This window comes from Stenella coeruleoalba (genome assembly GCF_951394435.1).
Source record: "Stenella coeruleoalba genome assembly, chromosome: 1".
Classification (NCBI taxonomy): domain Eukaryota; kingdom Metazoa; phylum Chordata; class Mammalia; order Artiodactyla; family Delphinidae; genus Stenella; species Stenella coeruleoalba.
The window spans coordinates 32,003,494-32,075,582 of NC_137169.1; the positions used below are offsets into that span (position 1 = coordinate 32,003,494).

At 43.4% G+C, this 72,089-nt stretch overlaps 2 protein-coding genes across 3 annotated transcripts; both read right to left on the reverse strand.

Moving 5' to 3' along the window:
• Window positions 1–8,328: 8,328 nt before the first annotated feature.
• TRIT1 (tRNA isopentenyltransferase 1) lies at window positions 8,329–52,163 on the reverse strand. Of its 2 annotated transcripts, XM_079941737.1 has the most exons (11): window positions 51,759–52,163; window positions 25,941–26,083; window positions 21,563–21,659; window positions 20,709–20,854; window positions 17,861–18,003; window positions 15,729–15,840; window positions 15,258–15,370; window positions 14,927–15,004; window positions 12,230–12,339; window positions 11,797–11,914; window positions 8,329–9,168 (listed from the first exon to the last, which is right to left on the reverse strand). In XM_079941737.1, exons 1-11 carry the CDS (start codon window positions 51,930–51,932, stop codon window positions 8,999–9,001), a joined length of 1,404 nt encoding a protein of 467 aa, XP_079797863.1. In that variant the 5' UTR covers window positions 51,933–52,163; the 3' UTR covers window positions 8,329–8,998. The 2 variants fall into 2 exon arrangements, with proteins under 2 accessions (XP_079797863.1, XP_079797864.1); XM_079941738.1 differs by lacking the exons at window positions 20,709–20,854; window positions 21,563–21,659 and having other exon boundaries at window positions 25,848–26,083.
• Window positions 52,164–62,407: 10,244 nt separating this feature from the next.
• On the reverse strand, window positions 62,408–69,013 carry MYCL (MYCL proto-oncogene, bHLH transcription factor). Its single transcript, XM_079930452.1, has 3 exons — window positions 68,815–69,013; window positions 67,952–68,456; window positions 62,408–64,987 (listed from the first exon to the last, which is right to left on the reverse strand). The coding sequence occupies exons 1-3, from the start codon at window positions 68,893–68,895 to the stop codon at window positions 64,389–64,391; spliced, it is 1,185 nt and encodes a 394-aa protein (XP_079786578.1). The 5' UTR covers window positions 68,896–69,013; the 3' UTR covers window positions 62,408–64,388.
• Between the last annotated feature and the right edge of the window lie 3,076 nt (window positions 69,014–72,089).

Here is a 72,089-nt window from a genome sequence, read left to right on the forward strand (position 1 = left end):
CCTTCAGGAGGGGCTTGGTTGTTCAACTCGTCCATAGGTTCCATGAGCCAACAAATCCTTCTTTATACCTAAATTAGTTCAAATTGGATTTTAGTCCCTTAACAACTGATACCAACCCTACATTAAGTCACTTAAATAGTATCAGTCTGTTTCTTCATTTGTAGAAACTACTTCAAAGATTTTTGGCAAAGACTAATGAGATATGTAACTCTGTTAAAACCATACTGAGCTATAACTATGTAAGGAGTGACTACGACTGATGTCTAATGCTGAAGATAAATGCAAGTGCTAGCCCAGTGGTTTGGACGTAGCATAAGACCACCCCTGCTGCTACAAGAGCAAGTGTCTTGGGCTTCCCTGGTGGCGCAGTGGTTGAGAGTCCGCCTGTCGATGCTGGGGACACGGGTTCGTGCCCCGGTCCGGGAAGATCCCACATGCCGTGGAGCGGCTGGGCCCGTGAGCCATGGCCGCTGGGCCTGCGCGTCCGGAGCCTGTGCTCCGCAATAGGAGAGGCCACAGCGGTGAGAGGCCCGCGTAATGCAAAAAAAAAAAACAAAAAAACAAGTGTCTTGCTGACCAGAAGGCAGTTACTCCACAGTGGATACCCACTGCTTGTCTGTCCAGTTACCCTCCCTCCCAGCAACCCACACACCCTACCTCTGGAAATTCCTCCACTTCCATTCCATCCACTTGGTTTCCATGGGACCTGCCCTATCCTTTCAAGACTCCATCCTAGTCTGGTTGATGGGCCTCAGGGTAAGCGCCAGACCCAAGCTAAGCTAATGAATCCCTTTCCTGGGACTCTTTTTTTTTTTTTTTTTAATTGTGGTAAAATACATGTAACATAAAATATACGATCTTAACCATTTTTAAGTGAACAGTTCAGTAGTGTTAAGCACTTCATATTGTTGTGCAACCAATCTCTAGAGCTTTTCCATCTTGCAAAACTGAAACTCTATACCCATTAAACAACTCCCCATTTCCTTGCTCCAGGCCTGGCAACCTCCATTCCACATTCTGTCTCTATGAATTTGACTACTTTAGATACTTCATATAAGTGGAAACATACAGTATTTGTTGTTGTTGTTGTTGTTTTTATTTTTTAAAACATTTATTTTTGGCTGCACTGGGTCTTTGTTGCTGCGCGCGGGCTTTCTCTAGTTGCGGGGGCAACTCTTCGTTGCGGTGTGCGGGCTTCTCATCGCGGTGGCTTCTCTTGTTGTGGCTCACGGGCTCTAGAATGCAGGTTCAGTAGTTGTGGCGCACGGGCTTAGTTACTCCGCGGCATGTGGGATCTTCCCGGACCAGGGCTCAAACCCGTGTCCCCTGCATTGGCAGGCGGATTCTTAACCACTGCGCCACCAGGGAAGCCCCAGTATTTGCTCTTTTTTTGAATGGTTTATTTCATCTAACATAGTATCCTCAAGGTCTATCCATGTTGCAGCATGTGTCACAATTTCCTTCTTAAGGCTGAATAATGTTCCACTGTATGTATCTACCACATTTTGTTTATCCATTCACCTGTCGATGGACACTTGGAGGTTATTTCAACCTTCTGGACTACTGTGAATAATGCTATGAAAGTGGGTGTACAAAAATCTCTTCAAGACCCTGCTTTCAGTTCTTTTGGGTATATATCCAGAAATGGAATTACTGGATCCTATGGCAATTCTATTTTTCAGTTTTTAAGGAACCACCAGACTGTTATCCATAGCAGCTGTACCATTTTACATTCCCACCAACACAAGGGTCCAATCTCTCCATATCCTCATCAACACTTGGGTTTTTTTGTTTTTAAATAGAATCCGTCCTAATGGGTGTGAGATATTCCGGCACTTTTGAACTTAGAACCAGAGAAAGCATCAGCACAATCTCTCTCAGATGTAAAAGCTGGAAGAGGTAAAGCTTAGGTGCTGTGGGCAGTCCTGTCTCCCACCAAAGAGAAAGCCTGTTTGCAGTGACAGAAACAAGAGAGGGAGACTCCACAGCACCAGGGTAGGTGGTACTGGTTGTACCTGGGGCCTTGATCCTTTCCTGTGCTTGAATCTGATGAGGCACCTCAATAACCCTATCATAAGATCACCTTTTTGCTTAAGGTCATTTGAACCTGGCTTGTTTCATTTGTAACCGTAAGTCTTACCTAACAGAAACATCTTAGTAGAAGGGTTACTTCTTCAGGAATCTTTTTTTTTGCTTTTTCTTGTCTTGATTCCTTCTTATACATAGATGGGATATAAATAATTTGTACATCTGAAAACCCCTAAAGGAATGCCTTTAGAGAAGTACAGCTTAATGGTTACAGCACAGGTTTTAAGGCAGCCCAAACTGGCTTCATATCCCCCCTCAAGGAATGTTTAGGGACTTCCCTGGTGGTCCAGTGGGTAAGACTCTGTGCTCCCAATGCAGGGGGCCCGGGTTCGATCCCTGGTCAGGGAACTAGATCCTGCATGCATGCCCCAACTAAGATCCCGTGTGCCGCAACTGAGACCCAGTGTAGCCTAAACAGATAAACACATAAATAAATAAATATTGGAAAAAAAAAAAAAGAAAGAAATGTTTACCGAGTGCCTTTCAAGCAGCAGGCCCCTTGTAGGTGCCAGGGATAAAGCAGTTAACAGTGGACAAAAATTCCTGTCCTCACAGGACTTTCTCTCTAGTCCTCAGCAAATATTTGCATGTCTACTCTGTGCCAACCATCATTAAGCTCTCTGTATATATATGCCTGTTTATAAAATGGGAATAATAAATTTCCTTGTCCGTTTAAAGAAATCATTATAAGGTATGCATGTACTTAACACAAAATGCCTGACACACAGCAAAACACCCAATGAAGAGTAGCCATGTTTACATTTAGACATGGAGTCATGTCCTGTCTAAACCAGCCTTAGCATCTATTGGGTACCCACTGTGTGCCTCACATTTGCCTTAAGATAGGACTCACGTCATGGCAGGACTTACTCTCCAACGAGAGCATGAGATAGTTACAGGTGATATGTGCTGTAGCAGAGTAATGAGGAGGGAAAAGAATATGGTGGCTAAGAACACAGACTTTGGAGCCACCCACCTGGTTTCAAACCTCAGCTTGCCCTCCAGAAAATCACTTAACTCTTCTACTCGGTTTCTTCAACCGAAAAACAGAGCTAATAACAACAATGATGATGTAAGGACTAAATGAATTATATGTAAACTACTTAGAACATGCCTGGCACGTAGTACCATATGCTACTATTATGTAGTAAACTGCTATGGGAACACGTAGGAAGGAAAAACTAAACCTCCCTAAGGAGCCAAGAAAGCTTTGTCTAAGGAGAGGACATCAGATCTGGGCCTTGAAGGATATGCAGGAGTTCACTAAGTGAAGAGTAGGGGAAAGGGCATTTCAGGTGAATGAGACTGTTTGAGCAAATGAGCTAACTCATGAAGAAATCATATGCATTAAAAAACAACAGGGCTTCCCTGGTGGCGCAGTGGTTGAGAGTCCGCCTGCCGATGCAGGGGACACGGGTTCGTGCCCCGGTCTGGGAAGATCCCACATGCCGCGGAGCGGCTGCGCCCGTGAGCCATGGCCGCTGAGCCTGCGCGTCCGGAGCCTGTGCTCCGCAACGGGAGAGGCCACAACAGTGAGAGGCCCGCGTACCACCAAAAAAACAAAAAACAAAAAAAAACCAACAGTAACGACTAACAGCTGAAGCCTGGTTGGATGACAGATAAAGCCTGAGGCCCAATTTTTAGCCAGTAGCCCCATTTTTAGCCAGTAGCCCTGTGGACCACCAAACCAGTCAGTTTTGAGTCAGAGCTTGCCCCGATAACTTCTGGGAACTGACACCACACTATAAACCAACACTTTAGTAACATTAATAATTTTTTCCCCAATGAAGCAAATAAATCCAATTTATACCTACCACTTACTAGCCACTGCAGTGCCAAACACTATGCTGCTTTCAGAAGGACGTCATTTAATCCTTACAATGTCCCCTGGAATGGAGGTAATAACTCCATTTTATATACGAGGAAATTCAGGCTGCTTGAACAACCTTCCCAGGGCCGCACAGACAGCATATTAGACAGGAAAGCCTTCAGCTGCAGGTACCAATAGCAGTTTCTTTTTTTTCCCCCCACATCAAAAGAAGTCTGGAGGTAGATGGTTACAGCCCTTAGTTCAGGTATTCTGCAATACCACCAAAATACCTTCCATCTTTCCTTTCCACCATCTTTAGAGCATTAGCCATTGGCCCCAAGGCTCACTCAGTCTCATGTTCACTGTAACGATTTTTAATTCTCATCTTAAAATCTCAGCAGCCAAGATTTTGTCAAGCTTTACTTTTTGAAATATTTCAGGTCAGCTCATACAACTCACTAATTTCACAGATGGGGAAATAGAGAGATTTGCCCCTAGCGAGCTAGCAGAGCTAATTAGTTAAACCAGTGTTCTTTCCATGAGACTAATTTAGTGGAGACTCCAAGTTGCCCACCAAAATCTGTTCTCCCATTCTTTCTTGGCTTGACTACATTTCTCAGCGGCCTTTGCAGGTTAGGTGTGGCCACGTAACTAAGTTCTTGCCAAAATTAAGTGAGCAAAAGTATGTGTGCCACTGCAGGGTCCAGGCCTTAAGGCATCTGGCGTGCCTGCTCCACGCTTTGCCGCCTTCCCACTGGCTGGAACCAGAGATGAGCCAACTTTAACCAGGCAGGTGTTGACAATGCCCCCCAGAGGGTGGAGAGGCAACATGATACAGGGAATCTGTGTCCCTGAATGACCGCTTAGAGTGGAGCTGCCCCACTGACCTGGACCGCTCACTTCGGAAATGTTAACTCCCCTCAGAGTTGTTATGTGAGGAGGAAACAAACTTCTTTGTTCTTTAAGCCACTGTATTGTTGAGTCTCTTTGTTACAGCAGCTTAGCCTTTTACCCTAACTAATACAACCAGGCAGCGTCCTTTGTACGTATTCAAAATAGCTTTACCAATGACCCGTTAGCCATCTTTTCAGAAAACAGCCCTAACCACCCAAGTAGGTGATAATCAAATAATGAAATTCCTTCCTGTGGCTACTATCCCAAGATTTCTTCATCTTAGTTAAAGGCTACTTAACAATTAAAGCAGATTATTTATGCAGAAATCCACTTAACTGTGAGGCTTTCACGCAACTAATTCAACAAATATTTGCCTTTCTAGATGCTGGGGATACAGAGACAGGTTACTGCATTCATAAAAGCTTACTTTCTAGTGTTTTTTTTTCTGTGTGTTTTTATTGTTGTTGTTTTAATGTTGTGCTGAGTGTTTTAAGCAGAAAAATCTTCTTTGTAGAATGTGGGATTGAGGCTAAGAACATAAATAATTGCTGAGAATTACAAAGGCTCAAACCATGTACCTTGACTATAGATGAAATGTTCTTTTGCTGAGCCCTAAAAAACAAGCAAAGTATTTTAAAGACTAAGAATCCACCTCTCTTTCTGGAGTCAAAGTATTTCCTACCTACTTAAAACAGCATTGTCTGAACTACAAGAAGTGTCTAAAGTCTAGTCAAGATTTCTGCTTTATCTGTCAATTATCTCTCAATAAAACTGAGGGGAAAAGGTTTTTACGGACAGAGGTAGATGGACCTAATAGCTTGCTGAGTGCTGGAATTAACCGCCAAAGCCATTTAGATAGCACCGCCATGGACTGGAGACTGGGTACCTGCGCCGAAAGGCTCTGCTGGTCTAGGGATTATCTGAGGCAAGATGGTACAAAACGGCATTCCTTATCCTCACTCCAGGCTGAACAAAATCCCAAAGCTGGCCCCTTCCTGCTCTCAAATGAGATTTGGTATGAGATTGGGCAGCTGAGTGAGAGAGGAGACTTCAGGCTTGTTCTGGCTTTGTCACAACTTGCTCTGCGGCTGTGGAACATCCATGTTTTGGGCCTCAGTTTCCCCATCCATACAAGAAGGTGCTAAGGAGCCTTTCATCTCTACATACAGGAAAATCATTAGACAGAGCTACTCCCTTCCCTACGTACAACAGCAAAGTCATTCAGAGGGCAGCAGGCAGACAGGGGACATCTACCTCAAGGCAGTGCCTCAGGCCAGGGCACCAAGGAGAGTCCTAGTGAGGGTCCTGCCTTCCTCAGGCCCTCTGCTGCTGGTAAAGGAATTCCATCCTGCTGAGTCTAAGAACAGGGGTAGCAGGCACAACCACAGTGCCTTAAACGTAGTTAAATATTGGGCACTTTGATTCTTCTTTTTCAAGAAATCCCTGATTTCCAACTGCCAGAGAGATAGCAGTAAGTCAGTTCAACGAGAAGTTACTGCTCCAGGTATTTCAGATGGACGGATTAAAGGTTTTTAAGGAAGGATTATTAAAACTAGTTTTTCCTGCTTCTCCACTGAAACTTTTTTTTAAGCTTTAAAACATAGTTAGCAACTTGTGTGAAGAGCATTTCAGAGACTAATGTTCCTCCTTAAAACCAGCCGCCTTAACACAGGGCTCAACAGCTTGAACTCTTAATTCTGTGGCCTCGCCTCAATTCCGGCTTTGCCACTTACTAGCTGGGTGCCTCTGCTGAGCCCGTTTCCCCATTGGTAAACATGTATAGAAACAGCGTCTCTTTCCCAGGGCTGTATGAGAAGCTAATGTACATAAACTGCTTGGTCCCCCTTGGCTCACAATAAGTGTTCACCTCCACTTCCAGTGGGAAGATGCCGCTTCCCACCCCATTAGCTCCTGAAGTGGTTAATAAACTGATTGGGAAAATTACACATTTAATCTAAAGAATAAGATGACGTGGATTCGATGACAATTTCTTCTCTGACCAAAGAATACATTTATTCTTGAGATTCAAATCCGTTAACGTGGGTAAGTCTCAATAAAACTCAAGGGGGCCAGGATATCCCACAGACTGGGGGAGGAGAAGCCACTGAAGTCAAGTTGAGAAGCCCAGCTTTCCAGATCACGGGGTACCACGCGCAGTCTTGGCTTCAGACTCCTGCCCAGCATCCTGCTGTGTCACACCATGCACCTCGACACACACCTCCCCACCCCCCCACACACTCCCACACACCAAGCAGGGGCAGGACTGTGGCTTACCTGCACTCACCGCGAGTGTCCTTTCTTTATAGCCCTTACTACAGCTGTAATTATTTGATCAATGTGGACTTTTTTGATCATTGAATTCCCAGAGTCCAGCACAGCACCTGGCACATAGTAAGTTCTAAAATATCTGCTGGCTGAATGAAAGGGCTGGCCATAGCTTAAGATTTCCTCAGAGGCTGGTTTTGGCCTAACCCTGGCATCTGAATGAAGTTCAGTATGCTTATGGCCTGTGCTCAACTGGGGGACCCTCGGGAGGGTGGTAAAGAACAGAAACAGGAGACCTACCAGAGGAGGCAGGGGAAACCCATGCACACCCAGGTACTGTCAACAGGTAAGGTAACGGATAAAGACAGTATGTGCTCTTTGTTATCTTTGGGGTAAGGGGAAGAAATAAGAATATATATTTGTATTTGTTCATATTTATTCATACTTAAAAAAACCCTTGAGAGGTATGTAAAAAAACTAATAAGTGGTTATCTATGGGAGGAGAAAGGGATGGAGGTAGGAGCGAGATTTCTCAATGAATGTCTTTGTCTTTTTATATTATTTTGATTTTTGAAAATTGAACTATGTAAAAAAATCTAGTGAAAAAATAAAACTTTTGCATAGCTAGCTCACATACATTCACAAAGAACTGCTTTTTCAGGTCCCGCAGAAATGCGCCTTCTTCCGTGATCCCTCCCCTCTTCCCTCCAAAGTGAAATTCTATACAGCTCTTACGGTCTTTGATAGTCTCTTACCTAAATTTGTTGTCTGTGTATATATAAGATATTTACAAGCTCCCTGAAAGCAAGAACCACATTTCATTGTATCTCTGTATCCCTCTAGCCTACTCTAGGGCCTCTCATATAGTAGATTCAGAACAAATAAAATACTGCTTGAGTGAGGAGTTACTGCTTAATGGGTGCAGAGTTTCTGTTTGGGGTGATGAAAAAGTTTTGGTTGCACAACATAAACACTGCTGAACTGCGAACTTAAAAATGTTTAATCTTACGTTATATTCATATATATGTATACTCACGTTGTTGGTAGCTCAGGTCACTCCAATAAGAGAGCTTCAACTGGAGATAACAAATCTCCAATAAAAAAAAAGATCCTCTCCAGATGTTTTCCAGGAATATAGTAAGTGCTCAATAACCATGTGCTAAATAAACAAATAGATAGCATATTAAGAACATTGACTTTGAGAAAAAGCTCTCATGTTGAAAACAAAGCATACTGTATGTAAGTTAGACATGAACATAAACATCTTTTTAAGGACGAGAGAGGTTCTTGCAAACTTTTTCTTTATTTAACTTTCAATAAAAATATAGCCTCCTAACTCAATAGAAAGATAGCAGTGATTATCACACAGGAGGAGCTCAACAAATGTGTCTTCAGTTTTCAAGTTCCATGCCACAAGCACTTCAGTCTGATTCTCTCCGTCTCGATGGAATTCCAAAAACGGTTTGGTTCACTTAATTATCTCCCTGGGGCTGATCCTTTACTGCCATTCACCCAAATCCAGAACTCTTGAGTTGTGGCTCACAATAACTCAATCATCTATACAAGTGTCCGGAAATTAGATATTTCCAGCCAGAGTCAAGGACATAAAACTTTTTTTTAAGGGATACAGTAAATCCCAGTATTCATCACCAAAAAGATCAAATGTAAAAAAGTGCAATCTGTGCCTCTTTCAAAAATAGAAACTTTAAGGTTAAAAGAAAAAAAAAAGCCCTTCCCAAACTCATTACCAGACCAGACATATCAGCCACACAGGAGCTAACAAGGCCTGCTGTTTCCATGACAGAGAACATGAGAGGTTAAAACCACACCACTAAAAAAAAAAAAAAAGAAAAGAAATAAAAAAATAAATAAATAAAACCACACCACTGAATGAAAGAACTGGACCCCTGCCACCTTTGCAAAGGCCACTGGACAAGTCCCTTAAACGCTGGATTTCAGCTCTTCATCATTCTGCCCTAGGGATCCCTTTTCTTTAAGCTCTTTATCATGGTCTGGGGAAATACTCTGACTTTCTATGGTAGTGATGGCATCTGAGTCCAACCTTCTTCTTTTCTTCAGTTGGTGCAAGTGGGACTTGGATTTCATGTGTGCTAAGGTAAAACAAACAAAAAAAATTAGGATTTTCTACAACTAATCCTGGAAGCATACAAAATTAACTATACAATCCTTTTCTTTAACAATAACGGGATCAACACATGTACTGGTACAGCTGCTTCGCATTTTTAAGAGAAGAATAAGTCATATGGCCAGCTAGCTAGCAAACTATACCTGCACATATCACGTATATGTATACGTATATGTATATGTATATCACATATCACGTATATGTATATACCTATACATATCACGTATACCTGCTGGGGGCTTTACATCACTAAATCCACACAACAATCTTGCGGGACAGTATTATTCAGCTCATTTTATACAGGAGGAGACGGATTTCAGAGGTCTTACATTGTGTCCAAGGTCACACAGCAGGTAAGCTCCTCGGATTACCTGTAGCTCAAAACGCGAGTCAATTTTCCAGAATAGGGCTCCAGACTCAATTTTCCCATATAGGGCTGCCTGTTACAGATACATTTCAACTCACACATCTCAAAAGTTACAAATCCAGGGCTTCCCTGGTGGCCCAGTGGTTAAGAATCCGCCTGCCAGTGCAGGGGACATGGGTTCGAGCCCTGGTCCGGGAAGATCCCACAGGCCGCGGAGCAACTAAGCCCATGCGCCACAACTGCTGAGCCTGCATGCCACAACTACTGAAGCCCGTGCGCCTAGAGCCCGTACTCCACAACAAAAGAAGCAATGAGAAGCCTGCACACCGCAACGAAGAGGAGCCCCCGCTCGCCGCCACTAGAGAAAACCCTGCACGCAGCAACGAAGACCCAATGCAGCCATAAATACATAAATAAATAAATAAGTTACAAATCCAAATTCTAATCTGTATTGCAGGACAGATGGCTCAGGCCTACGGTACCCAGAGCCGCCCTACCCTCTTCTTAACCAGCTCGCTCAGGTTGCCCCTCCTGATGTGACATCCCTATGCCTGGGTCAGATAAGCCATCTGAATGACTAACCCAGATACTCGCATTCTCCAGCACACAATGCACCAGAGAGATCACAGCAAGTATTCTTTTCTGATGATCCCTTTCACGGATCCACAGAAGCAGTAAAGCTGAAAAGCTACTATTGGCTGATATCAATTTCTGACCTCTCACCCTAAAGACAGTTCTCAGCTTCTGACTAACTCACACAAGCTCCTTTTTACCATCCTGTTCTTTTTCAAGGAAATCTTATCTGGAAACACCTATAAAGATAGACAACGAGATTAAGTTCTTTTATACTTACTTAAAACATCATTTTTAGGGATTTGGAAGCAAAAGTAGGTAAGGAAGAGGTTAGAAGTCAAGGAAAAGTTTACTTGAGGGAAAAAGTCAGTTTTGTCTCCAGCTAGAGCCTACGGCAAAAAGTGGCCTTCTGGACTGACTCTCCATGGCAGCAGGAGATGGGAGAGCAAGGACTTGACAGATGGCACTATAGAAGGGCTTACACAAGCTATGCTCACAAAGGCTCACAAATGTTGCTTCTCTGTGGCAATCCCTGAAGGACATTCGACAAATCAAACCACTAAGTTTCCTTTAGAAAAAACAATCAGACACTCTCTTTCTCTTCCCCTTTCATCATTATGAACCAACGATAATTGAGGCTTCTTCTGCTGCTTGGGCAATCACAGCCATCCCCAGTCTCTGACAATGCAGTTCATTTTGCCAGCGTTAACAGTTAATAGAACTAATCGTTCTATTGGTTGGTATGGGGGGAAAAATCCACTTCTATGAGAATGCCATGCAAAGCAGTACTCTGAACGGGATTCCAGCCGCTGGGTAAAATACAAGCCCTGCTTGTGCCTAAAAGGAGTGAGCCTTCAACAAGTTTCTAAATACAATGTAAATTCAACGCTTAGAGGCTAAGGCCCTTTTGAGCTTTGCTGGATTACTGCAGAAATCCGACAGGGGAGTGCAATGTGACTCTATGGCAAAGACAGATCCAGGCTCTGAAACGGGGAACTAGAACCTCGGTGCGGGGCTGTTCCTGGGTTGGTCAGGAGCGCCTTATGAAGAAGACAGTACCCTCTGACCACCGTCTTTCGGCGTGTCTAACCGTCTTGCTTTCACACAGTTTCCCTTAACACTTTTCATCACAGTTTTTGCAACCAACACCATTTCAACGTATTACCTTAAAAGTTACTGGAGAGACACCACTTTTGAAGAATGTACTCAGGAGGAGTAACTGCACTTCCTGTTCCCTCCCAGCTGTTTCTGCTCCTTTGGCCTCTTGGGTGAGTTGCCTGGCTTCCCTTACAATCCTACCTCACCCCCACTGAGGTCTAAACATGAGACCAAGAAACTACTCAGGCAGGATCATGAAAGTCAAAGGAGCTCTGGCAAGTTAACTGCAGACCTCTCAGTAAAATATCTACTCTAGCTGAAGCTAGAGGGCATATGATCTTCCTTTGAAATTGAGAATACAGAGATAACTCTCCCGTTTGAGAAGGCCTCTCCATGAAATTTGAACAAAGGCTGTTAGAGGAATCTGGTCATTTTTTTTTTTTTTTTTTTTTTTTACAAACAAGCAGACTCCAGCATTCAACCTACCAAAGACCTTAAATTTTTCATGAAGTCAGTGTGACCCACCCTTACAGATTTCTCTATCCTAGACTCTACCTGCCCATTCACGGTCCCCAATGATGATTCGATCACAGAGGTCACACATGTGATAACTTCTCTTGTTCTCAGTTTCACTGCTTGGCATCTTTACTGGAGTAGCTGCAGGCTTGTGGCCCTGAAAAAAAAAAGGCAGGGATGGGGGAGAAGCATTTGATTCAAAGAGATTTGGATATTATACTCTGATATTAAGAGGAGTGAGATTTTCCCAAGATTCCTTTTTCTCATCCCAGAGAGCAGGTGGGCTGTGAAGAGATTTTAACAACAACCTTTCTGAAAGTGAAAGTAGAAATGCAGCCTCCGGGGATTTAAAAGCAGCCTTCTGCTCTATCCAAGGAAAAGAATGCTTGGTTCCCAGAATAGCAACAAAGGTGTCAGCAAAGGAAAGCTTTGTGAAAACCAGACAATAGACAGTACCATGATTAATAGTCACCTGGATGAAACTTCGCACAATTTCAAGAGCAGGTTCAAGAACAGACTCTTCCCACTTCGAGACGTCAGACACTTCTAGGCCATATACTGGGGGAACACTGGGACCAGGTCCTAATGACGACAAAGAAAAGCTGTGAGAGGTCAGCCTCCAAGACCCAATCTATTCTGCTCCTAGGACTCCAAAATCCTCAAGGGAAACATATGGGGTCAAAGAAATAAACATTCTGACCATGCCATTCAATCTAACCAGAAACATGAACCAAACAGCTACACACAATCCAAGAAAGACCCAGAAGGTTGACTGGTCTGCAGCCAGTAAGTCTAGCTGTATAATCCAGAGTCTCAGGTGTAGGATCTTCCAGATCAGTCAGGAAAACAATATAGAGTAACAGCTCTAGTGACCACTGTATGGGCTACAATATAAAGGTAGCACGTGACAGGAGGCAATTAGCAGCTTGAAGTGAGTGCCTGTTCTAAGGTCCATATCATCTTACAGTGATGTCATTCTGTGGCAAAAGAGTTCACAGCTTTCTTTAGTCTCAGGTTTGTATACATCCCTTCAGCAGTCTAGCATTCACGAAACTCATTAATACCATACTGATAATCATGGGCTGGTAACAGCAGAGTATCAACCAGTGAGCTGCTGAATCTGAAAATTAGAAAAAAGCCTTGGAATTGAACTAGTTGAGCCCTGTCTTTAAGAAACAGATCTAGAGGAGTATTCAAGAAATACCCTTTGGTGAATACTTCTGAAGGGAGATAAGACTGGAGGTAGCCGCAAGTATAGCTATAAGCATTTCATCCATCTGAGCCAACTACGTTTAGTCTCTGCTGGTAGCTTCCCCAGTATGTGGATACACTAAATTGCCTTCCACATCCAGGTTAAGTCAGTTGCCTAAAGGCAAAGAGCATTGCCCCATGGACAAAAACATCAAAGTCCTCAGAATGCCAACGGCTGGCAGGTGCTGGCCTTTTGATAGTGCCAACCACAAATAAGATTCTTCATAAACTGGACTGGGCTGCACCTGCCACCACACGGAAAGGTGAGACTGGGAGGGTGCAGGCAGCACCCACAGCACACCTGGCCTTGGCTAAGCTCTGCACCTGTTTCCAGGCCACTCTATATTTTCCTTTCCCCTCTAAGTCCTTTGTTGGGCTTCTGTGCCCTGTCTAAGTACCTTTCAACAAGTTCTCGGCTCCCAGCTGCTATTTCTGGCGTGGGTCCAAGGCCAAGCTGGGGTGGGGAAGTCCCTCTGGCTTCTTGCCAGAACCTTACCCCAGCAGACCAGCCCTTGGCCAATCACACATGGCTCCTGATTTACAGGGCAGCTGTGCCTTTCACCCTAGCACCAGGACTGCGCCGGCATACACATGAATGAGGAACGGGCATACGATGCCATCGAGCCCTCATGACTCAGAGATGGGGGAGTTATTGTGGCTTTACCACAGGAAGAAGTTCCAAATCATTATCCCAAAAACCCATCTTTTGTTACAGACTAATTGTTAGCCCTGCGGAGAAGAGAAGCTGCATTAGAAATTTGTAGTAGGGAACTTTGTTTCAGCCGACACAAAGACTTCTATCTAAAAGGACATGCAGAGAAAGCAAGGTAAGTAGAAGAAAGTGTAAAAAGCCCCTTGGTGTGAGAACTACACTGGAGAGCTCTAGCAGAGGGTGAGAACTGAGAGAGAGATCCAAGGGTCAACAACATGGCCCAAGGTGTTTCTGTTCAGAGGCACTGAGAGGAGGGTGAGACCTCAGCTGTGCGTATCTGTAACTGAAAGCAGAAATCCAATGGCAAAAGGTAAACAGGGATGATTCAAAAGCATATTAAAAAAGGGCCCAAAAGATAAAACTAGGGTTTCACTTATGCTTAATCTCCTTTAAATAATCTCCTTTTAGCTCATAACCACACAATTTCTTACCCGAGGCCCAATACTAATGCTGTCCAGCTAAAGTTATAACTAAAGGAAATAAGAAGCATGGTGTAAAGCTGAGCGTGGACTTCAGGGTCTGGCCCACATTCAGTACTCTACTGCTTATTAGCTAGGGAAATTTTGGCAAGTTATTTAACTTCTCTAAGCCTCTATTTACTTATCTGCAAAAAGAAAAGAATACCACCCACCTTGAAGGCTCAGTAACATGTATGACACCAAATTTAGTGCTAAGGATTCAGTACAGGGTCCAATGAATGAGAATTTCGTTCCCTTTTCCTTAAAAGTGCTGTTCAACTGAAGTTAGAGTTGCAGCTGCCTGAAGCACTATGTATCTGAACACAGAAGCGATGCTGGGAGAATTGGTGAAAGTTTTGTCTTTTTATACTACTTATCTGGCCCCCAAACCATTTTAATTAGGAAAGCCTCCCTACGGAAATCTGACTATTCTTCAGGTACAAAATCTGAAGCTAAAAACAACCCTGAGCACCAACTCCGCTAAGAAGGTATTGCTATTTTGTTCTTCCCTGTCTGCAGCCAGCACTCATGTGTTCAAGGCTTAAGGCAGATTCTTCCTGGGGAAGAACTGTTTTCTGAGGCATCACAGGAAAACACCCCTGGACAATCACTTATGCAAAACCCCCCAGGTCAGGTCCCAAATCTTAGAACAGATCCAGAAACTAAAGTTCACTTTCTGGGTGAGCTGAGAACATCTATGTTCCACCGAAAGCAGACCCAAGGCATCAGGAAAAACAAGGACACTTACTGCTCAAAAAACGGTTTTTAATCCATCGGTTTTGCTTCCGGGCATATCTCTTAGTCACTTGTTTCAGAGCCTCAATACCTGAAAGACAAGGTAGATATAAGAACCTCTATCTAACCACTTCTCACTCTGCTGAAAGGAAGGCCCATCCAGCCCAGCGTTAGAGAAAACTAGCCACGTCAGCACACTGGTGGATACTTGGTAGGTGAAAATCTCAATTCTGAGCTGAAGGCCGTTTGGGTCTCTTTTAGCCTCAGCTCCTTCTCAGGCCATAGCAGCAGGACACTCTGTCACCCAAGGATGTCCAAGGCTAGGTTAGATGGAGAATTCACACCTTTCTTTAGGAGCTGGTTTCTAGTCTCTGGTGTGCACTTTCCCTCAGTGATCAGGTACTCGTGAAATTCCTTGAAGCCAATTGATTGGAAGATACCATGTTGATAGTCCTGGCTGGGAACAGGAGAGCATCAGCAGATGAGCCATTGAATCTGAAAGCTAGCAGGGCACTGGAGATGATCTAGCTGAGCCATTTCATCTCATAGATGAGGAAACTGAGATCCTTAGCAGTTACTACCCTCTGAAATCCTTCCTCCACCTTCCCCCACCAGCTCCCAGGTTACTTCCCTTGAAAATTAACTTCTGGGAATGTCTGAGATTAGAAAATTGCAACTGTAACAAGTACACCAAACCTCCTCCCAATGATGAAGGGTAGCAAACAAGTAGATCCAAAGCCAGTATTATATGTTTACGGTCTTTTGACCGTAAGCAAGGGGTGGAGAGTAGGTGAAAGTAATAGCCAAATTCTCACCTGTTTTCCACAATTTTCTTCTCATTATAGCGTCTGTGAAAATCTCTTAGTTCATCCAAGAGCCCAGCGGCGAGCATGTTATCCACCCTCTTATCCAAGCGCTCATCTAGAACTTGAATCAAATTAACCCATCAACCAGCAAGCCTGCCGAAGATGTGTACTATACATGATGAATGCATAGGCTGCCATAAAGAAGAGAATTTGTTCAAATGGAAGAAAAGGTTCAGAGTCCAAAGATTATACAATAATTCATAATTATATTTAGTCACACTTAAAACTCGGCAATTCCAATAAAAACAGCCAGAATGAGGCATGTCTTCTTATGTAAAGAGCACACAATTACAGCTACTAGGAACAACAAATATTTTATTCTTGTATGGAATGTATATCCATTGTTTATTTTAGAGGCAGCTGAGAGCCCCGTTTTACTCTTACTTTTTTCCATTATATTTGTTACTCTAACTTTATGCTATTTCATATTTAAGAACTCTCAGATGACACCTTAAATAGGAATGAAAAACTTTAAACCAAAGCCATCCTAAGTATATCTTGAACTACTGAGCCAAACAAAGGAGCAGAGTGAGAGATGATAATCATTCCAATGTGGTCAAACACAGCTTTATTATGAATCAGATACCACTGTTGGATGCTGCACTGTAACACATGTTTTTATTTACAAAATGTTCATTATTAAAACATTACCTTTTTCTATAACCTTATAATTTAAGTTTGAGATAATATAATCTGAGATTAATTTAACAAATTTCCACCATTTCAATTATGCTCTTCTACATCTCTGCCATTGCTATTTCTTGGCTTACAATGATAATAACCTTTTTTTCTACCTTCCTAGAAAGTTTGCATTTATTGAGGACTCACCACGTGCCAGGCACATTCTGAGCACTTCGCATGTATTATTAATTCATCTAATCCTCAACGAAGCTATGAGATATGTATTATTATTATCATCCCCATTTTATAGAAGAGAAAAGTGGGACACAGAAAGGTAAACCAACTTGCCTTAAAACTCACATAGCCAGAGACGATGGAGCAGGAATTTGAATCCAGACAGTCTGGCTCAGAGACATGTTCTTAATCACTAAACTATACCGCCTGTTCCCCTAACGATCTCATTTTTCTAGACCTAGCTCATAAGTTACCTTTACAAATTGGTACCCAGAAAATGCTCATCATCCCTTCTCTGTGGCCCCACAGCACCTTCTAGCCCAGCGTTTATCACAACAGAGTATCTACCTCGTTATTTGTTGCCCAACTAGACCGGAAGCTCCTTAAGGGCAGCTACTGTCTACATTCATCTCTGAAATCCAAGTACTATGTAGAACACTTGGCAGTTCATTGAATGCTTGCTGTTATATTTGTTGCATAAAGAAGTTACTATTATCACAGGGCATTAGCAAAAAACCAAAAAGAAATACTATCAGTTAGCTAGCTAACCATCATTCCCACTTCTCAGGCCTACTGATTCCAAAATAATCAGTGATCCAGGCTTTAGCCAGAGAGTCAGATCTCCTTCCACAGGAGACTTCCTTCTCTTTCTCCTTTGGATTTTCTCTGGATGGCAGTCTCTTTCCCATCCCATCTTATCTCATCCTCATCTTATACTAATCTTTTTTTTTTTTTTTTTCGGTACGCGGGCCTCTCACTGTTGTGGCCTCTCCCGTTGTGGAGCACAGGCTCCGGACGCACAGGCTCAGCAGCCATGGCTCACGGGCCCAGCCGCTCCGCGGCACGTGGGATCTTCCCGGACCGGGGCACGAACCCGTGTCCCCTGCACCAGCAGGCAGACTCTCAACCACTGCGCCACCAGGGAAGCCCTATACTAATCTTATACTCAACTCATGTTATACTAATGCCAGGGCTACCTTTACCTGCTTTCCAGAAAGATAATGGCACTGTGTCTTACTAAGTCAGTGAATAATGATCATGATAATAAAATGAATAGCTAACACTTGTTTAGTGCTTATTATGAGCCACTCAGAGTTCTAAAGCATTTTTTTTCAAAACAACTTTTTATTGAAGTATAGTTGATTTACTCTGAAGATTTTATATACAGTAATGTATTACTATAAGCTCTGTCTCAGGTTAACTCTAGGACACCAAAGGACTTTTACCTGTCTGTTCAGCATGAAGCCAGAGGATGCACGGGTTAGGGAACTTCAGAGGGCCTCCAAGGGGACCACCACCTTCCTCGGAATGTTGACGATGAAGAAATTCACTATGAGAGATTCCTGTTTCTTCAAACACTTGCAAGCTCCTAAGTCATTTGAAAGGGGAGGGTGGGCACACCCATAACAACCATTAGGAAATATTAATTCTCAAGTGAAACAGGGGAGAGGCTATTTATTATAGAATACCTCACTGTCATTTTCACTGCATAAGCCCCTGAACACACGAAGGTCTGGGGTTACTGCAAACCTATAGCTACTCAGAAAAGCGTTCTAAAGAAAACTTTAGGTAAAGAAAGAAATAAAACTATTCTAAACATATATAAAATTTTCTGAAATCAGTTAAACAGGTTCAGAAACAACAGGTTTCTACTACACAAAGAGAACAGGACATATTCACTTTCGGGTAAGCAGTAAAAGCTTGTCTGGGACACTTTGCTATAAGCCAACAAGTCTAGTCTCGCTGGAATGCCTTTCCCACAGTACAAAAGTATGCTGTATATCCAGCTCATCAACTTTCTTTTTAAGTATGTCTAAAATTAATGAAAAATGCTTCTGACTAATTCAGTACTCTACTAGCACGAAGATCACTGGAGAAAGAACTACACACTTATTCTTAAGCCACTATCCGCCCTGTCAGCATCTATTACGTTATGCAGCACTAGGTAATTTAACTCTCAAATCTATACTCTACCACTCTGGGTGATTGCAACTTATCAGCTTGAAAGTGATCTTTCCCTTCCTGATCCAATTCTACTTCCTGAAACCCTAACACAAGAGTAGAGACCCCTCGTCTTTCCCTATCACTGGTCACTCAGAGAGGACCTAAGAAGGAAAAATGTAATAGATATCTTACTTATCTGGAGGCTAGAATACCGCCTCAAACTAAAAGAAAGATGAAAGAAGTCCTCCAATCTTCTTTTAGAGACTCTAGAGCTCTTGCTTAGAACCTACTGTTCTTACGAAAACACATTCTCAACTCATTACTAGTTTAGAAGTCGCAAAATAAGGAGAAATGATAAGAACTGATTAATAAAAGGAGCAGATAGTAACAACCAAGCTCTAGACTCATACCATAAAACGATACAAAAATGAATGTTCATCAGAGTGTCCCTGAGTTTTCCAAAAAGTTTTTGGAAGATTTCTATTTAACTGTTTAAAAATAAAGTGTTTGGATACTGGAAAGTATAAACTTTATTTATCTAGAATATGTATTATCAACAGGGTGACACTGCCCTCAAGGGAGCCAAAAAACCTTAGATATTACAATGATGTGTGGCGCTCTCCCAAAATCTTATTCTTCAGCATTAAAATTTCATTGAGGGGAGGGAGGGAAGCACAATTAGGAAAAAAATTTCTAAAAAGGCTTCAGGGGCAGGGGGGATAATAGAAAAGGATTAAGAAACACCGATCTAGAATGCTCATTTGAGTGTAATACTTCATAACCCCTGTCAATACCAAATGTTCCTATAAATATCTAATGTGTATAACCATCCATATAGTAGGTCCCCTACTCTGCCAGATAAGGTATCGCTTCCGGCACTACAGAAAAGTACACCTCAGTGGTGATCACTTTGTAATGTACAGAAATATCAAATCACTATGTTGTGCACTAGGAATCAACATAGTGTTCTAGATCAATTATACTTCAAAACAAACAAACTCATAGAAAAAGAAATCAGATGTGTGGTTACCAGAGGCTGGGGGTGGGGGAAGGGGGAACTGGATGAAGGCAGTCAAAAGGTACAAACTCCCAGTTACAAGATAAATAAGTACTAGGTATGTAATGTACAACATGATAAATATAACTAACACTGCTGTATACTATACATGAAAGTTAAGAGTGAGGCCTGAGAGTTCTCATAACAAGAAAAAATCTTTTTCTTTTATTTTGTGTCTATGTAATAAGTACACTAAACTTATTGTGGTAATAATTTAATGATATACATAAGGAAAATCATTATGCTGTACACCTTAAACTTACACAGTGCTGTATGTCAATTATATCTCAATAAAACTAGAAGAAAAAAATAGATTAAATGACTGATAAAATGAAGATGCAGTCAGAAGTGAACAGAATATGGAGCCAATGAAGATGCATATTTACGGAGGAAAAAATAAACCATCTAATCTTAGGAAGGAAGGGAGGGAGGGAGGGACGGAAGGAAGGGAAGGAGGGACGGAGGGAGGGAGAGAGGGAAGGAGGGAGGGAAGGAGGGAAGAAGGAAGGAAGGAAGAAAGAAAAGTATCCCTAACACACGAGGCTGCAATTTCAAAGCAACCTAACAAAACATGGTTAATGAACTAATAAGGTCATCTCTCTCTTCCCTTCAAGAAAGTCTCCATGTGTAAAGGTGAACTGATCTATAAGACAGTTTATAAAACCTGTCTCCCACTGGGCAAGCTGCTGGGGCAGAACTCAGCATTGCACAATCAATTATGAAACCTAAATCACAATGTCAGCTGACTGCATGCCAGAAAAAATGTATATGAAAACTGTTATAAAAGCAAAGATCAAATAGAAAATGAAGCAAGATTACATAGGCCCTAGGGAAAAACTGTACTGTATTATGCATTTTAAATGTAACAACAACAAAGTAGGGTGCAACTATTTATTGAGGGAGTTGGACTGAGGCAATGACTCTGGGCCTCCTAACCTCCTAACCTGCTGAGGTAAAACACATCAATCTCCACTAACTGCTATTACCAAACCTGTCTCACCAGGCACACTTAACAACTGACCGCCCTCTAACGCTGAAGGGGCCTGGCGCCAGCTGGCTCCCGGCTTTCTTACCTGGCCACTTTGCGCTTGTCATGTGGGTGCAGCTTGGCAGCCATTTCTGGGTCCACCTGGCTTAGGCGTTTGTGGAGCGCATGGCCATCCTCCTTTTCAAGCTCAACTTTCTGGTCAATCACTTTCTCAGTGCCCATCTCCCAGGGCTATTGAATGAAGGTTTAGTAGTAAATTTAATTCAAAAATTCAACAAACACTGAAACACTGTATGTGCCAGGCACTTTACTAAGTGTTCAGGAACACAGAATAGAGATGAATCAGAAGATCTTGCCATATAGTGAGAGACAGATCATAAACAGAAAATTCCAATACACCATGGTAGTGCTGTGAGGCCACAGTAAACAAAGAGGAAAGAGGACTAGGTGTCTAGGGAAGCATTCAGGGAGTACAAGCTACCCAGGCTAACACATCTATATTAACACATCCAGGAGTCTAGTCTTCTCAACAAGTATAACCAAAGAGTGGACCAGAACTTCCAGCACATTATAGTTTGCAAAGTCCCACCCTACGCAATAGCATCTCTGTAAGAATGGTTAGTGTCAGATATCTCCCTGACATATAGATTGTTTCAGCCAGGAAATGCTGAATCAGACTAACGTACTGTTAACTTACATGGAGATGCTAATTAATCCACAGAGGAGCATTTTTCCCACACACAGCCCCTGTCCTTAGGCCAGCCGGGAGAAGCACACTTCACATATGGAGGGGGCATTTGCTTCAGAATATTAAGTAGGAAAGTTAGTACAGTTGCTGAGTATAAGAAACACGCAAAAGTCAACTTTCCTCCCATTAAAATTAGCGGGCAAGAAAGAAGAACCCATTTCCTCATTGAATTACAAGTGAACTAAACATACCTTAGCATTGACAAGAACTTTCCAGAGCAGAGCCTCAATGTAATAATTGGTTCCTCCCACGACAATAGGAATTTTATCTCGGGAAAATATATCTTCAATGTGAATGTTAAGAAAGACATCAAAATATTAATATCAAGAAGAAAATCTGACTCACTTGGAAGTAGGGTATTAGTAAGAAACCACATTCGTCATATTTTTGATACTAGTCTTCACTGTTTCTCATGAGTTCTCAGAATCATTTCCTATCAGTTCTGGAGGGACTTGCATAAACCAGAGACAGATGCATGATGGTAATTCCTTCCAATTCGAGAACTTTCTAGGCCTTGCTGCTAAAACTCAAAGCTTGCTTAGTATTCAAAATTAGCTTAACAAGCACAAGCCTAAGGACTCTCACAGAATTAAGTGTCAACTGCTCAGGAAGCCACCAAGATGATGTCCACTGTGTGACTTTGCCTTCTAAGGCAAATTACAAACTGGTTTCTCTAAGCCGTAGTTCTTAGACTCAGTCTTCACCATTTTGTAGCAGTAGTGTACATTTCAGCCACTTGAGACTCTACCAGATGAACTGGGAAGCACAGGCTATGAAGACAAATAGATTTCAATTACCAGCTCCAACACTCAGCAAGTCATTCAACTTGTCTGAGCTTCAGTTTTCTCACCTGTAAAATCCTCATGAGTTTTTTTTTTTAATTAATTTAATTAATTTATTTATTTTTGGCTGTGTTGGGTCTCCATTGCTGCGCGTGGGCTTTCTCTAGTTGTGGTGATCGGGGGCTACTCTTCGTTGTGGTGCATGGGCTTCTCATTGCAGTGGCTTCTCTTGTTGTGGAGCACGGGCTGTAGGCTCATGGGCTTCAGTAGTTGTGGCTCACAGGCTCTAGAGCGCAGGCTCAGTAGCTGTGGCGCACGGCTCCGAGGCACGTGGGATCTTCCCAGACCAGGGCTTGAACCTGTGTCGCCTGCATTGGCAGGTGGATTCTTAACCACTGCGTCACCACAGAAGTCCCTCATGAGTTCTTATGAGCATTACACGTGACAGTGCAAATAAAATCCCTAAGACAATGCCTGAAATATTTTTTTCAACTGAGTAAGCACTCAATTTAGTCATTACTGTTTTTACACCACTGCTACTTGGAATTTTTCTCTTTAGAATCTCTGTTGAACAGATAATTATCTGCTTTAAGAAGGGTTTTCCTTCTGAGAATAACTGATAAAGAGACTTTCAACCCAGATAAAGACTCATTTACACACTTCTTCCCCTTGCCAGCCAGTCTGTGGGCGTAGAGATAGATGACCTCTTTCCTGACAGAAGTCCTCTATAAGAGGTTGGGGTAGGGTGGGGAGAAAGATGTTACTAATCAAGGAGCATAAGGAAGAAACGTGTCTATTCGTTTTTTAAAAAGAGAAACAAATTCTATATCCCCCCCCTATAAATTAAGTATAAGAAACATACAATTACACAGTAATTGTAATAAAACTTCAAATATATAATCTGACTAACAAAGGGAAAGGAAGCAAGGAAAATAAAAGGGGAAGGCGAAATGGTGAGATACCAGAAGGGAGAGATGGAAAAGAGGGAGGGAGATGGGATAGGAGTCATTTGGTGGGAAAAGGTTTAACATGTTTGCCCAAGCCATGAAACAACTGTGATCCTAAGCAAAAACCTTTCTCTCTGGGCCTCAGTATCTACTACCCTCACCTGTCAAATCGAGAAGGTTGATCAAATACTTCTTAAGGTACTTTCAGTTCTGACACTCTGATTCTAGGTTCTTACTTAAATTCACAAATCTCCAATCCTCTAAGTGATCTGATTAAGTCATCCCCCGTTGCTGCTGTCCTTTAACTCTTTTAATTAGCTCTCCACTTTCCATCAGTCGTTTCTGAACAACTGACCTGTCTTACAGCAACAATGTTCATTTGGTGATATGTTGTTGTTTTTTTTTTTTTTTTTGTGGTACGTGGGCCTCTCACTGTTGTGGCCTCTCCCGTTGCGGAGCACAGGCTCCAGACGCGCAGGCCCAGCGGCCATGGCTCACGGACCTAGCCGCTCCGCGGCATGTGGGATCTTCCCAGACCGGGGCACGAACCCGCGTCCCCTGCATCGGCAGGCGGACTCTCAACCACTGCGCCACCAAGGAAGCCTGGTGATATGTTTTAATGTGCAAAGGGCTTTCATATACATTACTTCATCTGACACAAGTGCCTTATAAAGCAGGTAGGGCAAGAATTATTATCTGCATTTTAATCTCTGCCCACTTGACAGGCAAAAAAATATTATCTCATTATTTTGATTTGCATGGCCTCGATTAACAGCAATGGTAAACTCTTTTTCATGTTTATCACCATTTATATTTCTTCCTTTGTGAATCACTACTCATGCTCTTTAAGTATTTTTTGAGTTCTTCATATGTTAAGTATACTAATGTTACAGATATTTTTCCCCTGGTTTATAGTCTGTTTTTGTTGTTGTTTTCAAATTTTTTATTTTTTGGCCGCATCTAGTCTGTTTTTTAATTTTGTTTCTAGTGAGCTGGGTTATTTTTAATTATAAAATATTCAGTACATACAAAAGAACATATGCAGCATATGTAAATAATAAAGCCTAAAAATAAAACAAATACTCATGAACCCAATGTAAGAAAGTGAACATTATCAATTCTTTTGAAGCTTCCTATGTAGTAATTCCCAACCCCTTACTGCCCCTCTCTGAGGGAACCACTGTCTTGAATTGTTTTGTGTATTGTTTGTTTTTCATCATTCCCTTGCTTTTCTTTACATTATTACTGATGTATATAAAACCCTAAACAACATATTGGTTAACTTTGCTTGCTTTTTAACTTTTATAATAAATGGTATGACCATGTATGTATCCTTCTATAATCTCCCGCATTTCATGTTGTTTCTGAGATTCTTCCCCATTGACTGATGCATGTAACTGCAACTTATTCATTTTCACTGCTGAAAAAGTACTTATATGAACAAAGCACATTTTATACATTCTTCTGTAAGTAGGAATCTGGGTATTTATATGTTTTTGCTGTTAAGAGCAATAATGTTAAAATTAGATCTACCACCTCTCTCCTGGTATACTTGTGGCAAGGCTTCTCTAGGGTAGATACCTAGGAATTGAAATGGTTGAAATACTTTCTTGCCAGTACAAATTCTTAATTCTAACATATCCAAATCTAGCTATTTTCCTCAAAAAAACCCAAAAAACAAAAAAAACTATTATGGCATAGATAGATGGTAGTGATGGCTGCAAAACAATGTGAATATATTTAAGACTACTGAACTATACACTTATAAATGGTTAAGATGGTAATTTTTATGTATACTTTAACACAATAAAAAGGAAAAATTGAATTAAAAAATCCTTAAAAAAAAAAAAAAAGACTAGATCTACAAAGTCCTTCCCTACTCTAAAATCACATAACTGCTCAATTATATGTTATCCCATTTGTTTCAGTTTCATTTAAAAAAAATACATATTTACTTAACTCTGAAATCCATCTGGAATTTATGTCCATATAATAAGGAACTGATTTTTTTTCCAAAAATAATTAACTGTTCCAGGAATAATTATTAACTACTACATTCCTTCTCCACTGCTTTGAAATGCCACCTTGATCGTAAGCTAAATATATACATCCATTTGAATTTGTATCTGACTTTTCTAATCTGTGCCATAAATTTGTCTAGTATTATGTAAGTTCCATGCTATTATAATTATTATGAATTTTCAATATGTTTTAATATGTAGCAGTCCAGATATTAAAGGCAGTTTGGACATTAAAATATAAGGGCAGCCCCCCACCCCTTATGTTATTCTTTTTTCCAAAATTTCCTGGTGTTACCCAGAACTATTTTTTCCTAATCCCTTTGGAATTCTAACTATAATTCCATTATATTTATAAATTAATTTCTTATCCCCATTTAAAGGTGGGAAAGTGAAGCTCAGTGGGGTAAACGCCTTACCCAATTAAATTTTTGTGGTCAGACGAGGCAGTTCTAAAACTAGGACATGGATTTTCTGGCTCCTAAATCAGTGTTCTCTCCACTAAAACAGCACCTCTCAAATTTTAATATGCATGTGAATCACCTGCGACTCTATTTAAATGCAGATTCTGATTCGGTAGGTCTAGAATGAGGCCCAAATTCAGCACTTCTATAAGCTCCCAAGTGATGCTGATGCTGCAGTCTAAGGACAAGACTCAGAGTAGCAAGAACACTATATCTTTTCAATCCGAACAGTTCTATTGAGGATGCTACTATTGACCTTGGGTACCTCTGCTTAGGAGAAATTGTCACGAGGAAGAAAACTTCCTTGGCTTGGGCTGCCTTGCAGCCACCAAGCCTAGTTGCTGTCTTTCCTAAGGATATCAGAGCAGTTGCTTTGTTCCTGAAGTCCACCACTGTGTAATTTGTCACAAGAGGATCCACAAAGCTGATCATGTGGTGCCGGCACATTCTCTGCTCTTGGGCAGAAACCTTGTTGGTGATGATGTCTAGGCCTTCATAAACCTAGGGGAAAGAAGATTAGCATGAGAAAGTCATCTATCTCCATAAGATGCACACTTGATGGGCAGAAATGGTGATCTATTCCTCCCTGCAGCCAAACACTTGACTGACCCAAAGCACCAGGGGAAATGTGTTCTAACCAGATCACAGCCAGATCCACATAACCCAAGACAAAGGAAACAAAAGAAAACAGAACATTGGCTTTCTTAACAAATAGTGGCTATTAACTCAGACTTAAAGATAAAAAGTATATGTAAATTGGTGCCCAAATAAGAACTAACTCTGCAAGATTAACTGGAGGTTCTTTGGCCTGAACTTCAAGCATTTAGAAGTGGGCAGGTTGTTACTACTTAACACAAGTCTCCAGAAAGGTAACATTTTGCATTGCTCATAGTTTTACTTCAAATGCTTAGATATTTTTTGGATTTAAATGCTCTGAAAGGTTTTTAGAATTTGTAAAAGATTGGCTCCATTTGTGGAGAAGTGGCCTATCTACAAAGATATATATATAAAACACACACATACACACTTTGAAGTCAGAACCCCTAATACTGCTGAACTATAGTAGAACAGTGTGCCAAATTACTGCTTCAGGAGGTCAGCAAATACAGTCTAAATACTCAAAGGCAATATCCTGTCTGTAAGCTCTTGATCTGCCAATTAAACTAAAAAGTTCAAGTGTACTTTTTCTAAATGCAAGGTCTCAGATGGAGAACAGATCTGAAAATACTAGTTTGAAAATAGGGATGAATGCTTTGAGATTAAATGTTCTCTCTGTAATCACTGATTCTACAGGGAGCACTGAATGAACAAATAATAAGTTCCACAGAGCCCACAGAGACGTTAAGAACATTTTTATCTCACATTTCCCTTTACTTGTATGGGTGTCAAATAAGTACAGTACAGTATAATGGTTAGGAGGAAGGACCCTGGTGCCAGGCTGCCTCAGATCAATTCCTAGCTCTGCCACTTACTAGTTATTTGTACTTGGAGGAGTCAGTTACTAACCTCTGCGTGCCTTAATACCTCATCAGTAAAATGAGGAGAATAATATCTATCTCATATGGTTGTTGTGTAAATTAAATGTTGTGTAAGTTAATACATGTAAAGAACTTAGTTTTTGCCTGGCAGATGGTAAATACTATATAAGGGTCACTATATTACTACCCATATTACTACCATCAATACTATCACAACAACACAAGAAGAATGGGAAATAATTTTAGTGTCACTATCACTCTGAGGCCTCTGTGCTCCTAGCTACTGAGGTTACTTACTCAACAAGGATATAAGCTATCTTCAAGCAAAAAGAAAATTGTTAATTAGTAAGACAGCACACAAGAATCTAAAAAAAAGGTGGATATATGTATATGTATAACTGATTCAGTTTGCTGTACACCTGAAACACATTGTAAATCTATACTGCAATAAAAATTTTTAAAAAAGAAACAAAAGAAACCTTATAGTACAACTTTCTTTGAAATAAATAAATCAACAAAACAGCCCTCTTAAAAAAAAAACAAAACCAAAAAACAAAAGAAAACAACACACAGAAAATATATAAATAGAGCCATAGAGAAAGAACTAGCTTTGCCTTTAACTAACTCATCTATCTGTGCCTGACAAGAGAACTGCATTCTTACACCTGAACACTGATGGAATCTTAAATCATAGGGTGTTCTTTTCCCTGTATCTTGAACAAGACTTCCTTCAAACATTAGACCACAGTATACAGTAGGGTACACTGTATACTGTGGTCTTCTGTGCAAATTAAGAAAACTAAAGGAGGGAAAAAGAATTAATAATTGTGTGTGCCTCTCCTTCTTTTCCCACAGCCTTCAGTTGGCTCTATTGAAGCTTAGATTCCAAATGACCCAATGTTAAAGAATCAAGCAACAACTTGATTTTGCCAAAAGAGGACTTCTGACCTCTGTAAATAGATTCTCATTTTTAACACTGAGATAAACGTTAAGAAAATGTATAGTTGCAAATGTATAATTACCAGCCCCCACCTCCAAAAAAGCCAAAATGTAAACATCTCTACCAGCACATTCTATCAGATACGTAGATAAATTTTAAGATATATTTTCATCCTGTGTTCTGCCTTTAGGTGTATCTTCTAGAGCCCCTTAAAATGGCCAGTTTTAACAGATAAACACATAAACATAAATCAAACAGAGGGGACTTCCCTGGTGGTGCAGTGGTTAAGAATCTGCCTGTCAATGCAGGGGACATGGCTTCGAGCCCTGGTCCAGGAAGATCCCACATGCCGCGGAGCAACTAAGCCCGTGTGCCACAACTACGGAGCCTGCGCTCTAGAGCCCGTGAGTCACAACTACTGAGCCCACATGCCACAACTACTGAAGCCCGCGCACCTAGAGCCCACGCTCTGCAACGAAGAGAAGTACCACAATGAGAAGCCCGAGCACCGCAACAAAGAGTAGCCCTCTGCTCGCAACTCGAGCAGCAACGAAGACCCAACACAGCCAAAAATAAGTAAATAAATTTATTAAAAGAATAATAATAAATCAAACAGAAGGTAACCCTAGAACTAAGCTCACCTTATTTGCTGAAGGAAGTAGCCTAATGTACTGTTTATGGTATATATACAAATGTCAATGAATATCAGGAAGAAGAGCATTAACGGTTTAAAAAAAACAGAGTTCTTGCTGGTAGAGTGAACAAACTAAAACTTGTAACTGAATCTTGGTTAACAATGTAAACTGTCATCTCTGAGTGACCTGTTAACCCTTTGTTTCCTGTACCATCAGATTAAAAGAAACTGAGCATCAAGATATAGGTGATACAAACTAGGTATCTGATGATAAAAGAATTATTGTTAACTTTTAGGTATAATATGCTTTTATGGTTATGTTAAAAAAAGAGTCCTTAACTTTGAGGTATACAGTATTTTGAAGTACATACAAATGAAAGTATATGATGTCTTTTTTAAAAAAAGAAATCAGGGGACTTCCCTGGCAGTCCAGTGGTTAAGACTTCACCTTCCAATGCAGGGGGAGTGGGTTTGATCCCTGGTCGGGGAGCTAAGATCCCACATGCCTCAAGGCCAGAAAACCAAAACGTAAAACAGAAGCTATATTGTAACAAATTCAATAAAGACTTTAAAAATGGTCCACATCAAAAAAATCTTTAAAAAAATAAATTTTAAAAAGGAAAAAAGAAATAGGAGCTGCATAGGTAAAGGATTAGTGGTTGCCAGAGGTGGGGACATGGGGTGAGCAAAACAGATGAAGGCAGTCAGAAAGCACAAACTTCCAGTTATAAAATAAATAAGTCACAAGGCTATAATGTACAGCATGGTTAATAATACCGCTATTGCATATTTGAAAGTTGCTAAGAGTAAATGTGAAATTTCATCCCAAGGAAAAAATAATTCTGTAACTATGAGCGGTGATGGATGTTAACTATACTTATCATGGTGATCATTTCACAATATATACAGATGTCAAATCATTTTGTTGTACACCTGAAACTAATATAATGTTGTATGTCAACATTTATACCTCAATTAAAAAATATTAGAGGTAATTCAAGGCTATGTCTATAATGATGTTGCTTCACTCTTTTCCAATATAATATGACTTCTTTTGACAGGTACTGATATGCTGTTATAGTTGTGTTTACAAATGACGAGGCAGCTTGTGATCATAGTAACTGTGTATTGTTAACAAGCAAGAAGGCAAGGGTAGATGAAGGCATATGTAAAGTATATGTATACCTGCACTGTACAAGAGCAAGAATGATGCTGAGAAAATACTTGTTAATAACGACACAAGAGGTATGGATCACTGAATCAAATACACAGCTATGATGCAAGTAAAATTCACAATACACTACTTATATTATAACATTGTTTTATGCTTTATTTTGCTTTAACAGAAAAAAAAAGAAAGTTTATATATTATAAATCAACTATACTTCAATTTAAAAATTAATTCGTTTTAAGTTTATGATGACTGGGGTCTGCGTTCCAATAGTGGGGGAGGAAGGACAGATTATAATTGGAACAAGATTAGACAAGTGTTCATAATTATTGAGGCTAGGTGACAGATATATGGGAGTTCAACTACTATTCGCTCTATTTTTTTATATATTGGGAAATTTCCATAACAAAAGGAGTCTTTAAAAATTTTTGGAAGCACTTCACACCCATTAGGATGGCTATTATTAAAAAAACAAAACAAAACAGAAAATAACAGATGTTGGTGAGGATGTAGAGAAATTGGAATTCCTGTGCACTGTTGGTGGGAATGTAAAATGATGCAGCTATGGAAAACAGTACGGCGGTTCCTCAAAAAATGAAAAGTAGAATTACCATATGATTCAGCAATTCCGCTTCTCAGTATGTACTCATGAGAACTGAAAGCAGGGAGTTGAACAGATATATATATACACCCATGTTTATAGCAGCATTTTTCACAACAGCCAAAAGGTAGAAGCAACCCAAGTGTCCATCAGAGATAAATGGATAAACAAATGTGTTCTATACTTACAATGGAAGATTATTCAGCCTTAAAAAGCAAGGAAATTCTGACATGGATGAATTTGCTATGACATGGATGAACCCCAAAGACATTATGCTAAGTGAAGTAAGCCAGTCACAAAAGGACAAATATTATGATTCCACTTATATGACACACATAGAATAGTCAAATTTTGAAACAGAAAGTAGAGTGGTGGTTCCCAGGGGCTGGGGCAGAGAGGAATGGTAGCTTAGTGTATAATGGGTACAGAATTTCAGTCTGGGAAGAGGAAAAAAGTTCTGGAGATGGAGAATGATAATGGTTGCAGAACAACCTGAATGTGCTTAATGCCACTGAAATGGTTGGTAAAATGGTAAGTTTTACATATTATGTATATTTTCCCATAACTTTAAAAAGACTTGATGATAGGTTTTAGATACAATGAGAAACCAGTGAAAATTAGCAAAATAAAATTAAAATGTCAAAGATTTGTTGAATTTTTCAATTCTTTTGAATATATACCCAGAAGTAGAATTGCTGAATCATACGGTATTTTTCAAAATTATTGAGAGGGCTGGTAGTGCTCTATTTCTTGAACTGAGTTGTGGTTACACAGGTATTTTCACTTTTTGATAATTTATTGAACTGTGCAGTTATGAATTATGTGTTTTATCATGCACATTATTTATCAATTAAAATCATACTGCTAGGCCAAAAAGCAAAACCAGAGCAATATTTTATATATTTGCATTAAGGATAAATATCTAAACAAACCTAGAAACCAATCAGCTTTATAAATGTCACATTTGGTCCATATTCTTATTGTAAATGCCACAATTGGGCTTATAATTTTATTACCTGTCTAGAAAGCATCATTGCACGAGAACAGGTTTGTAGCTGACTGCCTGACATTTTGTCTATTTTCCATCTTTAATTATAGTTTCAGTGTGACTCTACCTATAGCATAGTCAGCTCTAGGTGCTAGAAGAACTAAAAGGATCTGTGTTATCTTTTAAAGGCAGCACTTCACTCTGTTCCATTTCCCATTCTCCCAGAGGACACCTGTGATCTGTGTACATAGAAATGACTAGATAAAATGCTTCTCTGCACAAATCAGATTTCGACAATACTAAGGGAACTCTGGCCTCTTTGTAAGACTTGATAACTGAAATACGCAGAGAAATTGCAGGTTTAACCTACTTACCCAATTATCAACAAAACTGGCTTATCTCAGCAAACATTTACTGAGAGTCTACTGTGTGCCAGGTACTCTGCAAGACATTAGGAGTGCAAAGACTTAGAAAGGGTCCTTGTCCTCAAGGAGTCCAGCTAGCTAGAGACACAAATATACTATAAGGAGATAAGTGATATAAAGTTTATAAGAGAGAGATTAAAGATTGACTTACAATCTTCTCTAAATATTATGATCATTAAACATTTAATGTTCTAGGTATTTAACTGGGTACTATCGGGAAATAATGCCTCTTTGTCTCACCTCTGTTGAGAGTTTATTTTCAGACTGAAAAAATTCTGAAAAAAGGCTACAAGGCCGAATAACCCAAACTCTCCAAACCAACAGAGCTCAAGTGCCCAGAGGAGCTAATGAAGGTGAGGGAAATCTACAACAGAGACCTAGAGGAAAACCAGCAGAATCTAGAGCTGTGGTTGTTTGTAAGCCGGAAGTGAATTAGTCCATCAGGGGATGCTTGGCAACGCCTAGAAACATTTTTGTTGTCACAATTTGGGGGTGGGGATGCTACTGGCGTCTAGTGGGTAGAGGCCAGGGATGCTGCTAAACATCCTACGATACACAAGACAACCCCCTGCCCCCACAACAAAGAATTATCCAGCCCCAAATGTCAAGAGTCTCAAAGTTGAGAAACCCTGATCCAAAGAAATTTCACCTCGGAGAAACACCCCAAAAATCTGTACAGCCAAAGGTCCCACTCCTTGAAGCTCCAACCCTTTGGGGTTGGCATGCTGTAGGATGGCCCTAATGAGTGTGCTAACCAGCAGAGACACTGGGCAGATCCTGGAGCTCTGTCCAAGTGCTGGCTGGCTATGATGCACCAACACAGCTGTCTACAAGCAAAAGGAAAAGCTACCCCCCACTAGTTTGGTTCCATCCTCTCAAGTCATCTTCCCCCTTTTGACTTCATTTACTTCCTAATCCAAATAAGATGCTGAAGCCCTTCAATCCCTTTCTTGCCTCTAGGGATTACACCTGCCTTGAAAACCACAATCTTGGATTATGCATCAATATAACTATCCATCCACCTTCTCTGCTGGCTGCCCACCACTGCTCCATGGATATCTCCCTCACTGAGATCACTAACGAACCCTGACTGTCAAGTATAACATTCTTCTGCTAAGCTCTCAAAACATGTAATGGAAATACAACAATCTGATACTCCTGAGCTCTCCTTCATAAATCATTCTCCTTTGGGGACTTCTCTGGTAGTCCAGTGGTTAAGAATCCTCATTCCAATACAGGGGATGCGGGTTCGATTCCTGGTCAGGGAACTAAGATCCCACATGCCACGAGGCAACTCAGCCCATGCGCTGCGACTACTGAGCCAGAGCCACAACTAGAGAGAAGCCCATGCGTCGCAACGAAAGATCCTGCATGCCGCAATGAAGATCCCGCGTGCCACAACTAAGACCCAATGCAGCCAAATAAATCAATAAAATAAAATTCAAAATAAATAAATAAATCATTCTCCTTTGGGACTTCAAATGGCACCATCTTCTCCCGGTTTTCTTCCTATCTCACTGGACCTTCCTCAGTTTACTTTACTGAGGCCAGCCACTGATCTATTAGCAATGTCTGTCATGGGAATAATATGGAAAAATGGCAGTCTTTATGTCATCTACCTGCCATTTCTGTACTACAAACTTTCTCTGGGTGACCCCCATGGCTTCTACAACCATTTTTTGTGCTGATAACTCCCGAAATCCTATCTGCAATCTAGTTCTCTCTCATGATGCTAGAACTGTACATTTAACTGCCTAGTGGACATTTCCATCACCTATGAGAGGTATATAATATAGTGATGAAGCGGTTAACAGTACGGACTCTAGAGTCTGCTTGCCACGGTTTAAATCCTGGCTTCACAACTTACTAGCTATGTAACCTTGGGCAAGACAGTGACCTCTCTGTGCCTCATAATCCTTATTTATAAAGTAAGAATAATCTTAAATCTACCTCAAAGGATTATTGTAAAAATTAAATAAATGATACAGCAAAGCATATGGAATAGGCCTGCCCTATAGGAAGCAGCAATAAATGTTAGGTAGCTATCATCATCATCATCATCATCATCACCCCAAACAGGCACCTGAAACCTGCTATGTCCAAACTGACCTCCTTATCTTCTAACCCATACTTGAGTGAACCACCTCGATAATCAAACCGAAAATCTTTAAGTGATCCTAGTATCTCTGTCTCTCTCCCCTCACATTTCCAATCTGTCTCAACTTCTATTGACACAAGTTCCTAAAATTATCTCAAAGCTTATCACCATTACATTTCCCACTGCCATTACATCAATTGAAGGCTTCATGATTTCACAGCTGAACTGTTCCATCAGCTTCCTCATTGATCTTCCTTCCTTTTGCGTATAACTGTTCCAATTTAGTCCACACTGCAGCCGGTGATCTTTCTAAAATGAAAATATGGCTTCATGCAGCCCCAAACTCTTTAGCACCACCTCTAATGAAAGCCTGCCTTGAGATCTCTCCCCAATCCTCCTCCATCCATGCTTGTCCTCCATGTTTCCACAATACCCTGTACTTACCTCTATCACAGAACTTCTTGTACATGTGAAGTATTTTGATCTCCCCAACTAGACTACAAGTTCTGAGGGAAGACTGTATTTTATCTCTAGTCTCAGCACCTGGTACAGTGTCTAATACATGGAATATACTAAATTAGTACTCTGTGCCAGAGGTACAGAGTGCCAGATCTTATGCTAAGAGTTTCACACCCTATGAAATTATGTTGCCTCATTTCACCAGTGAGGAGATAGAAACGTAGACACATTAGGTAACCTGCCTGAAGTCACATAGCTAGTTAGTGGCAGTGACAAACTTTGAATCCATGTCTTCTAACTTCACAATCAGTGTTCTTTTCCCACTATGTTGCTAATCTCTGCTCTGTACAGATCAGTTTTGTGACTTTGGAAAGTCAGTTTTCATTTCTGGAACCTCAAGTTCCTCATACCTAACATCCCTTCTAGTTCTAATAGCCCAAGCTTCAGGAAAAGTTTTGGCATAGGAGGATAAAAGGAAAACTTTTTTTTTTTTAAAGATGTTGACACTAGCCAGAAAGTTGATTTTCCTTTTTGATTAAAGGAATTTGAATTTGGTTATTCAACTGAAGAGTTGTTGAAGAGCAGAGAAAAAGTCAGTCTCTTGTCTAACTTTTCTTTAATAAAAGGATACCTTTTTAAAAAATTTACACTTCACTACATTGGAAACAATGGATTAGCTGCAGGAACATCATGGCAGGCAACTACTCCTTTTAGCTTTGTTTAGCAGAGATTCAACTGCAGACATGTTGAATAAACAGCCAGATTAAGATGCCCAGGAAGCAGGAGAACCAGTACCTTGACCTGTTCAGTCAGTCTGGTAAAAGGAGTGGTTTGGAATTTATAGTGCCAATCATGACTTTTATTTTCTTATGGCTATCTCTCTTCAAAGGAAAAGGGATTAGAATCACATAAAGCTATGCTTATCAAATTAAGAAGTGCACACAGGGCTTCCCTGGTGGCACAGTGGTCCACCTGCCAATGCGGACACAGGGGATACAGGTTCGATCCCTGGTCCAGGAAGATCCCACATGCCACGGAGCAACTAAGCCCATGCACCACAACTACTGAGCCTGCGCTCTAGAGCCCGTGAGCCACGACTACTGAGCCCACGTGCCACAACTACTGAAGCCCGCGCGCCTAGAGCCCGTGCTCTGCAACAAAGAGAAGCCACCGCAATGAGAAGCCTGCATACTGCAACGAACAGTAGCCCCTGCTCGCCGCAACTAGAGAAAGCCCACGCATGGCAACAAAGAGCCAACGCAGCCAAAAATAAAATAAAATAAAATAAATAAATAAGAAAAAAGAAGTGCACACAGCGAGTTCCCTGGTGGCCTAGTGGTTAGGATTCTGGGCTTTCACTGAAGTGACCTGGGTTCAATTCCTGCTCAAGGAACTGAGATCCCACAAGCCTCACAGCACAGCCAAAAAAAAAGTGCATACATAATGTTTGTGATGTATTCTTCCAGAGCATCAATTACTTGGTGGCAACAAGAATTTGAAGCATTTGTACGTCTGAATAAATACAGACAGATAAGAACAGAGAATGCAAAATGAGCACATACTTGTAAGTTAAAATGAGAAACTTTGCAATGCGGAGTCTATGCTGTGGCTGCTTAGAAGTCCACCTGCAGGGGGCTTCTCTGGTGGTCCAGAGGGAAAGAATCCACCTTCCAATGCAGGGGACAGAGGTTCACTCCTTAGTTCCCTAACATCCCACATACCGCGGGCAAACTAAGCCCACGCACCACAACTACAGGGCCCATGCGCCCTGGAGCCTGTGTGCCACAACTAGAGAGAGAAAACCCGCAAGCCACTACTAGAGAGAAGCCCGAGCACTGCCAACGAAGAGACCGCGTGCTGCAACGAAAAGATCCCGCGTGCCACAACTAAGACCCGACGCAACCAAAAATAAATATAAAATTTAAAAAAAGAAAAAGCAAAACGTTAAAAAAAAAAGTCCACCTGCAAACACTGATGAAGCATGGATGTTAGGAAATTCAGAGATAACGTATCCAGTCTTATCATCTAAATTTTATGTTGAGAATACTGAGGCTCAGAGAGCTCCCCTGGCCATATAGTTGATGGTAGTGGAGGCAGGACTAAAGCCTAGATGCTCTGCCTATAACCCAAGCTGTTTCTGCTGCCTCTTATCAGTAGAAGTTTTATCGTCATTTGACTCTGGTCTGTTCGCTTGCTTGAAGTAATGAATTCCTACTGAGGTGGAATTAAATTCAAGAAGCTGAGGAGAATACAGCTACCATACTCTTGAGAACCTTGAAGGGGTTCAGTGTAAGTGTGACAGAAAGCTAGAAATATGCACACAGACAATGCCATGTGACTATAATGCTGAGACAGAAACAAAAGGGCTACTTTGAGAAAAAAACAAAGTTAATGATAAAGTTTCTATTTTGTGGCCATCTTTACAGCCTCAAGATTGGCCCACTTTTGATGGTTTGAGTGATATTTTCTCTTAGGATAGCTATGATAGAGTATAACAGCTGAGATGCTCCATTATTTGGAGGTATATGTCTAAGTTAGGGAGAGGAGTATAGCATAATAGAACCAGAAAATCCAGGTTCAAATCGGGCTCTACAGCCCAGTTAGCCTTCATCTGTCAGGTTATTTAAGTATCTAATTTTCCTTTGCCTCAAGCTTGCCTCTGTAAAATGGGGATAATAACAGCATCTCTACTCCTCAATGGGTCATTCTGAGGATTAGAGTTAATACATGTAAAATGTCTGGAACTGTGCCAGGCAGATGGTAAGCAGTACACAAATGCTTGATATTACCTATATTTAATTGCTGGTGGTTAAAAAACATTTTCCTTGGCTCTTTGAGATAAGTTCCCTGACTAGGGTTCGAAAGGAGAGAAACAAAAAATACCAGAGCTGAAAGGAGCTTTAGACACTGAGACAGACAGACACTGTATGGCCCACAAAGCCTAAAATATTTACTATCTGGACTTCAATGAGTCTGCCGATCCCTGATCTAATCCATCAGTTTCCCCTCCCTAACATATCCAAAGAGGAAATTAAAGCCCAGAGAGGAGGGGCTTCCCTGGTGGCTCAGCGGTTGAGAATCCGTCTGCCAACGCAGGGGACACGGGTTCGAGCCCTCATCTGGGAAGATCCCACATGCCACGGAGCAACTAAGCCCATGCACCGCAACTACTGAGCCTGTGCTCTAGAGCCTGTGAGCCACAACTACTGATCCCATGTGCCACAACTACATAAGCCCATGCACCTACAGCCCGTGCTTCACAACGTGAGAAGCCTGCACACTGCAACGAAGAGTAGCCCTCGCTCTCCACAACTTAGAGAAAGCCCGTGCGCAGCAACGAACACCCAACACAGCCAAAAAAAAAAAAAAAAAAAAGCCCAGAGAGGGGTAGTAACTTTCCAAAGTTATATATACAGTGAGTTAGTAGCAAAGCTGGCACTAAAACCCAGTTTTCCCAGTAAATAAAACTGCCTACCAGGCTAAATAAGTGGGCTAAATGAAAACCTTAAAGACTGACTATAAATTAGGAGAGAATACTGGCACCTGAAGAGTTAGGCAAATCACCTAATCCGAATCAACAGGTATTTATTGAATACTATAAGCCTAGGCATCAGTATTTTTTTAATGCTCTCTAGGTGATTCCAATGTGCAGCTGAAGATAAAAACCATTATTACAAGTATCGTACTAGGCAGAAAGACATTAAAAAAAAAAAACAAACAAACAAAAACAGAGAGAGAGAGAGCTAGGAAACTGGGTAGCTAACCAAAGGTATCCAGACCTAAGTAAGCCTGGACAATGCAGGATCCCATGCTTAATCTGCATCTACCTGCACAAATGTGTAGGAGAATCCAAGGGGAGAGCAACATGCACAGTGAAGGCAAGGAGGCCCAGGATATATCTTCATTCACACTAGAGAATCAACAATACCTTTTATTCACATCTGTAAATTCCAACAGTTCAATGGATTATAAACTTCAGATGTCAACTCTTTCTAAAAGAATACTAAAACTAACTTGTACTCCTAAAAAGTGTATAAGAATATACAAATTAAAAACCTTTTTTTTTTTTTTGGAAGAACCTAGGGGCAGGACAGGAATAAAGATGCATATGTAGAGAATGGACTTGAGGACATGGGGAGGGGAAAGGGTAAGCTGGGACAAAGTGAGAGAGTGGCATGGACATATATACACTACCAAATGTAAAATAGATAGCTAGTGGGAAGCAGCCACATAGCACACGGATATCAGCTCGGTTCTTTGTGTCCACCTAGAGGGGTGGGATAGGGAGGGTGGGAGGGAGACGCAAGAGGGAGGAGATATGGGGATATATGTATATGTATAGCTGATTCACTTTGTTATACAGCAGAAACTAACACACCACTGTAAAGCAATTATACTCCAATAAAGATGTTAAAAAAATAAAAACCTTAATATGGCAAAAAAAATTCATAAAAGTCAAAAGACAAATGACCAACTGAAAAAATATTTCCAACTCATGAGATTGGACAAAGGGTTAAAACTCATAATACACAAAATGCTCTTACAAATTGATAAACACAAAAATGAAAAACATTATACAGAAGTAGGCATAATAGGTATTGAACAGGAAATTCAAAAAAGAAAAACACAAATGGCCAATGCACCCTTAAAGAGACAATTTACCTCAGAAATGAAATTTAAATAAAATCCATTTCTTGTCTACCAGACTGACAACAATGAAAAGATTGATAACACACAGAATTGCAAGGGTACAGGGAAATAGACATACTACCGGTACAAACTTTTTTGAAAGCAGTCTGGCAATATGTATCAAAATGTAATGTGTGCAGCTCAAACAAAAAGAGAAGGGACCCAATTTAAACAAAACAAACAAAGGACCTGAATAGACATTTCTCCAAAGAAGATACATAAACAGCCAACAAACACATGAAAAGATGCCCATTAGTCACTAGGGAAATGTAAATCCAAACCACAATGAGATACCACTTTCACACCCACTAGGATAGCTATAACTTTTTTTTTTTTTTAAGGTAAATAAGTGTTGGAGAAGATGTGGAGAAACTGGTGTCCTCATACATTGATGGTGGGAATGTAAAATGATGTAGCCATTGTGTAAACCAGTTTGGCAATTTCTCAAAAAGTTAAACACAGAATTACCATATGATGCAGCAATTCCACTCCTAGGTATATACCCAAAATAATTTAAAACACATACTCAAATACATTACACATATGTCCATAGCAGCACTATTCACAACAGCCTAAAGGTGCCAATGTCCATCAACAGATGGACAAACTGTGATCAATACATACAATGGAATATTATTCAAGCATGGAATGAAGCACCAATACACGCTACAACCAATGTAAGTGAAAGAACAGCCATAAAAGGTCACATATTGTATGATCCCATTTCTATGAAATATCCAGAACAGGTAAAATCTATAGAAACTAAAAGCAGACTTGTGGCTGTCAGGGGCTGGGGGGGAGGGGAAACTCAAAATAGTGGCTTAATGAGTACAGGGTTTTCTTTTGTGGTGATGGAAACGTTTTGGAACTAGATAGAGGTAGTAGTTGTTGTACAACACTGTGAATGTACTAAGTGCCAATGAATCGTTCTTTTCTAGTTTTTCTTTTGGCTACACCGCACAGCATTTGGGATCTTAGTTCCCCGACCAGGGATCGAACCTGTGCCCCCTGTCCAGGGAAGTCCCTGAATTCTTCATTTTAAAATGGTTAATGTTATGTGAATTTAACCTCAATAAGAAAAATAATATAAAGTAAGCATATACTCTTGGGACTTCCCTGGCAGTCCAGTAGTTAAGACTTTGCCTTCCAGTGCAGGGGGTGCAGGTTTGATCCCTGGTCAGGGAGCTAAGATCCCACATGCCTCAAGGCCAGAAAACCAAAACATAAAACAGAAGCTATATTGTAACAAATTCAATAAAGACTTTAAAAATGGTCCACATCAAACAAACAAAAAAATCTTTTAAAAAAAAGTATATACTCTCATAAAGCTCTTAGAAAACTGGAAGAATAAGAAAGTAACATGTACATCCTCTCATCCAGCAATCCCATTCCAGAAATTTACCCTGAAGAGAGAATCACACAAATGCAGAGATGTTTGTGCAAAGATGTTCATCTCAGCATCATTTATTAAAGCAAAAAGAAAAAACAAAAAAACCCAAAAAACTAAACCTACTAAATGTCCTTCAGCAGAAACCTGGTTAAGTAAATTATGATACACCTATAAAATGGAATACTACACAGAGATTAAAAACAATAATGTAGAAAGTCGGACAGCTTACACTATCAAATTTCAAGACTTATTATAAAGCTACAGTAACTAAAGACAATGCAATACTGACAAAAGAACAGACACACAGATCAATGCAACATATGAGAGGCACCAGAAGTAGACCCACACAAATACAGTCAACTGGTCTTTGACAAAGGTGCAAAGGCAATTCATCGGAGAAAGGACAGTCTTTCAAAATCAGAGCTGGTACAACTGGACATTCATACGTATCTTACACCTTTTACGAAAATTCACTCAAAACAGATCACAGGCCTAAATGTAAAATGAAAAGCTATAAAACTCATATATAGGGCTTCCCTGGTGGCGCAGTGGTTGAGGGTCCACCTGCTGATGCAGGGGACATGGGTTCGTGCCCCAGTCCGGGAAGATCCCACATGCCGCGGAGCGGCTGGGCCTGTGAGCCATGGCCACTGAGCCTGCACGTCTGGAGCCTGTGCTCTGCAACGGGAGAGGCCACAACAGTGAGAGGCCCGCGTACCGCAAAAAAAAAAAAAAAAAAGACACTGTGAAGAGAATGGAAAAATAAGATACAGATTAGAAGAAAATATTTGCAAATAACATGTCTATATAAAGGATTTGTATACAGAATATATGAAAAAAAACTCTTAAAATTCAACAATAAGACAGCCCCCCCCAAAAAAGATCTGACAGACACTTCACCAAAGATATACAGATAGTAAATAAGCATGTGAAAAGATGCTCAACACCATTAACCTTTAGGGGAATGCAAATTAACCACCATAGATACCAGTACACACCTATTAGAACTGCTAAAATTAAAAACAACAATACCAGGGCTTCCCCAGTGGCGCAGTGGTTGTGGGTCCGCCTGCTGATGCAGGGGACACGGGTTCATGCCCTGGTCCGGGAAGATCCCACATGCCGCGGAGCGGCTGGGCCCGTGAGCCATGGCCGCTGAGCCTGCGCGTCCAGAGCCTGTGCTCCGCAACGGGAGAGGCCGCAACAGTGAGAGGCCCGCGTACCGCAAAAAACAAACAAACAAACAAAAAAAAACCAAATGCTGGAAAGAATACAAAGAAACAGAAATTCTCATTCACTGCTGGTAGGAATGCAAAATGGTACAGTCATTTTGGTAAATAGTTTAGTAGTTTCCTATAAAGTTAAACCAGTCCTGTAAAGTTAAACCACTAGCTATGTTTATAATAGCTTTCTTTACAACTACTAAAAACTTGACACTCAGATGGCCTTTCACAGGTCAATGAACATATTACGTACAATGGAATAATACTCGACAACAAAGAGAAATGGACTCATGCAACAACACTGAAGAATTTAAATGTATTTTGCTAAGTGAAAAAAGTCAGACCCCAAAAGCTGCATGTTGAGTGACTAAATGTATGTGACCTTCTGGAAAAGGCAAAACTATAGGGACAGAAAACAGATCAGTGGTTGCCAAAAACTGGTGTAGGTAGAGGAGTTGACTACAAAGAGGCCACATAAGGCAATTTTTAGAGTGATGGAAGTGTTCAGTATGGTACTGTGATGGTGCATATCTGACTCTCTCCATTTGTAAAAACCCACAGAACTGTGCACAACAATGAATGCACTCTACTGTATGCAAATTAAAAAAAATAATAGCCAGAATGTCTGAAGAACCAGGACAGAATGCAGACTGCAATAACTGAATCTAATTATATTACAAATGTATGACATAACCTCACTGGAGGGGGGGTGGGGAGGAGCTGACCTAAGTAACTTTGTAAAACAATGTTATGACTAGATACTATATGGCTAAAATGAACAAAAAGAACTGAACACAAACATCATACTGTAGTTGGTAAATTTGTTCTCACAGTATTAACTACTTAAACTACTTTACAGGTTGTACAAATAAAATATTTGTAGACAAGGAGAGCCAGTTTCCTTACTCTGAGAAAGAAGTCACAAATAAGCAAGAAGGGAAGATTAATATAAACCCTGTAGTGGAGCAGAGTCAGAGATATCAGTATAAATTCATGTTTATTTTAATATACATACAGATAGATACAGAAATATAGATATTTGTGTATACATGAATTAGTATATATACATATGTTTCCTAGCAACAAGCACATTTAGCACCCAGCTCTTGGTATCTAAATACCATTCACCAAAAAAAGGAGCCAGGGGGACTTCCCTGGTGGCACAGTGGTTAAGAATCTGCCTTCCAGGGCTTCCTTGGTGGCGCAGTGGTTAAGAATCCGCCTGCCAATGCAGGGGACACAGGTTCAAGCCCTGGTCCTGGAAGATCCCACATGCCGCGGAGCAACTAAGCCCGTGCGCCACAACTACTGAGCCTGCGCTCTGGAGCCCGCGATCCACAACTACTGAAGCCCGTGTGACACAACTACTGAAGCCTGTGTGCTTAGGGCCTGTGCTCCGTAACAAGAGAAGCCACCGCAACGAGAAGCCCGTGCATTGCAATGAAGAGTAGCGCCCGCTCGCCGCAACTAGAGAAAGCCCGCACGCAGCAACAAAGATCAAACACAGCCAAAAATAAATAAGTAAATTTAAAAAATAAAAATAAAAAGGAACCAGGGCTCCTTGGAGAAATGGATGATTCTAGGACTGGAGCAGGACAAATGTAAGTTGAAAGCATCTTGTAATGCCAGAAAGGAAGTGCTAAACAAACAAATATGGGGCATGCCGAAGGACACAAGAGTCAATATGAAAGAGCACCCAATAACCAAGTTGAAATAATTTGAACAATAAAATAAATAACTTAGTACTGGATTATAACCCAAGAAATAAAATAAATATCCCTACTGATGTAAGTAAATAGGAGAGAGAGGACAAATCTCTGCAAAAGAATTTCAATAAAAGTAGGAGGACTTCCCTGGTGGCGCAGTGCTTAAGAATCCACCTGCCAATGCAAGGGACACAGGTCTGATCCCTGGTCCGGGAAGATCCCACATGCCATGGAGCAACTAAGCCCATGCGCCACAACTACTGAGCCTGTGCTCTAGAGGACGTGAACCACAACTACTGAGCCCTCGTGCCGCAACTACTGAAGCCCGTGAGCCTAGTGTCTGTGCTCTGCAACAAGTGAAGCCACCGTAATGAGAAGCCTGCACACTGCAACGAAGAGTAGCCCCCACTCACCGCAACTAGAGAAAAGCCCGCGTGCAGCAATGAAGACCCAATGCAGGGACTTCCCTGGTGGCGCAGTGGTTAAGAATCTGCCTGCCAATGCAGGGGACACAGGTTTGAGCCCTGGTCCGGGAAGATCCCACATGCTGCGGAGCAACTAAGCCTGTGTGCCACAACTACTGAGCCTGCATTCTAGAGCCCGCAAGCCACAACTACTGAGCCCGTGTGCTACAACTACTGAAGCCCTCACACCTAGAGCCCATGCTCTGCAACAAGAGAAGCCACCTCAATAAGAAGCCCACGCACCGCAACGAAGAGTAGCCCCCCGCTCGCCACAACTAAAGAAAGCCCGCGTGCAGCAATGAAGACCCAACACAGCCAAAAATAAAAAGATAATAAATAAATTTATTTTTTAAAAAAGACCCAACACAGCCAAATAAATAAATAAAGACCCCCAAACATACACATAATTTAAAATAAAACAGAAGTAGGAGGAATGAAGGAAATTACCACAATAATTATAGCAGGAAAGATTCATTGATAAATGTTAAAATTAGGAGGTGAAACTTTAAGGAAAAACAAGATATCTGCATTGCCTCAAGCAACTCCCCTAAAATATTAATTACTGTGGTGCTTTTAACATATGCCCACAAATTCTTTGATAGTCCTCCCTTCAGGATGTGGAGCTTAAATCCCCTCCCGTTCAATGTGGGATGGACTTAGCAACTCATTTCCAACAAAGAGAGTATAGAAAGGAAAAATAGGGATTTCCCCAGCGGTCCAGCGGTTAAGACTCCGAGCTTCCACTGCATGGGGCGCAGGTTCAATCCCTGGTCAGGGAACTAAGATCCCACATGTCACACGATACAGCCAAAAATAAATAAATAAATTTTAAAAAATGAAAAGAAAAAGATTTAACTTTACAGTAGAGGAAGCTGGCAGACACAACCTAAACCAAATGATCAAGGTTAACGTCACTAGTTGATGTTAAATCATGCTGACATTATACCCTGATACGATGCAATGAGAAAGGTACTTCACCTCTGTGGTATGCCTTCTCAAAATTCATAATCATGTGAAACCATCAGACAAACCCAAACTGAGAGACAATCCACAAAACAGCTGACCAGTACACTTCAAAAAGTAGCAAAATCATGAAAGACAAGGAAAGACCAAGAAATCTGTCACAGATTGGAGACAAGCAGACATGAGGACTAAATGTAATATGGTATCCTACATTGGATCCTGAAACAGAAAAGGGACATCAGTAGAAAAACTGGTAAAATCCAAATGAAGTCTCCAGATTAGTTAACAGTATCGTGCCTGTGTCAATCTCTTGGTGTTGATAAATGTGCCATGATGATATGTTAATTTTAGAAGAAGCTGGGTGAAGAATATACAAGAACTCTCTGTACTATCTTTGAAACTCTTGTGTAAATCTTATAATTACTTCAAAATTTAAAAACTAACAGTAATGTAGAACAGGGTTTCTCAACCTCAGTACAATATATTGATATTTTGGGCCAGATAATTCTCTGTTGGGAGGAGCTGTTTTATGCATAGTAGGATGTTCTGCAGCATTCCTGGCCTCTACCCACTAGACGCCAGGAACCCACCTTTCCATTTGTTACAACCAAAAACGTCTCCAGAGATTGCCAAGTGTCCCCCGGCGGGGGGGGGGGGGGGGCCGGGCAAAATTACCCCAGATAGAGACCGAGATGAGGGTTCAAGAAAGTAATTTTTGGTAGGGGTGAGATAATAATAGGGCCTACCTAATAAGGTTGTGGTGAGGATATTAAATGAGACAATATATGGCAAACTTCTAGAACACTGCCTGACATATATTTTATTATTGTTATTATTTTCAGTATTATTATTATTCATGGTACAGTGGTAAGAGCTTGAACTCTGGCTGACACAATGAGGAAGGAGCAGCGGTAAAGTTCCAGCTCAGAAATAGGGCCCCAAAGGTAAGCAAAGAGACAAACAGGACCCTGGTCTGATTCAAACTTATCTAAAGAATCCAACAAACTATACAGGAAACCACAACCAGTTCAGTTAAGCCATACTAGAGTATATGCAGAGCACATAGGTGAATTCCTATATACCCAAATAACTTAACACCCCTCAAACATACATTCCTTCTTGAAGTGGAGCTGTTTCAACACCCTGCCCCAGGCACTGAAACATCAGGGCAGCACCTCATCCTCACAAATCTGAAACTGCAAGTCCCATTTGTGCTCTCCTATGGTTTCCCATTTAGCCAGTAGTCACTTCTCTTTCCTTACATAACATGGGAGGTTTGACTCTAAAGTTCTTCCCACAGCTGCAAAAAAACTGAATATATATGTACAACCCACCCAAGCTTAATACTGTAGCCAAAGGAAAACCAAATTCACTCACAACGGATCTGAACACAGGGACCTAGAAATTAATATATATATTTTTAGATGAGTCAAAAATTTTGAGATTTCCTCTGGCCTACTCTCAAGCTCAGTCCTGTAAAACACTGCCTCTGTAAGTTGTGGAAAGTAGCCTCTGGATAGCCCTCATTTCTCCTAGTTAACAGATTTTTCTAGCTTTCATTTTCATGTCCTAGTAAGCCACTGTGATCCACTATCCCATCTCTACTTTCATATCTCTCCCCCATGCAACCCAGATCTCCCTTGAGCACTAGCAAACAGTCCTTTGGTAAAAAAACACTGCTCCTAAATTATGTTCCAAAGTAGACAAAGAATGCAGAACTCCACATTTATTAGGTGACACATAGCTTGCTTACTAGTCAGACTGCCAAAAATAATTTGCTTCCCCTCTTGTAGGTTTAGGCAAACACAAGGGAACTGTGCTCCTATGTATGACTACTGCTTCTCCACAGGACTTGAAGAACTAAGGCATTAGAGATACTTCCTCTTTATAAACCCAAATAGAACACTCTGTTTATTTTCTCCTGGCATATAGTTGGTAGTCTGTATTTCCAGGCAGCCATTGTACATCTTTTGGCAAGTGCCTTCAAATTTCTCAGTACAATGTTTCATCCAGTCACTGAAGGCAATGCATTGTACCTTAAATTTACATGCCAAGAAAAAGACTCAGACTGAAAAGAAGACCTTCAGTATCATCTTCCTGCAATATATCAGACACTACACATGAGTTAGAAGACCCAGATCCAATTCCCAGGTGTGCAAGTGTCTTGCAGTGTGATCTCTAGTCTGCTCTTTAATCTTTCTGCACCTCAGTTTTTCCATCCTGGAAAACAGGGATTGTATTACCTGTCCCTCCTTGAATTTAGACTCTTACTGCTAGCTGAGAATATTTATGCTTCTACAACTTGTGAAACTGGGGTTTGGAAAACTCAGAAAATTAAGCACAAAATGTTTCTCACTTTTGTCAGACCTACCATGAAAAATCCACAGTTGAGCCCAGCAGAAGTCCCTAAGCAAGTAATCCCTCAGAAAATTAGTTCTGACTTCCCACTCAACAGACCACTGACACAAGAATGAGAAGTGAGGGGCCAGGCAGGACGTCAGGTGCTACATGGCTAAAAAAGCAAGTCATTGTCTATTATGTTCCCTGACAGTATTATCACCCTAGACACACTACCCTTAACACTCCATTGTGGTTTTATCTCAAAGAAGCTACCTCAATACTTAGAGCACTTACTTCTTCAATGTTTACGAAAAACAAGCACTTTCCCTGGATAGGAAGTGCCCTGCTGGAATTGCCTTGGGATGACCCTACAGTTAAGGTAGGACAAAAGGATGACAAAAGGAGTATGAGGTGCAAGAGAATTTAAGATTTAAGGCAGGGTTTTACAATCCTTTCTGAGTCACTGGTACAATTTTGAAATACAAAACTCTGGGCAGCATTCCAAAAGAGATTATTAAAATTCAAATACTGGTTTTTAGAAAGATCAATTTGGAAACTTGAAAAACCTTTCTAATTATCCACTTTCCATTAGGTCCCCCTTTAGTCTGCGTGGCTGTCACAACAAGGAAGTTTACTGCTCGGTCTAGGCTCTCCACAAGGCCTAGTTTCCCTCTGTTCCACTAAACACTGCCTTTGGTATCTTCGAATTATTGACATTAAATTATATCTCCGCTGCAGTAAGTTTCAGCCCCCTAGCAATGCATCACATGGCCAACACTCAGCTCAACACTCAACTTGAGAGATATCACTATGAATTCACACTAAGATCCACAATACAAATCCTAAAATACATTTTATACCCTGTTCAAAAAGTAGCACACTCCTGTGAAGGATCAGTGTCATACAAGTTAAGAAATACTCTCTAATAATTGAATCCCACAGCTCCTGCCTCATTTAAAGGGATAACTTTGTGTATAGATAAGGCAGGCACTGAGCGTGGAAAGTAGAGACCTATGTCCAACTCCAGGTCTGCTACTTACTATAAGACCTTGTACCTGTTTCCTTAACTGTGAAGTGATAATAATGTCTACCTTACAAGGTTATTGTGAGGATAAAAAAGCATATGTAAGCATTTTATAAACAGTGCTATTCAAATTTAATTCTGCCTGTGGATTTAACTAAAGCTGAAAAAGTTCTTTTAAGAAGCTGGTTAGGGACTTCCCTGGTGGCGCAGTGGTTAAGACTGCCTGCCAATGCAGGGGACATGGGTTCAAGCCCTGGTCCGGGAAGATCCCACATGCCGCGGGGCAACTAAGCCCGAGCACCGCAACTACTGAAGTCCGTACGCCTAGAGCCCGTGCTCCGCAACAAAGAGTAGCCACCGCTCTCTGCAACTAGAGAAAGCCTGTGTGCAGCAACAAAGACCCAACACAGCCAAAAATAAATTAATTAATTAATTAAAAAAAAAAAAGCTGGTTAACTCCAACATTAAGAATGTCATTTGTTCACATGCTTACAAAAATTTTCTGCAATCTCAAGTCACTGAAAAGCATTATCTCCTTCCATTGGCTAAAAAGCAAGCAGAGTAGCACTACCCTACGAGGGGCATGGTAAGCAAGGGGAGAAATGAAGAACTGCGTATACCCACAGTGAATGGGGCAGAGATACTTTATTTCATTATTTGAACTGAAAAGTAAACATTAAAGGTCAAAGTTTTCCAACGGGTCTGAGAGGAATATATCCACGTTATGAATATTAAACACAACCTATTGCCAGTTCAGAAAGCTCAATTATCTTCAAAGTGTTTTTCACACATCAATTAATCCTCACAGCATCCCAAGGATGAAAGAAATTTAATTTTCATATTCTAGTTATTTATAACAACAGGAAGAATCTAAATGGATCGTGATGTGCCATTTTGATAAGACAGGTCAACAAATGTTTCATCAAATGTTAAGGATCTACCATATCATCAGCACTATATAAGGCACAAAGTGTCTAACTGATGTGGCCTATTTCACATCGAGCAAGACCTCTAGCAAGCTCAACCTTATGGTACACAGCTATGCGTAAAGAAACATTTCTGAAGAGCGGATAACAGCAATTACAGAGCTATAACCAATCCTTATTGCCAGAAGCTGCTAATTTACTTAAAAACATTTGTAAAATTAAGATGTTTTATTGAGAACGCTTTCCTGACAAGGACTATGTGTGGTACATGAGGAAGAGGCAGAAACAGGGAGCAACAGTGTGCTGTGTTGTTTTAAATAGGATTGTCAGAGGCCTCAATAAGATGACATCTAAGTAAAGACCTGAACAAAGAGAGGAAGCAAGCCACATGCTTATGTAGGGGAAAACATTCCACCAGGCAGAGGGAACCTCTGAGTGTAAGAGTCCTAACACGGGATCATACCTGCTGCATTCTTCACACACCCACTAGACTTTCCCCATGGATGTCCTGCTGCAACCTCCACTGTGCCCCGCCAGATCTTCCTGACTTCCAGGCTCACCATACTCTCCCAGGCACACAAACCTGAAACACACTGTGTGCACTGCTCTCTTCTTTCCACAATCAGTGACCAACTCATACTGTAACATGATACTACCTTCAAAATGTTACATCTTTCTCTTCCATTCATTCCCACTAACATACCAGCCCCAAATTACAAAACATTAAGACTGCAATGGACCTTAGATATTATCAGTGAAACACCGTCTTACCGAAGCCCGTATTACCCAAGTCTCGGAAGTATCAAGCCAAAGATCTATTATTACTACATTCTTGGATTTTTTTTTGGTATGCCCCTCCCACCCACCCCCAAATTCAATTCATCAGCATACTGCTCACAAATGAATGCTTCTTACACACTGTCTTCATCATGTTACTCATCCCCCTTTCCACAATATCTACAATACCTGTTAAATAGTCTCCTTTCACTGTCCTACATGCACACTAAGTTCATTTCACCTTCTAAATCTTCATTCACAGTCCTTCCTTTGATACAATGCCTTTTCTTCTTTATCTATCTAAAACTCACCTATCCTTCAAGTCCCTTTTCACAGAGCTTTCCATGACTGTATCAGCTTTCACTGACTTCTCTCCTCAGAAATTCTATGGTTCATCATAAGATCTAACACGGTAGTCTCCCTCCTCCCCACCTCCCATCCCCACCCCTTGCAAAGCATCATCAATAACTCACTTCAAACACGTATTAACTTGCTTTGTTTCATGTTTATCTGGACTAAAACTCCTTGAAGACAGGATTGCAGTTTTGTCTCTCCAAAAGGGCCTTGCAGAAAATAGCACCTAATCATATTTTTAGCACTTACTGTGTGCCTGATATTGTATTAAGTGCTTTACATATTTAATCTCGTTTAACCATCACAATAATATCATGTTATTGATATTATTCTTCCTCTTTTACAGAAGAAACAAAGACATGAAGAGGTCAGGCTGAGGTTGCATATCTTAGAAAAGGCAAGGCTGGGATTTGAGCTAAAGTCCGCCTCTCAGAGCCAGCACAAAGCAGAGGTTGTGAACAAAGGTTTGTTGAATTATCCTAATCATCTGATGTGTGTTGATGGCCGTGTCATCCCACATGAATTAATGAGGGTGGAAACCATGCCCAGAGTTTACGGGGTACAGTGGGGAGAAGGCCTGCCCCTTCCTGCTGAATACCCATCAGGCGCTAGGTTCAGCACCGGGCATTTCACCGAGCATCTCATTTACACTGTGAAAACTCTTAACTTGTAATTCCTCCATCGGAGATGTACCCCAAATGTCACCCATCCTCAATCGGAGCACAAATGTTCCCAGGCGTGATGTGTACACACTCCTTCTGGGCCTCCCTGCGGCTCAAGGAAGAGGGCAAAGCCTGCTGATTCCCATCAGCCGGTAAGTTAAAAATCTCAGCATCATAAAGCATTTGCCAAGTGCCTGGACTTTTTCAGGACAGGCCACCCTACTCTTCTTTCTAACACTCATGTTCTCACTTATTAAGCACCAGAGCCCTGTGAAGTAGGCGGCATTTTCTCCACTTCTCAGATAAATAACGTCCCCCAAAACCGACGCTGTTTAGGTCACGTGGCCGATGGCAGATGAGGGAAGAGAATCCAGGTTTCCTGACTATCTACCCTGCTTCATTCCCTCAGCAGACACTCGTAGATGGTAAATGATTTAGCCTGGTGTCGCTGGGAACTCTAAATAGCAAAAGCTCTGGAGTAATTTTCCTTCAAAAGGTATATAATGGACACCTATAGGTCAACCTTATATGTTCAAATACCATCTCCACGTATTCCCTTAGTGACACAGAGATAGTCGTTTCACCTCCCTGGGTGAATTCCCTCATCGGTAAATGGAGATAATAACAGTACCTACACCAAACAGCAATACCCTGAGAAGTAAATGAAATGAGGGCAGTGAAACACCTGGCACGATGTCCGGCATATAGTGGACGCCTAGGAATTATGGGTGCCCTTTCCCGGCCCCCTCCGCCCCATAAGCCTCGGGGTTCACCCACTACCATTAAGCGACAGGGTATCCACTCAGCCAGAGGCCCACGCACGGCCTCCGGTTTACCAGGCTGGGGACAGCCGCACTGTCATACCTGCATGGAGTCAGCGCTGACGATCTCGCCACCGAGCCGCTGGCCTAGCTGTAACGCCAGCGTGGATTTGCCGGTGCCCGTGGCCCCGAGAATTACTACAAGAGGCAGTGTCCGTTTTAGGCCCCGGAGCCCAGGGCCCGCAGACACAGCTCGTGCAGCCGCCACCGCCGCCATCTTAAAGAAGTCTACGCTTGCGCAGGAGCAGCTGTCCCCATGGCAACCGTCAGTGCGCCTGCGCGGACCTCGGGCTCTGAAGGGAGGGTGCGGAGGGAGGAAGGAGGTGAGGGACCCAGGTCCCCACGCTCAGAAGCTCCTGCTGTGACTGCCGTCAACTAGCTGCTGATGTGAGAACCTCAACTACCTCCTCTCTTAAATGGGGCATAGCAGTCGTATCTAAAATAGATCTATCCGTATTATTCTCTCTTTCACGGCACCCAGTTCTTTTTCTTCATAGAGCTAATTACAATATGAAATTATATATTGACCTCTTGTCCATTGTCTGACTTTCTCTCCAGACTGTTCGTTCTATAAAGGCAAGGAACAGATTCTGCCTAGGTCACTACTGTATCTCCAGTACAGTACCTGATACCGAACAGACACCCAATAATTGTTAGTAGAGGGGAGAATGGCTTGCATATCTAGTGCTACAGCCAGTGAGCTCAGAGGTGTGGTGTTCTCCAGGATCAGATCTACCCAGTTCTCAGGCAAGGGCGGCTGCTCTAATGTTTTCATCCAACATCTCAAACTGAGACACAATCATAAGGCAGAACAAGATTTTTCATCTATTTGGCGAAAGGATGCAAGAGATGGGGTGAGAACAGATAAAAAAACAAGCAATAAACAACCCACAACATACAAAGAGAAAAAATAAGGAAGGCAGAAAGGATAAAAGAGTAGCAACCCTCAGATTAAAGTGGGGGTGGGAAAAACTAGGTCCAGAGAGGACCAAAATTCTGGGGACTACACAACCTTTAAGAAAGGGCTATGAAAAAAAAAAGAAAGAAAGGGCTATGGGAGATTTCCCTGGCGGTCCAGTGCTTAAGACTCCGCGCTTCTACTGCAGGGGGCACGGGTTGGATCCCTGGTTGGGGAACTAAGATCCTGCATGTGGTGTGTGGCCAAAAAAAAAAAGAAAAGAAAAAAAAGAACTTTGGAACCAGATGAACATGGGTTCAAATCCCCACTCTGCCACTTTCAGCTGAGTGACTTCACACAATTCGCTTAGCCTCAGTTTTCTCAACCTTAAGTACCTCTCAGGACTGCCATGAGGAGAAAATGAAGTAATGCCTGAAAGGTGCCTGCTACAACGCCCTGGCACATAATCACCACCATTTGTTAAACATTTTGTATTATAATAGTAACACCCCATCTGCCTTACTAAAGAGGTTAGAGCAGCAGCCTAAGGGCAGAGGAATTTTCAGTAATGTGTGAAAGTGCCTAAATACCTATTCTACTAACCCTTTGTTAGCCAGTTTAAGAGTCTTAATTGCTTTCTGCCTGAGATTACTACCTGGCTCTGCCTAGCTCACAGGTCATATCACCCTTGGGTCAGAGGAATCACCCCTGGACGGTTAGAGAATATGATAGGCCTGCCCTGAATGACTGCCAATAAATACATTTCTCAATCACTTGGATCACCGCTGGCATAATGGCCATTCTTGCAGATCCAGTCTAAACCTTGTAGTCACATGTATCCCAGGGTCCTTGTACCTCCTTTTCTCAATCCAGCCTGCTTTGATCAAAAGCCTTGTTCTCTCCAATTTGTGGTACCCGCCTGGGGCTGGTTTTAAAATCAAGATGTGTGGCCACATATTGGCAGACACTCTCACATGATGGTTGTTAACTGTAGAGCCTTTGCCTGCAGATTTTCCGAGGGTACGGTTACCTTGACAACAAGCAGAAAGAAGGCAGGCCGGAGAAATGATGCAAATAAAGCAAAAGGGAGGCTAATTTCATGATGACAATCTGACCATGACAGAGGAGGCTCACTCACAGATGGGAAAGTACTGTCCAAGTCATGACCAGGTGACTGTTACGAGAGAGAGAAAGAGAGAGAGAAGGGGCGGGGGGTGGTGGTGGAATTTACCACTGAGAGACCAGAAGAGGGAGAGGCTGGTTACCAAGGCAACTGGGGAGCAAGGAATGAAAAAATGGGGCTTCACCACAGCCGCAGAAAATTGCTTCTAGCCAAGCAACACAGGACTGTTGCTATAGAAACAAAGAGAACAGGGATCCTGTAGACCATGGGGAGAATTATCACTGAAATACTGAGCAGGAAAGACTCCTAAATCAGAATGGAGCCTGTGGTCCAAAACAAATGAGGAGAAGTGAGAAAAAAAACATCATACCGTTTCCATTCATTGTAATTCTGCCAGCCCCACCAAAGGAGAATGGGAACATATTTTTTTAATACCTTTAGGCTATTTTATTTGTACCTCTGTCTCCCTAATGATCTTCTGAACTCTAAATTATACTAAGAATAGTTCCTGAAAGATAATCTGTAACTTGAAATCCTAATTAGAGAGATTAAGTTCAAGGGAAAATTGGGAAATTGAAGTCTATGATCAAGAGTTAATAAGTATTTATAAAAAACAACATAAAACCCTCTAATGGGCAGCTTTGCAGAGTAATAAGGAGACAAAAGGCGGCAAAAGGGAGTCAGAAAAGCTATTTGTGGTCATGCCCAGGTATTAGCCCTGACCCCTCTCTGCCTTGTATGAGGCCAGATGGGAAATAGCTTATTCTGAAAGATAGCTCAACAGGAAAGGGAGTCTCTCACTCAAAGTGTATGTGTATATCTAGAGGTGAGGATGCAGAAGCCCATCTCAACACACTCCACTGCTTACAGATTATTTGGGGTTAAAAAAAAAATCTAGTTTACAAGGCAAAAATCCTGGGATACGTTCAGTCTGGAAGAGGATGTCTAAAATGCAGGAATGAGGTACTAGGGAGACTCAAATTACTTGGAGGGTAATAATTCTTGCCTGCCCTTCTGAAAGTCCACAGTCAGCCACCTAATTGTTACCGCTGGTGTGGGTGTGCTGTACCCTAGGGCAGATGGGTAGTCAGGATGGGGAACCTCTAGGTTGCCTCACATTCTTTAGGAAATTGAGAGCAGTACATGGGGTGGAATGGGCATGGGAACATGGCAGAAAAGGAGAAAGGGAGAAGTGCAGAAAGTTAGAGGGGAAATCTAGGTGATGACCCAATTAAAAAAATTTTTACAAAAAGAAAGAAATATAGGGAGAAGGTAAAGGTGAAGCCATTAAGAGTGGAAGGATCATTCAAAATGGAACATCCAGGAAGTTTGAACTTTTTGGAATTCTACAGGATGCTGCGACATGGAAAGGAGGAGGTATATGCCATGGAAGGCCTGAAGCATCTGTTCCCAAGGTAAGAGAAGAAAGTTGGGTCAAAGATAAACACTAGCTCTTTGGTACAATCCAAAGTGCTGAGAATTCCCTGGCAGTCCAGTGGTTGGGACTCTGTGCTTCCACTGCTGGGGTCCCGGGTTCAATCCCTCATCAGGGAACTAAGATACTGCAAGCCGCACAGCCAAAAAAAAATTATTTTTAAATTACAAATTAAGGGCTTTCCTGGTGGCGCAGTGGTTGAGAATCCGCCTGCCGATGCAGGGGACATGGGTTTGTGTTCCGGTCTGGGAGGATCCCACATGCCGCGGAAGCGGCTGGGCCCGTGAGCCATGGCCGCTGAGTCTGCGTGTCTGGAGCCTGTGCTCCGCAACGGGAAAGGCCACAGCAGTGAGAGGCCCGCGTACCGCAAAAAAAAAAAAAAAAAAAAAAAAAAAAATCACAAATTAAAACAAAAAAGCAAAGCGCCTTTGCAGCCTGACCCCCATGCTAATTAGAGACCCCAAATAAAAAATGTTTCATGCAGGAATATTTCATGATGAACATGGTGCCTTCATTTGTTTCCTAGGACTACCATAACAAATTACCACAAACTGGGTGGCTTAAAAAACAGAAATGTATTCTCTCACAGTTCTGGAGTCTAGAAGCCCAAAATCAGTGCATTGGTAGGGCCACACTCCCATGCTTCCCCTCTAGGGGAGAATCCTTCCCTGCCTCTTCTAGCTTCTGGTGGTTGTTGGGAATCCTTGACATTCCTTGGTTTGTGGCAGGATGACTCCAATCCTGCCTATCTCACATGGCCATCTTCTCTGTTGTACGTGTGTCTCTGTCCGAGAATTTCCCTCTCTCTCTCTTTTTTTTTAAATAAATTTATTTATTTATTTGTTTGTTTCTTTAATTTTTGGCTGTGTTGGGTCTTCGTTGCTGCATGCGGGCTTTCTCTAGTTGCAGCGAGCGGGGGCTACTCTTTGTTGCAGTGCGCAGGCTTCTCATTGCGGTGGCTTCTCTTGTTGCGAAGCATGGGCTCTAGGCACGCAGGCTTCAGTAGTTGTGGCACGTGGGCTCAGTAGTTGTGGTACACGGGCTTAGTTGCTCTGCGGCATGTGAGATCTTCCCAGGCCAGGGCTCAAACCCGTGTTCCTTGCACTGGCAGGTGGATTCTTAACCACTGCACCACCAGGGAAGCCCGAGAATTTCCCTCTCTTAAGGACACCAGTCACTGGATTAGAGCCCACCCTAATCCAGTATGACCTCATCTTAACTTGATTATATCTGCAAAGACCGTATTTCCAAATAAGGTCACATTCACAGTTTCTGGATAGTCATGAATTTAGTGGGGGACAATATACAACCCAGTACAGTGCCTGTGCGTAATCACAACACCTTCTATTGGTCTGGTGAACGGCTGTTTCCATTACTGTTGCCACTGGTGATTGGCCAATTCAAATCTAGGAGCATCGGAATGGCTCAAAACAAGTGAGGGGAAGAAGAGAGTAGAGCTCACCATAAACCATGGAGTTACCATGGTTTCTGTAACTCCTAAAGTTGAGTTATAGTTTGCTCCAGAGCACACCAGAATGTTCTCAAAGAGAGCTCACTTCCTGCCTTCTCAGATCTCCAAGACAGCCTACACACGCACAGGGATCCCCGAAGGCTGCAAAATCAGAGTGGGGAGGTGCAAAAGGGGAAAAGATGCAGAGCCATCAGAGGTCCTTTCCGGTTCTAATCTCATGGCTCCTTCAATCCCTCTCCTCTACTTCTCTGGCCCTTTCTCTTTCTTGTGGCTTTGGCACTGTGGGCCTTCATCATCTTCATATATTGATGAGTCTCAAATCTGTATCTTCATTTCAACCCCCTTTCTAAAGCTTTAATGTCACATTTCCAACTTCCTGTTGGGTGCTCTATTTTGAATGACCCCATTACCTCAATCTTATTTTGTCCCAAACCACAATCAGTTTCTTTTCCTGACTTCCCTATTTCAAAGAATCACAGAGGATGTTTGTGGCAAAAAGATCCCCTTAGAAATCCAGTGCAACCCCTCTTGTTTTGTAAAAATGAGACCACCTGGCCTGCAAATCAGACCAGATTCCTCCCCCTTCCCCAGATTCCACACAACCTTCCCAATCCTCTCTTCCGCATAGCTATTCCCTTAGCTTAGAACACCTTCTTCCTCTTCACCTAGCCAAATACTCCTGGAACTCGTATTTCCAGCTAAAGTCACAGTATCTCCAACAAGAACTTTCTTGACGACTCCAAAGTGCTCTCTTTCCCTTCTGAGGCTTGCAGCCCTTGTCTGAGTCGCTTTACTTTGTGATCATGTTTGCACACTCATAAACTTCCATAAGGAACCATCACTTCATATATCATTGCTCTTACTATGTGGGCACTATTCTAAGCACTTTATTTTATTTTAATTAATTAATTTATTTACCTATATTTGGCTGCGTTGGGTCTTTGTTGCTGTGCGTGGGCTTTCTCTAGTTGCAGCAAGCGGGGGCTACTCTTCCTTACGGTGCGCGGGCTTCTCATTGTGGTGGCTTCTCTTGTTGTGGAGCATGGGCTCTAGGTGCACAGGCTTCAGTAATTGTGGCTTGAGAGCTCTGGAGCGCAGGCTCAGTAGTTGTAGCGCATGGGCTTTGTTGCTCCACAGCATGTGGGATCTTCCCAGACCAGGGATCAAACCTGTGTCCCCTGCATTGGCAGGTGGATTCTTAACCACTGCGCCACCAGAGAAGTCCTAAGCACTTTCAATATAGTAACTTATTTAATCTTTGCCACAGTCCTATGAGGTAGATGTTAATATTATATCCATTTTAGAGAAGAAGGAAACTTCTAGGACTCAAGGGTGTTGAGTGATATTCCCAAACATCACATAGGTAGTAACCCCAAGTCCCTGTTCTTAACCATTTTACTATGCCATCTATACCACCTTCTGTAAATACTTTTGTATCTCCACAGGACATGGCTCCAACCCCTTGTTCCAATGTTTTTCTAAGTGTGACCTCAGGAAATCCACCTCCCTGCTTGCTTGTCAGTAATGTAGATTCCTGGTCCTGACCTACTACATCAGGGTCTTGGGGATGCATAGATTCTTAAGGTCCGCTCAGGTTCGAGGATCATTGCCTTAACCAAAATAGGCCTTAGAGGATTTAAAGACTGAATGGAGTCATTGACTCCAGCGCAGTTTGAAGACACTGCAGTGCCCAGTGAGGACAAATGGAGGGCCCTCATGTGCAACAGCATCACAGACTCACAGCTCCTGCCTGCCATGGGTCATGAGATGCTGTGGACCAGTCAGAGGCTCAGGTCTTTGCCCTCCTTTCTCCTCTGTTCATCTCAGTCTCCCAAAATCCTGTCTGCTCCTTCCCTGATGATTTATTGCCTCTTGAGACATTAATATGTCCATTTCAGATTACTTTAAGCACTCCTTCCGGGAAGATTTCTTATTTTACCAATCCCTTCTATCACCTTCCAAATATGACTGATCTGTGTGGCTTGTTAGATGGTTTAAATAATACTAATCATTTACTGAGCACTTAATATTGTTCACAACAACCCAAAGAAGCAGGTACTATGATTTATACCTATTTTACAGATGTGGAAACTGGGACTGGGAGATGTTAATAATTTGTCCGAGCTCACAAAGCTGGAAAATACAGAGGCTGATTTGAAATGGAGCTCTGTTGGGTGTGGGAGGCTTCCCACAAGTTTAGAGGCAATCCAACACTTACTTCCTGGGCACCGACTGGACCCTGGCACTGAGTCTTATTGTTTAATAACTCACCTGATTAGAGACTTGAAGAACATATTTAGATTTGCTCACCAAAAGAATGGTAATCTTAATACAGTTGATCCCTTTGGCAACAGTTCTAAATAAAGACATTAAGAAGAGCTGTCCACTGGGCTTAAAGTAGAAATGCCCACACCCCAACGGAACCTTAGCTGACACATTTACAGACCTTCCCTTTACCTTCCCCAGTCACCCAGTCATCAGTCACCTCCCAATTGGTTATCTTATCCTTAGAATCCTCTTTCACACTCCCTATCACCTTCCAGATCAACAAAGCCATCCCCATCATCCCCTTCTCCTTCTAATGTGCATATTCTGAAATATCCTGACCCCGGGGGGCACTTAAGACAAATTCGACACTTTTGAGATAGTTCCACCCGTCTCAGTTCCCCAGGATAGCTGCCAATAGGGGCAGGAGTTAAGCACTTGGTTTAGCCTTTGATTGTCTAACAGAGAGGATGGCCTTTCTTTTCCACTCCACGTGTGGCTTCTCAGCTGTCCTTTATTGTCTACGTCCACAACCCCGAGTTGTGTACTTAGTCCCTTAGGTGTACTATTCAGGGGAAAACCTAATTTGTAGAAATTGTTCTCCGAAATCCAGGAATAATCTCATGGCTATTTTCAGACAAAGATAGAGGTAGGAGCCCGCAGAAGTGAGCTAGGAAGGAGCTTAAAATACTTCACATACCAGAAACACCCTCCCTTCCCCCCAGGAGATGGCTTTATTCCCACTCCTTTCTCAACAGTCAGACTCAAAGGAGCTGAAGCTTAGAGGCAGACAGTTGGTACTAGCTGCCTGGGCTCAGACAAATGACTTAAATGTCTCTGAGCTTCAGTTTGCTCACCTGTGAAACGGGGCTGACACCACCCTGATCTCCAGGTTATTGTGAGAATTAAGGTATGTAAAACATCAGCATCAGCGTTAGGGCCTGTACCTAGGGGTCCCTAAGATTTTATTGAGGACTCATGAATTCTTTTAAGGTCTAGTAAAGCGAGAGAAGCCCTACAAACTAGTGTCTTGACAAGTGGAAAGATGAACGCACTGGGAACAGAGTGACTATAACTAAAGGAGGGAAATGGAGTTTTTTTAAAAAAATTATTTATTATTTATTTTTGGCTGCGCTGGGTCTTCATTGCTGCACGCGGGCTTTCTCTAGTTGCGGCGAGCGGGGGCTACTCTTCGTTGCGGTGCACGGGCTTCTCATTGCGGTGGCTTCTCTTGTTGCGGAGCACGGGCTCTAGGTGCGTGGGCTTCAGTAGTTGTGGCTCGTGGGCTCAGTAGCTGTGGCTCGTGGGCTCTAGAGCACAGACTCTGTAGTGGCGCACGGGCTTAGTTGCTCCGCGGCATGTGGGATCTTCCCGGACTAGGACTCGAACCCGTGTCTCCTGCATTGGCAGGCAGATTCTTAACCACTGCGCCACCAGGGAAGTCCTGGGAATGGAGTTTTAAGAAAAGAATCCCAGTAATCCAAGTCTGTTTTTATCAAACAGCTATTTATGCCCTGGGTTTGGGGACATAGGGGCAGTGGGGGTGGAGTGGAAAGTTTACCTGACAGGAGACTGGGTTTGGGATTAGGATTCTGTTCTGGGACCTTGAGCAAGAAACCTGTCTGGGGGAATTCCCTGGTGGTCCGGTGGTTAGGACTCTGTGCTTCCACTGCAAGGGGTGTGGGTTCAATCCTTGGTCGGGCAACTAAGATCCCGAAAGCCCGCACAGTGCAGCCAAAAAAAAAAACCTGTCTGGGCTCCAGTACCAAGCGGCAGACATCGCTTATTTACCAGGTTGTGATGAGGGTCACTTTGTAAATGTGAGGAATTTACATCAATAGTAGCTTTTGGACTCAACTCAGGCTTCGCAGGAGTGCAGGTGGGCAATACCGACCCAGGTCTCAGCTGTAAAGCAGGATTACATGAGACAAAGTGGCCTTCTCCCACCATGATGCTCGTGCCTCTCTGAACAGCAACTGTTTTCCTTTCACAGTCCCAGAAGGCGCCTCTCTGGGGCAAGACGAATCTACCCAGCCCACAAAGGCAGCAGAGCGGCTGGTCATGGAACATTTGCTCCACTTCATCCCAGTAAGTGGCAGGCACAGTGGCCCCAAGGAGAGACAATTCCAGCAAGCAGTTAAGTGATGAAATTCCCTACTTCCTCCACACACCCCATGCTACCAAAACAAGCTGGTCATTATTATGCAGTGGTTCACACCTCTGGCTCTGCAGAGAGGCAGAGCTGGTTTCAAATCCCTTGAACTCATTTACTTACTAGCTGTGTAATACTGGACAGTTATGTTTCACTCTTAGAACCTCAGTTCCCTCTTCTGTAGGCCTTGGCCTGTGGTTGGTGTGGTATAATGTGTAGGAAGGAGCAAGGTGCTTAGACACAGGCAGTGCTCCATCAGGAATGGCTATTAATAAATTCTCCCCTCTTGCATTTATGGCAAGTTTCTGAGAACTATGGGAGGTAAAGGGAGCCTTCATTTTCCTTTATTAATCAAGGGAGAAAGAAAAAAAAATCACATCACATCACCAATTCTCATAGAATTTTTAATAATCTCTTTTTTTTTTTTTTTTTTTTTGCAGTACGCGGGCCTCTCACTGTTGTGGCCTCTCCCATTGCGGAGCACAGGCTCCGGACGCGCAGGCTCAGCGGCCATGGCTCACGGGCCCAGCTGCTCCGCGGCATGTGGGATCTTCCCGGACCGGGGCACGAACCCGTGTCCCCTGCATCGGCAGGCGGACTCTCAACCACTGCGCCACCAGGGAAGCCCCCTCATAGAATTTTAAAAAAGACATCCTGCAAGCGACTTCCCTGGTGGCCCAGTGGTTAGGACTTTGCGCTTCCATTGCAAGGACCACAGGTTCGATCCCTGGTCAGGGAACTAAGATCCTGCAAGCCGTGGGGCATAGCAAAAAAAAAAAAAAAAGGCATTAAAAAGATGTCCTGCAAATACCACTAAGGTAAGAACAGTACCACCCTAAAGGATTTAAGGGTTTATAGTTTAGAAAGTGGCTTAAAGTCTATACTTTGGGAATTCCCTGATGGTACAGTGGTTAAGACTCTGCACGCTCACTGCTAAGGGCCTGGGTTCTATCCCTGGTCGGGGAACTAAGATCCCACAAGCCGCGTGGCCAAAAACAAGAAAAAAGAAAAAAAAAAGTTTATCCTTCATTTCATGCCTGCCAACCCCTTGTGAAGTAGCATTTATCCCCACTTTACAAGTAAGGAAACTAGGGCTTTTAGCTTTTAGGTAAAGCTAAAAGCACAGGACGAGTAAATGGTGGAACCCTGGGATTTCAAGCCTTCTAAAATACAAATTCAGCACTCTGCAATTCACAAGAGTGCTTACCGAGTACTGAACCTACATTGTTTAGACATGTCTGAAATGGCATTTCAGGAACCCAGAGTGGAGTGACCAGGTTAGCAACATGGTTAGAGATCACTCGTGGCTACCCTGAAACAATTTTCCTTGGTTCCGGGGGATGCGGTGGGCATAAGCTCTGCCCCCACTCTGACATGTTTGAGAAATCTTTTATTAGAAGATGTTTCAGAAGGCAACATTTTCAAATCAGGCAATCAGTAATCACAACTAAATACAAAATTTCAGGTAAACCTGCCTTTTAAAATAAATCAGACTCTTGCAACAGGAGAATTGCCCCAGAGCTTTTTTCTTGTACAAAAACAATTAACACCACTTTGCAAAAGGCATACAAAAATACAGTATTAAAAAAAAAAGAAGAAGACTGCTCCCGGCATAATACCCAACAGCAGCTCATAAAACACAAGCTATTCAGGTGAGACATCAGTAACCTACATCTCAACTGTTCTCCAAAGACAGTTCTAGAAGTCAGTTGGCTCCCAAAAACCATGCTCCAGAAGGTAGGGAGGCTTTTTCCTAACTTCCACTGGGGTTCTCTGAGGCCAGGAAGCAACCTCAGGAACAGACCCTCATGCATAATAGGTTTGGAAGTAGCAGCCGGCTTCCCAGAGCCACGTATAGCGCTCTACCATCCTCCCTTCCCCTACTTTCAAACCCCCATCCAGTAGGCACCTGCTGCCCTGGGCAGAGTTCTGGAGGGGCTGGTCTTTCTTCCAGGCTAGGCTTAGGGGCTGCTGAGATTGCCCACATGACACCTGTTGGGGTGGGTGTCTTTCTCAGAATGGAGGCTGCGCCTGGAATCCACTTGGAGAGGCGCAGTCCAGCTGGGGTAAAATCCATCATGGTCCACTAAGCAGCGCTCCTGGAAGCTCCTTAAAAACCCACCAGGAAGCTAGTCTGCCTTCCAGAGCACTGGATGCGTCCCAGCAGCTCTCCCAGTAAGAACTGCAGTAAGGCCCAGATTCTGGGAAAAGGATCTGACTCATGTCAAGCTGGCAGGAGGCCACGGGTGGCTACAGAGCCAGCAAGCTCCTTGGAGTTGCATGAGAAGGACAGGTTTGCATGGTCCTAGTAGAACTTCAAACTTACCAGTCAGGGATTGAGACGAGAGGGAGGTGGGAAAGAGGAAGTGGTACAGTTCTCCCTCCTCAGGTGCCTGGCATCTGCTTTGAGAAAATTCTAAGATGGAAAACACCTGGGCAGGGAACAGGTTTACAGCCAGGACTCCAAGCCTTCCCCAGGCCACAGTGTGGGACACTTTGCCCTGTGTCCTGGGGAAATATTTCTGACCTGTGGGAAAGGGGGTGCCTTAGAGCCCATTGCATAACAAAGGCAGAAGGAAACAAAAAATTCCCTGGTGAGGACTGAATGGTCTCTGCCCTCAGAGGAAAGGACCCAGGGGGCTTTTAGACAAAGAATCTAGAGCCCAAGTTCTTTAAATGTTCTCAAGGTCGCAGCCTGGAGAGTGGTGGGAGGAGGGGTGTCATTTAACGTCAGAATATATATATTAAAGGTGTCCAACTCCTCAGCTACTGTAAAGTGTCTGACAGTGAGGTAATGGTCCCTGCTGATTAAGTCTGCGAGCTCGTCTTCACCCAAGACAGCTTGTATGTCTCCTGGAAAAAGGAGCCTCAGGGAGAGTGTCCAGGCCCAGCTGTCCCAGCGTCACCCCAGAGACACCAGTGGGAGCATCCTTTCCCAGCCTAAAGCTCATCGGGAGTGTGAGATTTCATGCAGGCTGGAGCCCCCCGACAACGTCCACCACCTGTTGCATAGCATCTGTCGGGCTTTTCTTCGGAGCTAGTGAGCTAGGCAGACCCCAAGGCTCCTCAGTCAGCTGTCTGCCTGAGAAGCCAAAGGCGTCAGAGAAGCCACAGCGCTCCCATGAGTCAGGGCAGAGGGAGAGTTGGGCTGCAAGGTTTCCAAGAATGCAAGCCCTTCTTGTGTGTGCTCCGGCTGCAATGCATTCTGGGATCTACTGTCCAGGCTGTCCCACTGGAACCAAAATGTGCAAATTCCTATGGGGGATAGGAGAGGTTAAAAAATAAATTCGGGTCTTTGTTAAGACAGAGCAGTCAGGCTTTTTGGTCAGTTAGTAGCCACTGAGGTACGCAATTCTTTTCTGCAGTTGCTGCTGCCGACACCGGAGCTGCCTTTTCTCTGTAGCCATCCTCTTCTCAGCCCCCACTAGGGCTTGCAAGTATTCCAAGGCCTTGCTCAGGATCACTACTTTGGGGGCCTTGGAGCAGCTGGCCAGGGTGGGCACCTGGTCCCTCAGGGCCAAGAACCTGGAACGGAGGTCATTCCGTCTTTTGCGCTCCAGGAAGTTGTGGTTCTTCCTCTTGGTCACGTCCTCAGTGTCAGAACTGACAGGTTTGGGGTGGCAGGACTGGGGAGGCTCTCTTTCTACAGGTGGAGGGCTCACAATTTCTTCATCTGCCTCATCTTCCTTTTCCTCTGGTACATCTCTCTCCAGACCCTCTTCTTGGGGCCCTCGCCCTGGAGCCTCTCCTTGGGAGCAGCTTTCTGGAGGAAAACGGGCGGCATAGTTGTGCTGTTGTTGATGGATGGAGATGTGGAAGTGTTTCATGCAGGGGTCCAAAGGGTCTGCTCGCACTGTGATGGTGACCGGCTTCCGGACACCCAGGGACTGTCTCTTCTCCACGGTCACAACGTCGATTTCTTCACCCTCTGTCCAAGAAGAGAGATCAACAGAAGAAACACACCCCATGAGAAACACATACTCAGACTCTATCTTGGAGTTTGGGAAAGGAGGTGACATTTTCCCAATTCAGATATAAACAAATTCAAGGGAGGAGAAAGACAGCTGATTCATCTGTAATGAGGCTAAGGGCAGTGTGAAGGAAAGGAGGTGAAATAAGCAAGGAGGAAAATATTCTCCAATTTCTCTTTGCACAGCAAGGCTTAGATAAGAACAAAAGGCAGACCCAAGCCAACAGCCCCCAGTCTGCACAGGCTCTCCCCTCCCCCACTGAGGGGATGGAGAAAAAGAGCTATCAGCCTGGGACAAAGTTTAGCTCTAAAGATCTTCCCCAGTCGGGCTCTTTCATGCCCCATCAGAATTGTAAATGAGGGGTCTGTGGGCAGAGCTGCCCTTTGTTCCAGCCCAGCACAGCCTGCACTTGGGAATTGTTACTTTTCACAAGTTATAAATCCTATTATTCCCCCACCTCTCTATTCTGCCGCCCCTTTCAGCTGAAGAGTCGGAGAAGGGAGGGCTACAACCCATCCCTCCTCACCCAGAGGGGAGGGAAAGGGCTTGCCTTAGCAGCATTTTGCTCCTGGGTTCAATGGGTTTCTAGAGTCATCCATCATTTATAGGTTGCCTGCCCCACCCCCTTCCCTGACCAGAAGAGGGTTGGATTTGTAATCACAGGTCTGCAAAAGCTGCAGGAACTTCACAAAGGTACAAGCGACCATTTCCAAGCTACCTATGCCAGGGCAGGAACTGAGCAGCATGGGAATGTTCTGACACAAGGGCCAAAACACTAGCAACACCTGGACATGCCCCCATGATTCCCTTGCTCCAAGCTCTTTTAGGTTACCCCAACCAGGAGAGGGACAATCTGGGGAGAACCTTCCTGCTCCACACGTTTTCCAGCCCCCGCATAGAAGGCCACCTTAATGCATTTCAGCCTGACAACAGAAGAGCTCAGTTCTCGGCCTCTTTTGCATATCAGGATGCTTGAGCCCCTTTGTCAGGAAGGCTTCCATTGTGTGGACAATCGCATTATTTCTCCATTAATAAAACCTGACCGTTCAGCCCTCCTGGCCCCAAGGCCTGTGATTGGCTGGCTAAGCGGTGTTTTGAAGGCTGTCTTACCCAGCCCCTGGCCCCTATTGGCTGAGCTTTGCCATCAGTCACTCTTCCCACCCCCCTCATTGTTTGCAATCTGTTGCATTTTGTTCTGGGCCATGTGGCCTATGGGTGAACCAGGAGCTTGCAAACAGGTTCAGGTTAAAGGGCAGGTTAGAAAATGAATCAGGAGGCTTCCCCACATCCCAAACCTTTAATATTTCAGGGTTAAACCTCATAGCTGCGGAAGGCTCTGCCTAAGGAAGAAATAAGGTACAACACGATTCTCCTTTCCGGAGAGTAGTGCCTAACTCTACCCAGACAAGGAAGTGTCCTCGGCTGGACAATCAGGTCATACTCCATGTGCAAAGGGAGAAACTGAGACCCAGTTCGGCCAAGTCCACACATCCCCTTTGTAATGTTCTGGATCTCAAACTAAGATCTCCAGACTCCCGAAACAATGGTCTTTCCATTCTACCACTCCATCAGCCTTTGTAGAGATACATCTTTATTGGTTTCTTGATCTCAAAGTTCCCATTCCAGCCATTAAACAAACAGAAGGTCTTGGTGTAGAAAGCAAGCAGGTTAAAAATGACCTTAACACAGTGGACCGAAAAAATTGACTTTTAATTGTTCTTGTTATCCTTATTTTTACCTTCAAGTGTATGACAACCTCCATACCCATTCCCCAGTTCCCTCTAAATGGTCATGTAAGTTATTCTTAAAAGCTACAGTGAGGTTTCAGTCCTGATTTTCCCGATGTGAGCCTCAGTTTGCACCCTATAAAACACCCTCGCCAATATTTCTCATGGGCACTTCTGAGAAGAGATTAGGCTAAGAACAACATAGTCTGGTGGCACAGGATGCAGCAGGCTGTCCTCAGTGAGGTTTACACTTGCCTTCAAGGATAGGGAAGGGGAAGCTGGAGCTCTGTATCTGTGACCCCAGCACCAAGCCCAGAGCTTAGCACAAAGTAGGGGCCAGCTAACATTTGTTGAATACAAATGAAGCAGTTGAAAGCCCTCAGATGAATTGGGCGGGACCTAGAGGAACACCTTCCCACATCAGGCCGGAGCAAAAAGGCAATATGTACCACTTCCCAGATAAGCTACCACGAAGTTCCTCTAAACCTCAGAGAAGTGCCTGGTTGGGATGGAGAATTGAGCAAAAGAGGCTGGCTGGATGGCAGGAAGCTGGGGTTCACTTCTGGTGATTTCCTATTTCTAAGCCTGTTTCCATCTGTTAATGGGGAGTGGTCATTCCTCCGCTACCTGTCTCATGGGTGATGGTGTGGATGCAAACATGGTAAGGGGTAGCGGAGCAAGAGAAGCCATTATTGTCTTTCAAAAGTAAACCAGGCAGGAGACCAGGTTTTTGAAAGGATGAAGGCTTTGGCTTTGCACAAAGACTCCTCAGCTTCTTCTCTCCTCAGGGGAGTGAGTTTCCCAGAGAAAGACACAGGAAAAAAAAAAAAAAATTCAAGCCTGGAGTGACACTTAAGGGACCCTTTCCAGCCTTAGGAGGACAGAAATCCCCTACGGTCCAATCCCTGTATTGTCCTCCTAAGCGCCAAGCCCCAGCCTGTCTCCCTGTCTCCCTTGTCCCCTGGGGCTCCAATCATCATCAAAGGGACGCTGGCTCCCACGCCACTTCTTCAAACTGTTTACTAACACACCCACGTGCCAGACAGACACCGCTGGGGGCTACACCGGCAGCTTCAGCCACAGGAAGGGGGAGGTGGCGGAAGGGCTTGCGCAGACCCACTGCCTGACCTCAGCGGCAGAGGTTTGGCCACCCATGAGGTGCCCCCCTCTTTGATGGCCCACGGCGGTCCTTACCCGAGTCGCTTGGGCTCTCGGACCCCGAGCAGGCCTGGGTCTTGGGCTCGCCCAGCGGACAGGGGGCAGCGGGCGCCGGGTTGCCGGCTTCGAGGCTGGGAGCGCAGTCCAGGGCGGCGGGCGCCTTGGGCGGGTTCCCCCGGGGCGCGCCAGCAGCGAGCCGGTCGCTCACCGCTCTCTCCAGCCGTTCCCGGGCCGAGAAGCCGCTCCACATGCAGTCACGGCGGATGATGGAGGCGTAGTTCCTGCCCCAAGCTTTCGAGTGACCCCGGGATTCTGCCTCGTCCCCGGCGCCCCCTCCGGGCCACGGCTCTGGAGGACCAATTCCGGGGGCCGGGTCCCCGGCGCCGGGACCGGAGCCCCAGGGCGGCGACGTGGGGGGCGACGGCACCAGCTCGAATTTCTTCCAGATGTCCTCGCTGGGCGCCGTGGAGCGGTAGAAATCCTCCCCGCAGTCATAGTCGTAGAAATAGTGCTGGTACGAGTCGAAGTCCATGTCCGCTCCCTGCGGGAGGGAAGGGGGACGTGCTGACCCGGGTGCAGGCCCGGGGAGGGAGGCGTCCCCCCGTCCCCCAGCACAGCTGGCTGCCAGGCTCTCGTCCCTCTCCAATCGCTCGGCTTGGAGCCCGCGCCCTTCCCTCGCGACCCGGCAGCCCGGCCGCGGGTCAGCGTGCCCAGGGAAGCCGGTCACAGCGCGCGGACTAGGGTGCAGGGAGCGAGTTCAAAGCAAACTTTGCCAGCGCCGCCCGGAGCGCAGCTCCCAGGGCCCGGCCGGGCCGGGCGGGGGCGCGCTGTGCCCAGAAGGCAGCCTGCAGCCCGTCCCCCGGGACCCGAGCCCGTTCCCCGGCCGCCCGCAGCCTCACCTCGCTCCCGCCGCCGACCGCCTGGAGCGTACCGGCTCCCCGCCGGCTCGGGGCAGCCCGGCAGCCCGCACACATGCACATGCGCGCCACCGAGCGCGCGGACCGCACTCAGGAGCTCGCCCCCCCGCGCGCGCTCCCGCCCTCGCTCGCGCACGGCGACCCGGTCGCTCCCGGGAGCGGCGCGGGAGCGCGAGATGCAGGCGCATTGTTTCCCGGCTGCCTTATATCTCGTCGCGCGCCCGGGGCTCGGGGACCGGGGGCGGGCCCTACGGGACAAGCCCCGCCCCTCCCCCGCCCCTCCCGGTCGACAGGTGGGGGCGGTAGAGTCCCAGCCCCACCCTTCCAAGCTACCCTCTCTGACTCTATTCTATTCCCTGTACCCCTCGAAATGAATTGCACACTGGGGAGCGCAGAGCAGGCGGCGAGCTGATGTAGCCCGGCGGTCGCCTGGTGGGGGCGTGACTGTTTAGCGAGGCCCGGGTGGTCCCTTAGAGACCGAACGAGAACCGCGCTCCTTGCAGATTCTGGGCTGGGGAAGAGAACTACTCCCCGCCCCACGAGCCTGCTTCCCTGGGCTCGCCTCTCTTGGTTCTGGTGCGTCTGGCCCGCGGGGAACAAGGTAGTTGGGGGCAGCCGCACCTCGACCGCGCCACCTGGTGGCCCTCAGCCCTGAACTGGGACTGGTCCCCAGCACCCGCTTCATCACCTTTTGGCCCGTTTCATCAGCTCGGTGTTCCTAAACCTCAGCGAAGAAAGGTGAAGATTCCGGATTTTGAAGCCTGTAACTTAACCTTTCTGAACCTTGGTCTCATCTGTAAAATGAAGGGATGGTAATACCTCACAGGATTGTTGTGAGGGTTTAAGAAGATAGACTATCTAGGGAAGGGATTAGGCCAGGAGAGGCAAGTAGAACAAACTTAGCCCCTGGTATGGGTGGTAAGGAGAATTTTTCCCCAGGACCAGGCCAGGGCTGAGATTCCCCTCCCTAATACCACACACAAAACACTCTGTAGCAGCTGTACTAGCAGAGGAAAGAATGGAGATTTGGAGTCTGGAAACTCCCTTCAAGCCCTTGCTTTGCTACTTGCTAGCTGTAGAGCCAAGTCCTTTGAAGCCTCTGTTTACTTATCTGTAAAATGGGAACTTTGCTTGCAGCTGCATCTCTAGCCAAGATGATGGACATATAAGCCTTGTGTCCTCTTCTATGCAGACTTCCTTCAGTAGAAGAGGAAAAGCTAAACTATAGGGGCTTTTCTATTTAGACCGAGGAAAGTAACTTGGGGTAGCAGCCAATACATCATCGAGAATGCTCTAACTGGCATTCAAGGTCTGGTCTACAAGCAGCAGCCTGATTACCTGCTATCTTTCTCTCCCACCTCTGTAGTCTAAGAAACCAAACTACTCACTGTTGAAATCCCAGCAGAGGGTTGTGAGATGTGCAAGCAGTTCAATGTGTTTGGAGCGTGGGACACCAGGTGTGAGTTGATGTATGGGTTGAGAGAAAAGGGAAGGAAGATGACACCCTTAGTTTTGCATATGTTAGCTCCAAGATGCACACCTCTGAAGGCAGCAACTAGCTCTTACTAGCTTTGCAACCTCAGTCCATAGAACAGCTTCTGGCTGAACTTACTGAGTGACTCAGCCAACCAGATTTTAGTGAGACAGCCTGTGTGCCCTGCTTTGTGCTGAATGGAAGGTACAGATCAGAGAGGTTCCAGGTTTTGTTGCAGCCCTGAGGCAGAGGGGTTGGGAACTGCCTTTTGGGGACTTGTTCTCTGGTCCACAGATGTCTGAAATGGTTGCCGTACCAGTCTGAGTTCTTGGTTACAAATGACAGATACATTTAAGCAGAAAATCATTTTACTGGAAAGATTTGGGGCACAGAATCCATGGGAGGCTGGGAATATATGCTTGAGAAGTGGGTCTTCTTTCTCTATCTAGATGAGATTCCTTACTCAACAGCCCCTCCCCATGGTTCATTGTAGTAGGTGATATCTGGGGACAACCAGGAGGTGGCCTCACCTCAAGAACTAGAATAAAGTGAATTAAGTTGACTTCTGAGCGTTAAACTGCTCCTTCACTTTGCATACTTTGTCTTCCTCACCAAACTGTAAGCTCAGTGAGGGCAAGGACAAATGTCAGTCTTGTTGACCACTGTAATTCCAGAGCTTAGGACAGAGCCTGGCACAGCGTGGGTGCTTTGTAAATGCATTGCCCGTTTGGACACAAGCCTCTAATGCTTTAAAGTAGAAACGTGTGGATGAATTGGGAGATCGGGATTGACATATATACACTATTGATATTAAGTATAAAATAGATAACTAATGAGAACCTACCGTATAGGAACTCTACTCAACGCTCTGTGGTGACCTAAATGGGAAGGAAATCCAAAAAAGAGGGGATATATGTATACGTATAGCTGTTTCACTTTGCTGTACAGTAGAAACTAACACAACATTGTAAAGCAACTATACTCCAATGAAAATTTTTAAAAAAGAGGAAAAAAAAAATAAAGTAGAGATGTGCCAGTCTACCTGCTGGAGACAGAATCACTGTCAGGCCCAGTCTAGTCTGTAACCTGAAAAAAGGTATTAATGCAGCTAAAGAGAAGAAGGTGCCAGTCAGGAGGGGTCTGGAGAGATCAAGAAGGGTTGTCAAGGCATTCACCAGAGTGTCCATCCTGGCACTGTCTGGGGACAAAGATGCTGGTCCAGGAGATGGAAGCATCATCCTTTGAAACCACCCAATTCATCCCCCACTTCACTTGTGCTCTGGATCACCAAGAGACCTGCTGAAAAACCACTCTGTTCCCCATGTAGATCCGCCCACAGGGAGAGAATGCACTCATCAGTGAACAAGATGATCCAGTCTGCTTCAAAGCCCTGCTTCCCCTTAAAACTTAATGAATTGGCATCTGATTTGAAGTATCAGTCTCATGGGCCTGGTTAATGTGTGTCTGTTCTGCAGAGACGCTGCTGCTTTTAGGGCTAATAGCTCTGCTTTCTGAGTGATGTCTGGACCCAGGATGGTGATGAATTCACGAAGGTAACAAATGCTACTCTAGGGACACTCTGCAATTTTTAATTTCCTTTATTATTTTTTTTCTTTTATTTTTTAAAGAAGATGTTGGGGGTAAGAGTTTTATTAATTAATTGATTGATTTGTGCTGTGTTGGGTCTTCGTTTCTGTGCGAGGGCTATCTCTTGTTGTGGCAAGCAGGGGCCACTATTCATCGCGGTGCGCAGGCCTCTCACTATCGCGGCCTCTCTTGTTGC

Excerpts from the sequence above, each read along its gene's own strand:
- TRIT1 (XM_079941737.1), bottom strand. The coding sequence starts at position 51,932 with ATGGCGGCGGTGGCGGCTGCACGAGCTGTGTCTGCGGGCCCTGGGCTC. Across the intron at positions 15,371-15,728 it reads AAGAAAATTGTGGAAAACAG|CCAGGACTATCAACATGGTA; the intron begins GTGAGAATTTGG and ends TCCTGTTCCCAG. Across the intron at positions 15,005-15,257 it reads AAACCAGCTCCTAAAGAAAG|GTATTGAGGCTCTGAAACAA; the intron begins GTGTGAATTCTC and ends CTTGTCTTTCAG.
- MYCL (XM_079930452.1), bottom strand. The coding sequence starts at position 68,895 with ATGTGCATGTGTGCGGGCTGCCGGGCTGCCCCGAGCCGGCGGGGAGCC. Across the intron at positions 68,457-68,814 it reads CGGTCGGCGGCGGGAGCGAG|GGAGCGGACATGGACTTCGA; the intron begins GTGAGGCTGCGG and ends TCCCTCCCGCAG. Across the intron at positions 64,988-67,951 it reads CGAGAGCCCAAGCGACTCGG|AGGGTGAAGAAATCGACGTT; the intron begins GTAAGGACCGCC and ends CTTCTTGGACAG.